The 66,233-nt window shown below is 37.7% G+C and overlaps 3 protein-coding genes and 1 long non-coding RNA gene across 4 annotated transcripts; 1 reads left to right on the plus strand and 3 right to left on the minus strand.

The window, feature by feature from the left end:
* Positions 1-13,494: 13,494 nt before the first annotated feature.
* On the minus strand, positions 13,495-27,585 carry tada2a (transcriptional adaptor 2A). Its single transcript, XM_077208866.1, has 15 exons — positions 27,310-27,585; positions 26,731-26,837; positions 26,568-26,627; positions 26,254-26,345; positions 24,201-24,364; positions 22,803-22,891; positions 22,632-22,704; positions 22,178-22,241; positions 19,788-19,831; positions 17,742-17,852; positions 17,372-17,443; positions 17,078-17,210; positions 15,397-15,440; positions 14,213-14,286; positions 13,495-14,106 (listed from the first exon to the last, which is right to left on the minus strand). Exons 1-15 carry the CDS (start codon positions 27,332-27,334, stop codon positions 13,921-13,923), a joined length of 1,338 nt encoding a protein of 445 aa, XP_077064981.1. The 5' UTR covers positions 27,335-27,585; the 3' UTR covers positions 13,495-13,920.
* An 815-nt stretch (positions 27,586-28,400) lies between these two features.
* Positions 28,401-30,854, minus strand: LOC143715664 (uncharacterized). The gene is made up of 4 exons (XM_077207436.1): positions 30,587-30,854; positions 29,202-29,326; positions 28,627-28,679; positions 28,401-28,484 (listed from the first exon to the last, which is right to left on the minus strand). Exons 1-4 carry the CDS (start codon positions 30,749-30,751, stop codon positions 28,414-28,416), a joined length of 414 nt encoding a protein of 137 aa, XP_077063551.1. The 5' UTR covers positions 30,752-30,854; the 3' UTR covers positions 28,401-28,413.
* A 692-nt stretch (positions 30,855-31,546) lies between these two features.
* Positions 31,547-34,824, minus strand: LOC143715665 (uncharacterized). Its single transcript, XM_077207438.1, has 6 exons — positions 34,772-34,824; positions 34,187-34,216; positions 34,000-34,109; positions 33,843-33,871; positions 32,940-33,050; positions 31,547-32,813 (listed from the first exon to the last, which is right to left on the minus strand). The coding sequence occupies exons 1-6, from the start codon at positions 34,790-34,792 to the stop codon at positions 32,668-32,670; spliced, it is 447 nt and encodes a 148-aa protein (XP_077063553.1). The 5' UTR covers positions 34,793-34,824; the 3' UTR covers positions 31,547-32,667.
* LOC143715666 (uncharacterized) lies at positions 32,762-37,841 on the plus strand. The gene is made up of 3 exons (XR_013195852.1): positions 32,762-32,835; positions 32,956-33,071; positions 37,686-37,841. It is a non-coding gene; the product is annotated as an uncharacterized LOC143715666 (long non-coding RNA).
* The last annotated feature ends 28,392 nt before the right edge of the window (positions 37,842-66,233 follow it).

A 66,233-nucleotide genomic window follows, 5' to 3' on the forward strand; every position in this document is an offset into this window, starting at 1 on the left:
AATTTTGAAAAGAGAGAGGACAAAGACTGAAAGAGTCATTGACACACCTGATACTCTCTGCTGGGGAGAGAGCTCCAGCCCAAGGGAGGGTTATGGCTTTCCTGTTGCTCTGAACAATGCAGGCATTGCATATACTCAGAAAAATGGTACAAAAATTGGCACTGGGACAGTACCCTTTGTACCTTTTTTTTCTGAGTGTAGGAAAGTAAAATCAAAGTTTTGTGGCTTTAAATCCATGTCTATTAAGGCTATACTTACACATTGCTCCCAACGCTCAAACATTCAGCAATAGATACTGTTCTCATGTCACATATCAATTTTCTTGTGCACTGAAAAAACTTTGCAGAGCTAATAGGACAGGCAAAGCGCTGACAGACAGAGCAGGTTACTTGAAAAAGTCTCAGCTTTCAAATTCTGTCAATATTTATTTAAAAATTCACACAATAAATATTGTTTGGCACTCTTTAATATGGCGTGCCAATCTGTCTTCTTTATTACTAGTTACAGCACCAAATAAACATGAATAAACATCAGAAGCAATGTTGAAAGCAGGGTGCGAACTACGGGGGAGCTCGGCTCCCCTTAATAAGACATGGGCTCCCCTGAAAACGTGATTCGTGAAATGTTGGGGGGTCTCAAAAAATATTGACAATGTACATTTCAGTTTTGTGTAATGTTATCATCGTGGAGAATTATGTCTAAAATAGCAAAAATATCATTCATGCATGTATGACGGCGATTTAAACCCACTTCAATAAAGATAACTATAGGCTACATGCTTTTCTTGTCATGAGCATCAAGGTGTGGTGGCGCGCTCCGGTGCAAATTCCAATCATGTTTAGTACATGTTAACTCAAAGATTCGTAAAATAAATATAAACGTTGGAGGCCACTGATCTGCGCGCAAAGTCCTTGAAATCTATTCTGTGTTAAGGTAAGGCATGTTATTCCCAATTATGTTGTGGCTGGGTTGTTATAGGTCTGCGTGACTCTCGATGTCTAGGCCTAATTGAACGGATGAATTATGGTATTCTTGTGTAGCCTGACGAGTAATTTAACCCTTGTTCAAGTCAAAGACAGCCTATGTAGCTATAGACTATTTGGGGATGGCAGTTTGCTGTTTGACTCATCAATTTGTGTCGATAAAGTAAAATAGGGTGAATCCTGTATATAGTGTTTGCATAGAGCATACACTTGTAGCTAAGCTGTTATGTATCTTTGGAAGTCCTTGAAATTAAAGGGTTTCAAAGCGCCGCGCCGCGCATTCCGCGTCCTGTCTGAAAGGCGCTTCAGTCCTCGGCACGCGCAAGTGCATGAACATTAAACAATAATTATATTACTTAACAATGTAATAGATGTGCATCTGAGAAGCCAAATACATTAATAACAATCAGTGTAGATGAAAAATGATTGCTGAAGAGGAATGTGATACTCGCTGGCATGAGGATGATCATTGTTTAAAAAAGGAACAGCGATAGATGGAGAAAATGACAGAGAGAGAGAGAGAGAGAGAGAGAGAGAGAGAGAGAGAGAGAGAGAGAGAGAGAGAGAGAGAGAGGCTGAGCCACAGAGACAAGACTAAAATGAGACTAAAATGTCAGATGAGTCACAGTCGTTCCAGTGAGACTGAGCTTTAATATGTTTCTACTGGCTTAAATGGAGGCAGAAAATGTACTGTGATGCTGTTGGGAAACAAGCCATAATCTGATCTAAACGGAGCCTCTCAACACCATACTCAACGAGGAGAATAAAAATATAGATCTGACCTACTGAAAACAAAAGCCCATGACACATTCTCAGAGTTCAGATGCCACCCTGTCACCAAGACAACGCTAACTCATCTCTTTGTATTTAGCCAGTATCTAATTAAATCACTGGAAAAGAATTTCTGACCTGGCAGCAAACCCATTCCACTGCCCTTATGTGAGAGCTGGACCAGAAATAGATGTGGTGTGCCAAGCATGCTTGAAGAGCTCCAGAGTATCCCAGCTCTCTAGAGACAGACACTCTCCCATCTCCCAAAATCTCCCTTCAGATGGACAGGCTGAAGTTGGGTGGTTTGGCCTTGCCTCGGGCATCTGTTAACACATCTAGACATCTTTTCCATGAGCACAGAGATCCAGTGCCTACAGCTGTAACAAGATCTCTGGATTAATTGAATGTACCGGGTTCAGAACAAGTTAAGCTCTATCAACAGCATCTGTGCCGTGATCAAGGCCACATTTCATTTCGGCTTGGCCCTCAGTTTGTAAGCAAATAAAAGAGCAGTTACAGTTATGAATGTACAATGAAAGTCTATGGCGTTTTGGAGGGTTTCAATGCAATGTGCAATGTGTAGTTTTGTTAAAGCTTTATTAATGTTATAATGTTTAAGCCATGTTGTGCTACTTTTTGAAACTTTTGTGTATTTTGATGTTTATTCCAGTGCAATGCTTTGCCCCACAGACTTCCATTTAAGTGCAATATTGTGATTTTTGCTTGATTTAGAAACAGAGGGGCAAGATATTTTTGTGGTACCAAAGCAAGCAAATGCCTCATATGATTAGACTTTATGGGATGATGCCACAGAATTTTTCTGTAAATATATATATATATAGTTTTTTACAAATGTAAACAAGGTTGATATATACATGTACAGTTCGCTCAATAGCTCCAGTAATTTCTAATTTCACAACCCATAGTCCGGTTTGTTTGTTACCAGCATTTTTTTTTGAAAGACAGATTTTCAATATTCAATTGGCTGAACAATCAACAAGTCAAGTCAAGTCAAGTCATCCTCATTTATATAGCGCTTTTAACAATGTAGATTGTTTCAAAGCAGCTTTACAGAGATAAACATATAATTTAAGGTAACAGAGATTGGTTTGGTTTTATAGTGGTTCTTGAATAATGTTTTTTCCAGCTAAAGTTAGTTTTGATTGATTCACTTCCGTCTAAATGATCATTTGTTATTAAATTAGGGGCCGCTAAGACGACACCGTTCTCTCTAAACAGACTTTAAACGTGAACCTGTGATAGACGCTGATGGCGTTCACATGCGCATTAAGAATTGATTCTATAGTTATGTGCGTTTGAATATATGTGCGCAGGTTTGTAATTCCTTACAAACCATGCCTAAACACACTACTTGTCTTGTCTATAAATTTTGATGCAGAATTTTATTTTATCTTATCACTTTGGGTAGGTACATGAACTGAAAAATTCCACAATGCTTTATCTGTAGAGTGGTATAGGGATCCTCCATAGGGAGAGGCTAGTTGGCACTTCAGCACTGCATTGTCATCAGGTCTAGGCGAAAGTCCTTCGTCAGATCTGGAAACGGCCTGGATCCAGCAGGCTGCGGGAAAACCTCGGGATAAACAAAGACACTAAAATTAGCGTAGATGCCATTCTTCTTATGATGTAACGAGTACATCAGGATTTAAGGTAAGTGTTCCCAGTTCCGGCCGACCTAATCTAAGCAGCCTAATATTGAATTATAGAAGTCTATAGAGTGTTATGTGAATGCTAGGTCAAAGACAACACAAAGATGTACAACAGTACAACCCATGACCAGACTTTGATCCTTACCGCAACTGTAAAATCTGTAAAATTAAATACAACTGAACGTGTATTAAACCCCGAACATTCCTTTAAAGCAGTAGTTCTTAATGCCGGGACCCACTAGGGGGCCTCAACAAACTTCCCAATGTGGTCAAGATGACGTCAAATTATTATTTAAAGAGGATATATCATGCTTTTTACATTTTCAACATTCTTTAGAGTGTAATGTTGCTGTTTGGGCATGTGTAACCCCTCTGGTCTTACACTGCTCCAAGTGGGATTCGAAGCAGTGTTTCCGGCATGGGAGCCAGGTGCGCAAACAATGACTCTTAGTGTGCTTCTTTAGGCCATGGGAGTGAGGTTTAACCGCACAGCTCTTAGCTGGCCTCGGTTGTACTCTCAAGTTTTCTTCTGGGGACGTACACATCACAATATTCCTCATTTAAATAATTCCCACCCAAGGCATAGGCAAAAGGCGACGACATTGGAAGCTCATTCCAACACAGCAGAAGAGAGAGAGAGAGAGAGAGAAGGGTCTGGAAAGTGATTTTGTACCTGGTTGTGACAAAGTCACCAGTCGCCGCTCATTCACTAAGGTTCAGCTCTCAGGTAAAACACAGTGCTTTACTTACAGCCTTAAATCAATAGAGTAGAAGAGAAAGAGGGAGGTAAACAGCGCTAAGGCATTTCCCTCAGACGACTAATGTAATTTCCATAAAAATTAAATAGGAAGTGGTGAGAGGACATAAAAAAGCACTGAAGGCTGTGGAAAAGACGAAAACCATTGCCAGAAACATGTATCACCTCAAACCTTAGTAAATAAATCATATGTAAAGCATTCATGAAGCTGCTATATCCAGTTTGTAAATAAACTCTTCTGAGTCAGATCTTTTAAAATTATTAATTTGATACCGATTAATAAAAATAATTCCCAAATCCCAAAAGACCCAATTTTCTCTCTAAAACACATTTATAGTCTTATTGTCAAAGATTCATTAGAATATGTAATTCAATAAATATAATCTGCATAATCACTCATCAAAATGGCTCTGAAATTACTTTTCCATTGACATCACCCGGACATCTTAAATTTCAAATGATGGGTGTCTGTTTAGTATGGACACTTTTCACAATCCAATCAATGCCACAAGGATTAAAATTAACTCCAGCTCTGCATGTTTTTCTTGTGAGCATCCCGTTTGATGTCACATTACAGAAGTTAAATGTGTTGAGAATATCATTTCAAGTGCAAATTCTAATGTAGGCCATGACCAACAAACTATAGTGTTCAATGTCTGTAAGAAGGAGCCTAATTTACAATTCAATTAATGGAACGTTCCTGCTGGTGGTACAAATATTCATTCTAGCAGAATTGGATTAACAATGAATAGACACGAAGCCTATTTTTGGCTACTGACGCAATTCTTCCCTCACAGAGAGCTGCTAATGCAGTCCGGTGTCTGATCCCAAAGGCACCTGTGTCTTTCCAGCTGTGATAGCAGCGGTGAACAGACTCCATGACATTACTACAGTCCTCAGCTTCAGCTGTCCCTGCATGTCAGACATCTCCGCCTCCAAGTAACCAATTAGCAAGCGGATTTATACAGGACTGCATGCGTATAGCCGATTAACATGCACCATTTCAACAAACGCTGGCTGTGAACAGACTAAAGTGTGCTGTTAGGAGCTCAGTTACAACAAAATCATTGTTGTTTCGTTTTAGCAAGTACACATTGAACAAACTGAATGTCTGAAAGAGGATTAAGGTGCTTATTCTCAAGTTTGAGAAGGATTTGGCGGGTGAAAAGACGTCGAGGAGAGTTGCAGAGCTTCAGTGCTGAGCTCAGCCATGACTCCTCAGCCGAGCAATGAGCATGTGTTAAACAGTATGAGAAATGTGTGTGTGTGTTTGTGTGTCCCCGCTTTCTCGCCGTCCCTCCTTCCTTGAGCCGATCCTCTTTCAGACTACAGCTAGAATGCCACAGACCTGGTTTCCAAGGAAACCGTGAGTGTTGACAATAGAAGACAAGTTTATATCCATGTTAATCACTGCCTAGCAATAAAGGCGAAGCATTTGCCAATGACACTTCCTTAAAAAGGTGAACTTTACTTTCTTAACCACGTTCTTGGTTATATTGTGAACTATTTATCAGTGCATGTTACTTCAAATAATACAAAAACTCAAAATGTAATAATTAGTTTTACCTTTGAAATTACTTTTTCTTCTTCTAACTCTCACCAACCTCTATTGCTTTAATTAATAGCGACCAATTTTCAAAATCTTGTCAATAGGCTCTATGCACGCGTAACTTCCGCGTTTGAACACCTGTTTGGGAGATTTAAAGCGGAGGAGGAAAACGTCTCTGGTTACTTATGTAACCTATGTTCTCTGAATAGGGAACAAGACGCTGCGTAGCTTAAGGCGCAGTGGGAACGCCCTCTGGGTGTGCCGATTGTCTGACGCCCTTACAGAATCACGCCAATTCATTGGCTGATGGCGCAGGCGCCGCCCCGACGCTCGTCATATTATATTATCGGCAGCGTAAGGAGCTTGGCAGCGAATGCAGTGTCTCATTCCCTATTCAGAGAACATAGGTTACATCAGTAACCAGAGACGTTCTCTTTCATAGGTTCACTCAACGCTGCGTAGCTTAAGACGCAGTGGGAACGAAATATCAAACTCGCCAAGCTAAGTGCTGCCGTAACTAGTACAAAGACCAGATAACTCACACGACTGGTTCAAACAGATAAAACTTGGGAACCTAGAGTCATGTCAAGATCCAAACTGTAGAATCTGACAAAAGTGTGCGGAGAGGACCAACCTGCCGCTACACAAATGTCTTCCAGGAGGGCACCTCTAAAAAGTGCTTGAGAGGAAGCCACACCTCTGGTGGAATGTGCCCTAATGCTAAGAGGTGAAGGCAGGCCGCGCACCTCATATGCAAGTGAAATAGCCTCTGTAACCCAGTGGGAAATTCTCTGCTTTGATGTGGCAAGCCCGCGGCGGCCAGCACCAAAACATACCAAGAGCTGGTTAGATTTTCTCCAATCGCCAGACCGATCCACATATAACTTCAATGCTCGGACAGGGCAGAGCAAATTAAGCCTCCTGTCCTCCTCAGAAACAAAAGGAGGAGGATGGAAAGAGTGAAGGTTAATAACCTGAGAGCGGAATGCTGTGGACAATACTTTGGGCACATATCCCGGTGTCGGTCTCAAAGTCACCCTGACCAAACCAGGAGCAAAGTCTATACATGTCTTGCTAACAGAAAGAGCTTCCAAATCCCCCACCCGCTTCAATGAAGCTAAAGCTAACAAAAGAGTAACCTTGAAAGTCAGAATCCGCTCTGGAGCTGACTCTAAGGGCTAAAAGGGAGCCTCCGTTAAGCCCTCCAGGACGACCGACAGGTCCCAAGAGGGAATTCCAGGGGAGCGTACTGGTTTCAGGCGCCTAACCTCACGCGTAAATGCTGAGACTAACCTCAATTTACCCAGGGGGATCTCATCCGACTCTCTATGAGCGGTAATAGCAGCAACATACACTCTCAGAGTAGTAGCGGCCGCTCCATAAGCAAACTTCTCCTGTAGGAATTCCAGCACTGAACCAACTGGGTAGCTGACTGGGTCCGTAGCGTGTGTCGAACACCACTAGTCAAAAACCCTCCACTTGGAGGAATACAATCTCCTCGTGAAAGGGGCTCTCGCAATGGTCTCTTGGACACCAGCGGGAAGACCAAAGCTCAAAGCTAGCAGCCTCTGATGGGTCATACGCATAGCTTCCAAATGTCAGGGCGAGGATGCCATATCCTGCCCTGAAGCTGGGACAGCAGATCTTCCCTGACCAGAATCTCCCTGGGGGGGGAGCTTCAGAAGAGGAACCAACTCCGAGAACCACGGCTGGGACGGCCAGAATGGGACTATAAGTAGGAGACGGGCTCCGCTCTCCCTCACTCTGGACAGAACCGCCTGGATCAACTTGACAGGCGGGAATGCATAAAGTTTCCGCATCGGCCATGGGTGGGCGAATGCATCTATCCCAAATGGTGCTGGGGGGCTCTAGGAGAACCAAAGGGGGCATTGGGACAACTCCTGTGATGCAAAGAGGTCCACTTCTGCTTTTCCGAACACTTCCCAAATCAGGGCTACTGTTCGGCGGTTCAACATCCATTCCCCCGACCTGAGCTTCTGACTTGACAGAAAATCTGCTGCGAGGTTCAGGATCCTAGGAACATGGACTGCATAGACCACCGGAGAAGTTGGCACGCATGCCTGTCCAGGGTGCGCGACCGTGAACCCCCCTGCCGGTATACATGAGACACTACCACCATATTGTCTGTTCTGACAATGACATGGTGTCCTTCGAGAAAGGGGAGAAAGTGAAGAAGGGCCAGGGAAACAGCTCTCAGCTCCAAGCTGTTTATGTGCCAAGAGAGAGTCTCTCCAGTCCAGATCCCACATGCTGGCCTGCCCTCGAAAACCGCACCCCGGCCGGTCAGAGAGACGTCCGTCGTAACCGACGGAAAACTGCACCCATGCCAACCCCTTTCCGAAGGAAGAGGGGGTCCCGCCAGATTGAAAGGGCGCGGAAGCAACTGCGCGACACCTTCAAAAGGCAAAGAGCCGGTCCTGTGGACCGGGCACCTGAGAGTTTCATCCACCACAGAAACGGCCTCATGTGGAGCAACCCTAGGGGAAGCACAGGGGAGGCTGCGGCCATGAGACCCAGAAGCCTGCGGCACGTGCCCACAGAAACACGATGGCCGAGCGTGAAGCGAGCCAAACATGTCAAAAGACTGGAAATCCGGGCAGGAGCCAAACAGGCCTAGTCACTAATTCCTTGGAGTAGGCTAAAAGGAGCCAATCGTCCAGGTAGTTGAGTATACGGATGCCCTGGAGCCACAACGGGGCCAGAGCCGCATCCATACACTTTGTGAACGTTCTCGGTGCTAGAGCGAGACCAAAGGGAAGGACTCTGTACTGGTACGGCCTCTCTTCAAAGGCAAATCTGAGGAACCTCCTGTGTCGCCGTACGACCTGAATATGAAAATATGCATCCTTCAGGTCTACTGTCACAAACCAGTCCCCCGCTCGAATTTGAGATATGATTGCTTTCAGCATCAAAATCTTGAATTTCCCTTTGTAAAGGGAGAAATTTAGCCGGCACAGGTCTCGTATCGGTCGCAGACCTCCGCCCTTTTTCCGGGACCAGGAAGTAACGGCTGAAGAAACCTTGCTCGACTTCCTTCGGAGGAACCTCTTCTATTGCTCCTTTGACGTGAAGGGACTAAATCTCCTGCTGTAGTACAGAAGCCTCTGAGGCGCTGTTGACTACAGTTGGAAAGACGCCGTTGAAGCAAGGGGGCGGGTGACAAAACTGAAGTATGTAGCCAAGCCGAACCGTGCGGAGGATCCAAGGCGATACCCCTGGCAGACGCCTCCATTCTTGAAAGAAATGTGATAGTGGAAGTTGAGTGTTGCAATGTGGAGGAAATACCTGTGTTAGGGTGACGTGCTGACCCCTGTGGGGTGGCGTGGTCCAACGTGAAGGAGAGCACTTGACGTCCAGACACGTAATGGGAGGTACCACTGCCTGTTTGATCAATATTATAGGGTCTGCCTGCTCCTGAGGAAAACCGAAAGTGTCCTCGAGGATGCGAGTGGCAGGTATCAAACGCGTCGGAGGCGAGGGGAGAAAACTGAACGCATCTCCTTCCTCCTGCGCCAGACGGTTTGAACAAGGTTGAGTAGGAACTGCACTTTGAAACACACTGGGTGGCGAAAGTGAGAGGTTTAGAGAAGGAGAGCAAGTGAGAGGTGGGCAGAAACGCTTGCGGGGTCTGTCCCAACCTTGTAAATTGGGGGAAGCTCTCCTTTTTCTGACCAGTGGGTCAGGAACGATTCGAGGAGGTTGGAGCAAAGGGTTTGTTAGACCGCTTCAGCTCAAGACACTTATGAGGTCGCTGGCGGGGAAACGGGCGACCGCGGGCTCCCCAAACCGTGGCATGAGCCGAGTCACTCCTCCTAGCGGTGAAATCCGTCCTATGAGAAGGACTTTCTCTGGGTTGAGACGGGGAGGAGTTAGAGGATTCCCTAACCCTCCTGGGCATAAACTGCCTGAGGGCAGCTGACTGGGATTTTGCGGCTCGAAACTTGTCAACCACAGTGTTGACCGCCTCCCCGAACAGTCCAGACTGAGAAACTGGGGCGTCCAAGAGGAAAACCTTCTCTTTGTCACGGATCTCTGTGAGATTGAGCCATAGGTGGCGCTCTGCAGCAACCGCCCCTGCCATAGAACGACCTATAGCGCGTCCGGTGTGCTTGGTGGCTCTTAAGGCCAGATCCGTGGCCTTACGAAGCTCTTTGACAGCTTCTGGCAGAATTCCAGTTCCCTCATCCATCTCCTTCAAGACATTCGCCTGGTAGGCTTGGAGGATGGCCATAGTATGTATAAACTGTGCAGGACAGTCGATCGGCAGGAGCAGGGTTGGGCACCCCTGCTCTAAACCGTGCAGGACTACTTCCACCCTTATCGGAAAGTCCTACATGGCAGCTGGACAGGCAGGCATGAATTTAAGTTGTAAATTCTGACTTGATACATTTATAGTCTTACGATAGCGTTGTGTGACGAACGAGTTAGTCAGTGAGTTGATTTGTCAGCAAATCATTTATTAATCTGTATAAAATTAATCTAGTGAATCTTTGACAATAAGACTATAAATGTGTTTTAGAAAGAAAATTGGGTCATTTGGGAATTATTTTTATTAATCGGTATCAAATTATTCATTTTAAAAGATCTGACTCAGAAGAACAGTTTATTCACAAACTGGACATAGCAGCTTCATGAATGCTTTACAGCAGAGGTCTTCAATCCTGCTCCTGGAGGGCCACTGTCCTGCAGTTTAGTTCCAACCTGCTTCAGCACACCTGCCTTTGTATTTTCAAGTAATCCTGAAGAGCTTGATGAGCTAATTCAGGTGTGTTTGATTAGAGTTGGAACTAAACTCTGCAAGACATGTGGGCCGCAGGAACAGGATTGAAGACCTTTGCTTTGATATGGTGATATGGTTTATTTACTAAGGTTTGTGGGGATTCATGTTTCTGGCAATGGATTTGTTGGCTTTTCCAAGGCCCTCGGTTCTTGTTTTATAATAATCACCACTTCCTAATCGTCTAATTTTTCTGGAAATTACATTAGTTTGTCTGAGGGAAATGCCTTAGCCCTGTTTACCTCCCTCTTTCTCTTCTACTCCTTTGATTTGAGGCTGTAAGTAAAACACTGTGTTTCTACTAAGAGCTGAACCTCAGTGAATGAGCGGCAACTGGTGACTTTGTCACAACAAGGTACAAAATAACTTTCAAGACTCTTCTCTCTCTCTGTTCCGCTGTGGTGGAACGAGCTTCCAACCTACAGTGTTATTAAGAATTCAATCTGCTCATTCAGTCAAGTCCGCACAGGCACCCTAAAGATATTCAGTTGACTAAAAGAGTGTGGGTACTCTATTCAGTGCCTGATTAGAAATCACTAAATCGCTTTGGGTTAATCAGGAATTATGAATTATCTGATTGATACCTAAATGTGAATGACTAAGTGCCATTAAAAGGTAGATCAGATTAGGTCGAAAGACCAGTTAAATAGAGACCCGCTCCGACTGGTTTAAGCGGTTTTTATTATGTCCCAGAGGCAATTTGATTGATTATGCAGATGATAAATATGTTTGTCTTTGGAATAACATGTAAAGCAAATAACGTTACTGTAGATTTGGGTGAAAACGGGTACCAAGTAGAATGTATTGGAACGGGCTCTATGCACGGCGGTGCATGAAGAGTTTCTGGTTAAATCTAAGGTTATCCAAGCTGAACAGTGGTAACGTTAGAAAAGTAAAAACTCAACACGTTTAACAGAAGTTTGAACGTCACTTAATGTTACCAGTCTTACTCTCAGTTGGTGTGGAGTCTCTGCTTTCCTCATACAGCGGTAGCAACAAGCTTTTACTGAGCTTGATACTGATCTCATGATGGCTCTGATTTTACCTGACACTTTAAGACAAAATTATAAAGTTCACCAAATTTTTTTAATTCTGTCATCAATTACTCACCGTCTCACCCTCATGTCTTTCCAAACACATTATACGTCCGTTCTTCTTCCAAACTCAAATGAAGATATTTTTAATGTAATCTTATGTTTGTTCTCACACCTCTAGCAAGTACGTTTGAACTTTCATTTACCATGTTTGAGCGCTAGAGATGTTTGCTTATCAAAGTTTATATGTGAATAAAAGCCTAAATAGCACCAATCATCATATAAAGCCATCGTGTCTCTTCATAAGACTTGGATTGTGTCTTTATGAATTTTTTGAACCGTCAAGAGTTTTGGGTGAATAGACTTTCAATGAAGAGACAGAAATTGCTGTTTTCATTGCAAATATCTTTATGTGTGTTTTGAAGATGAGGGTGAGTAAATTATGCTAGAATTTTCTTTGGGTGAACAAACTCTTTAGTAGTCATATGGACTAGGCTACTTTTGCGATACTTGTATGGTAAAAATTATTATTATTTATTTTAAGTTTGAAAGCTTGAATCCCCATTCAATAGTTGAATTATTCTTTAAAGAATGGAAATGAACTAAAATACAGATGACTATGAACTGTGGGTGAAAATTGAGTGCATGAGGAGGCATCAGTTCTCATTTAAAGACAGGCCAGTGTGGTTTGATGAAGGAATGAGCATCCAAAACCACAGATGTACCTCCTACACAGTGAGCCGACACCAGAATCTGCTGTCTTTCCGCTCTGCTGCCAGTCAGCGGCCGTTCTCACACAACAAGCGCTTTACGGATCAGGGACATTATAGCATGCATTCCCAGTCTGATGCTACGCTCTTGTACGAGGACCGTTTCTGCCTAGAATGACAAACGAGATGGAAGTCAAACGAAATTTAGATGGAAAAATGTGAATCTAGACAGAAAATTCAACAATACGTTGTGACAAGTGTGCCGCCGCCATACTTTGACAAACACTCTGAGCCATGTGGAAAGCAGTTCAGATTCAGAAACTGTTTAACGTGAGACCTCCATGCTTTATGAAATGTCACCTAGAGGAATCTAGGAGGAAGCAAATAAAAATAACAACCCCAAACCCCAGACCTTTCAGCCAACAAACAGGCCTGCATTTCTCCATGGGGCTTATTCTCATTTGGGCAGGGGCTTATCTGGAGCATTAATCAGGTCGCTATACTCTTTTGTGATAAGCTTTCTAAAGGCTGGTGGTTGCTGCTGCTTCTGTCACCAGTGTGCTAATGCTGTTAGCGTTAGTCATGGTTCTCGCAGGTAGGTCATGCCGTTTCACTAGAGCGAGAGGCAACAGTAATAGATTTCACACTCAACTGGTGTCAATTTTGCCACTCAAGATTTCAGAGCACTTTTTCCTCAGCCTTTACATTAACACTAGCCACAAGTTTTAAAGAACATATTTATGTTGAAATACTAAAGTAGTTCTAACACAACTGTTGCACAAAAATGTAATGATAAATAATATGTTATGCATAAATAATAACTGAAGTGTAATGAATTAAGTTGTAATATTACATCATACTCTGCATACACAAGTGTCTCACAAAACCTGCCTGGATCATATTTCACCTCAATAATAACTATAACAAAATAAGATATTACACTTTGCATTAAGAAACTGAAGAGACTTGGATAAAGACATTTTTGCATTGTAAAATTATGTCAAGACAATTTCTCCCTATTGCTGTAATGTGTAGTATCATTTTACTTAACTAGTTTTGTAATTATTATATATATTATTATATATTATACTATTTAATTTCACAATATAACAAATTTTGTCCTCAAAAAATAAAATGCATATATTATTATATTATAGTGCCAGGTATTGAATTGAAATTGAAAAAAATCACAACATATATAATAGTATAAAAATCGGATTCATTTTCTTTAAAAAATATATAATTTCTTATTTCTTTGTTAAATTCGGAGTGAAATGTGATCCAGACATGTACTTCTAAGACTTTGCGATGTTCATAAAACAATTTCACTTCAAAAAATTCACAATTTTAAAGGCATGTAGATAAAATACTAAATAAAACGTGTTAATGTTACAGCGTTGTGTTATCAGATTCTCCTTGGCACAAACAGCAGCAGTCTTTGAGCACAACTATCAACTTATATAGTCCAAAACACACAATAAAGAAACAAACAGGTGCAGATGTGTGAGGAATTAATGACTTTGAACGAACTGCATACAACCAGTACTCTTAAAATCTATCATCTCTCATTGCTCATTCTCAACATGAATGATCTACAATGAGCATGATTCTTCATTTATCAGATGTCCTTGCAGGAGTTCAATCATCACTAAGCCTTATTGATGTAGCCCTCTTTGATAAGGAAATCATAGATTTTGCGTGTCTTGTTGACATCTATCTTGATGAGCGATCGGGCCTGCGCCAGCCGTAGACCCCCCTGCCGCCGGCACTCGTTCAGCAGGGCCTGTTTGTACTCCAGATACGCTCCAGGCACCAGACGAACCACCTGACATAACTGAGAGAGATGATGACAGAATCGTTTAGGATCCATTATATCCAATCAATTAGGCAGATGTCTTCAAAAATAGCTTGTGCCAGAAGCAAAATCATGAGTTGCAAACCTCTTTTTCTCTCTCGTCGAGTTTCTCAGTGCCAGGCAGCCCTGTTAGGTTGAGAGGAGGAGCGCTTCTTCTGCCTGTGGATCAGAGGAGCGAGACTATTCAGAGCTAACACTGTTAGAAACAGATGAGTTGCAATCATCTAATAAGAAATAATCAAGTAAAGTAATAAGCCACAATGGGCTGTGCATTACAGCAATTATACCACAGATTAATTAAACGTTGTGCTGTCTTTAACAATAATAACAACAATCAATCAATCTCAACTTATTGGTATTAATACTTATTGGTATTAATAATGGTTCTTATTATTATCAATATAGTTTTTGCTGCATAATAACTTTGTTGAAACCATAATAATAAAATAAAAAATTTGAGGATTCTTTGATGAACAGGAAGTTCAAAAGAACAGCATTTATTTGTAATATAAATCTTATGTAATTTTAATAATGTTTAATTGTCAATTTTTATTTTTAAATCTTTCTTACCCCAAACTTTAGAAAGGTAGCGTATCACAGTTTCTGCAAAATATTGAACAGCACAACTGTTTGATAATATTGATAATAATAAGAAATGTTTCTTGAGCAGCAAATCATCATATTAGAATGATTTCTGAAGGATCATGTGATACTGAAGACTGGAGTAATGAACAGAAATAAATTGTGTATTAAAATATATTATCATAGAAATAACTAGTAATAATATTTTACAATATTTCTGTTTTTTTTTAAATCAAATAAAAGCCTTGGTGAGCAAAAGAGACTTCTTCCAGTCCAACAACATTAAACATTCTTTAACTTTTGATTGGTGGTGTATAGCAATATTCAATACATTGCATGTATCATTAAATAAATTGATTTAAAATAAACTAATGTCTGCTTAATCAGAAATATGCTTTGATTTCCCAACTTATTTATCAGTATCAGCCAACGCTGTATGCAGTCAGAGTGTGATCAGATTCATATGCATTTAAATATGTCCTATTTGAGCAGTCAAGTGACAAAAGGAGACAAAATGTGAAAGTATGAGAGAGAAATACAAAGAGATGTGAGTGGCTTCCTTTTTTTTTGAGCGCATTTACAGCAGTGCATCTCAGAGAAAAGATTAATGTGTTTGAGCCTGTCAGATACCTGAGTGGAAGAGAGGAGACATAGCGTGAAAAATGGAGGAAATAGGCAGCACTGTACCTGAGGTAGTGATAGTGGTGACCACGGGAGTGATTCCAGCGTCGCTGTGAGAGAGAAACACAGTCAAAGCAAAACATTCTCACACAAATGCTTTTGAAACATCTCTGAAAGACGGGCTGGGGCTCTAGGGGTTCTCAGCTTTCATTCACTTTTACTTTGTCTACTTTTGCTGAATATCTACATCAAATTTTGTGAAGCTACCGCTGGAGCTACAAAAACACAAACAAACTGACAGCCAAAGCTGTTTGAATGAGAATACACTGTGGATTAGTAGGCAGGTAGAGACATGAATCACATATATGATACCAGTAAAACAGCAGAAGAAAGAACGCTAGAAATAAACAGCAGTGCCCTCATGGCAGCAATAAAATAGTAGAACTGAGTATGAGTGATTGCTGGAATGACAGTTATTATACATTTACAAATAACAAAAACTGTTTTTATATATATTTTTTATTTGTCTCATAGAATACTGTGGAAAAGTTTGGGGTCAGTAAGGTTTTTTGTTTGTTTGATAGAAATGTATACTTTTATTCAGAAATTATGAATTAAACTGATCACAAGTGACAGTAAAACATTTATAATGTCAAAAAATATTTCTATTTTAATTAAATACTGTTGTTTTGAACTTTCTGTATCAACAATATTAAGCAGCACAACAGTTTTTAACATTGATAAATAATAATAAGAAATGTTTCTTGAGCAGCAAATCAGCACATTAGAATGATTTCTAAAGGATCATGTGACACTGAAGACTGGAGTAATGATGCTGAAAATTCAGCTTTGCATCACAAGCCATGTATTCATTCAAAGTTGCAAATTGAACTAGTGCGCAGTATATTACATAAAACATTTGTGAATAAAGGAGTTTCAATCTCGTGTTCAAGTTACCAAAATTGGCGCAAAATATCTGCAATAAAAATGCAAGTTGCTGCAATCGAGAAAGCCACTGTGGCTTTCCCCCCCCTCCATTATAAAAGACTTGCGTCTTAGAGCGTGTAGACAAAACACAATAAAAGCTGTCGTGTTATCTTGCGTTCGGATGATGGTGTTTGTGAACTCAATTGGTAAGACGCTTTAATATATATAAATGTTGCCGTGGTCAGCATAAGAGACTTCTTTCAAAAACAATTAAAAATGTTACCGACAAGCATGATAAAGACAAAAAAAGTACTTTGGTACAAAATTGGTCCTAAATTAAAACAAAATATAAACAGACAGGACCAGGGACGTCGTTAGGCCTATTTTAGGGGGGCTGAAGCTACCCCAAAATGTTCCTAAGCCCCCCTAAATAAGAACAACAATTCGATTTATCAATAACCTCATTGGAATGAGTATCCAGCTACAAAAAATGCGGTTAATTATCTGCCCACAAATTAGTTCAAATCTACCGGAATCTAGAGCTTGCGAGTAGCGCGCGCACAGCAGAGAGGGAGAGAGCAAGAGACCTTGCGTGTGTGTGCAAATGTGCGTGTGTGCCTCACGAAGCGCAGGTAACCCTCCCCATTCTTTGTGATTTCTTAAAGAATACTGTTATAATAAGAAGCCCAGCATTAAGTTCATTTGGAGCTGAATTAATTAAAATAATTGTAATAATTACAATACTACATTATACTTCTCTTATTGCAATACATAATTTATATAGAGAGTGAGTAAGGTGGCAGTAAGGAAGTAATCTTACATGGCAGCCTGTTTGTGCAGCCACTGTTGGCAAGCACGGGCATCGTGAATGTACTGCAGGACGTCACACAGCACGTTCCTCTTCCTGCGCTCGTCCTCTCGAGTGCGCTTCACTCTCTCATACACCTTAGCACCTGCAGTCCAGATGACACGGGTAAGATCAGATGGCAAATCTGACTAGGTAATATGGATAATATTTGGATGGATGTCATTTTATGGTGAAATACTCTGATAGATCACTGCTGTGTTGCTTCTGAATAAACTTCCTTTAGATTTAGGCTACCGCCCATCTTACCACAGAAGGACTGAATTCCCTCTCTCCTGTACTCCTGCAGTCTGTGGATCTCCTTCCTCAGCTCGAACTCCACTGTCAACAAGGGTAGAGAGAGAGAGAGAGAGAGAGAGAGAGAGAGAAACAGAACAGATGTATCTGTGAACTTTTCACCCTGGCTGATTCAAATACTGGGGCGGACAGACTGAACTCATGAATGACATGGGGGCTTGTTCATCCAACTGTCCTGCACATGCTCATTAAACCACAAAACACAGGGCTAGACTGATCCTAGGTCAGCCGAGGAAGAAAACTAGTAAAAAGTCTAGTAAGTATAGACCAAACTGACGAAATCCTGTACATCAAGTGTGCAAAAAGAGGTTTAAATACTCACACGCGTGACTCTCGATGAACTTGTCGTGCTCTATGGGTCCCACCACACGTGCAAAGCGCCTCATGACATCATAAAGGTCCTGCACTTCCTTGGGATAGCGCCTCTCCAGAACTGACAAAGCAAAAGATGAACAAAATCAATCTGATGAAGTAGAGAAAACACAATGGCTTTGTTCTAAAACCTTATTAGCTACCTTGCTGTCTACATAGGCAGCTAGCTTGTAAGTCAGCATTTTAAATGGAATGGAACCTTGAGTGATTGATTTGGAAAAGAGCACCCATATCTGTTTGAGATACAAATCACATTTTTTCAATGTAGTTTGACTAGTTTGTGTACTTCAGTGCGTTCAAGTCCTGCTGGGAAGTTTGTATTTATGAGTTAAGAAGTCTTAATTAGAAAGTCTGTTGCGTTCAAATGACTTTTGTTGGAGCAAGATGGCGATGTACCTTTTCTGCATAAAATACAAGATTTTTTTATTCTACATCTACAAAATGATGTATGAAGAATGCGTATTGGGTCAGTTGTGTTTTTGCTTATGTTTTTATTCAATTTATGAAGGTGCTGTAAATTGAATCGGTATATATTGTCTTACAATGCACAATAGTATAGTACTTTGTACATGTAACTTAGTTTATTGTTAATAGAGAAAGAAATCACAAATTTAAAAAAAAATTACCGTCAATACAGACACTGCATCCATTGTGTCCAAAATGGTTTCTCACTGACGTGCCACCAACTCGGAAACTTAAGGTATAAAGAAAATCCAGGTTTTCCCACTTTTTATAAGGACTTGATTGGCTTTCTTCGAGAAGCAAATGCCAACAGCAATGCATCAAGAGTCCAGCTGTGCCAAGCGGCCCTGTGAAAGTCTCCCTGATGGTTCTTCACCCACCACTGAAGCTCAGCTCCCTTAGAAGGGGTTGAGTAAGCAACAGTATCAGCGATCAACCCTGCTCCTACTGAGCAAGAGCGATAGAAACAGAAAGCTGCTATGTGGGTGAGCGTGAGGTGTGATATTCTGCCTCCACTATGCTGTGATGTTACTGAGAAACACAAGCGCATACACACACCTCTGCCTGTCACTTTTATATATATATATATATATATATATACACACACACACACACGTATATACATCACTGAAGATGTATCAAACTACAATATCAGTGCCCTCCATGCAGCAGTGGCTGATGGGATACGAGACTGGCTGGTGTGCACACAGCCAGGTCAAGCTGTCTTGCTCTCTTGAATTGGGGATAAACCAACACCGCTGTGAGCCAACAGGTCATGGCCACTGCTTCCATTATCACTTGTAACACACACACACACACACACACACACACACACACACACACACACACACACACACACACACACACACACACACTTTCTTGCAGTCTCCATGACAACAAGGCTGCAATTCCACGGTAGCTATCGCCTTGCTTTTGTCTTGAGAGTGCAGGGAGACGAGGAGGGCGTCTGGGAGCCGGTGGATAAATAAAAACGACTTAAAGCCCTCCTTGCATCACAAACACTCAATACGTCTCAGGAAAACACGCAAACCAGATTGGATTTCCCAGTTTGTTTCCCTGCATGAAGAGGAAATAATTGGATAAGAGTATTCCTATCGAAACCAGCTGGCTAACCGTATTGTCCAGTGGGAAATAGTCAGGGATGGGCTTCTATTTACTGAGAGAAGCGACAGTGCCCAGAGGGCCTGGATCAATAAAGGCTCGAAAGATGCAATCTCCTTTGTTATTACATTCAAAATGTTCATTTCATGCCAAACTATTCATAGGGGAGCAATCACAGCTGGCAAAAACAGCTCTTGGATCAGTGTTGATCTGAGATCGCAGTATTTCGAGCATTCATTGTAAACATTTCACACAGATGGCTCATGTTATTGGGGGTCAGGGAGAGTTATCTTGTGGCAGATCCTTCTGAACATTGCCTCACATTCTGATCATATAAATGGAGTAAAAGAGATGGCAAGAGCGTTTGGTTAATATGATGCACAACAGCATGAATTTAAAAAAGAAGTCTTACTCTGAAACTTGCGTAGGTTGATTAGGCCATGGTCTCGAATGATCCTAAAAGACAACAATTTAAACATTACACAGTACCAACTAAGTGTATATATAAATGTATATTGTATATATATACACATACAGTTGTAATCAAAATCATTCAACCCACATTGCAAATCAGGTTCATTGGCCAATTTTAGACTTTCGGCTGTTTGCAGTGAACCATCAAACAAAAGTGATTGAAATAGCTCAACACACTAATATTTCGAGTAGTTTCCCCAAATTCAACAGAAAATGCATCTTTTAATGACTTCTGCAGTCTCAAAATTATTCAACTCTCTGAATAGAATCCCTCACAAAAGCACAAATCTGCAAAACAAGTGTTGTCTCAAGCACACCTGATGCAACTAATCAAGGGCTTCATTAGTTGCACCAGGTGTGCTTGAGCTAGAACACATGACGTACACCACTACTGACCCAAAAGCACAAGAAAAGTCGGCTGACTTGGCTCCAATTTGCTCAAAATCATATAAATAAGCCACAGAAGTTTTTGGGATTCTGTTCTGTGAAGCGATGAAACAAACTAACTTTTTGGCCCTATGGATCAACAGTATGTCTGGAGGAAGTAGAATGAAGCATATGCTGAAAAGAACACTGTCTACAGTTAAGCATGGTGGGGCTTGGTGATGCTCTGGGGCTGCTTTGCATTGAAGTATTAGGAAATCCTAAGAGAAAACATCATGCCGTCAGGGAGGAAGCTGAAGATTGGGTGTCATTGGACCTTCCAACAGGACAATCCTCAAATTCCACCAAGGCTTGGTTGCAGAAGTCGTCCTTGAAGAGTCTACAGTGGCCATCACATTCACCTGACTTGAACCCCATAGGAAATCTCTGGGGTGATTTGAAGGTGGTTGCAGAATGCAAACACAAGAATATTACTGAGCTGAAGGCCATGAGGAATAGATTCCTCAGAAACGCTGTCAGAAGCTGGTGTCTGGTTGTACATCTCGTTTGCTGCAGGTCATAACAGCAAGGGTGTTCTAAAGATACTTGCCATGAAGGGTTTGAATAATTTAGAGATTGCAGAAGTCTCTGCAAAAGTTGCATTTTCAGTTGAATTTGGGGAAAACACTTTAAACATTTGTTGTGTTGATCTATTTCAATTACTTTTGTTTGACTTGTTCATTGCAAACAGCTGGAAGTCTGTAAATATTGCCAATAAACCAGATTTACAATGGGGGTTGAATAATTTCGATTACAACTATGATGATTAAAATTCTGCTTTGCCATCACACAAATAAATTACATTGTAAAATAATATAGTAAAATACAAAACAGTAATTTTAAATTTTAATAATTTCACATTAATATAATTTTGATCAAATAAATGCAGCCTTGGTGAGCAGAAAATACTTCTTCCAAAAACAATATACATTATGACTTTTTTCACTAATTAATCGTATTTTTCACAAGTAATTTTAGATGTTAACATCATAATAAAAAAATATTTTATTTGACTTATTCCTACTTTTAAAAGATGATGTATGAAGTTATTTCATGCTTTAGTTTTTGCACCTTTGTATATTACTCAGTGGTAGAATTGTTTGTTTATTGCTATTAATATTACTAAATGCAATGTAGGTGTTGTAACATGCCACTTTAGACTGTGCATTAGTGACTTTACCATCATTAGGGAGCTCCACATTGTGCCTAGTAATGTTATTGATTAAAGTGTCATGTATTGTTCACAGCATTTACAGACACAAAGAACTCATTGCATTGGGAAGGCAATCAAAATTACTTAACCATGGTAAAATCACTGTAATGCACAGCCTTGGTTTGCTGCTTTATTGAACGCCGCTTGGTATTATCAGCTGAGGGCTATGTTTTATTAAAAGCATCTCATTCGTGGTGTGTGTCTGGTGTGGTGGTCTCAGATGTTGTGTGGAAGCGGCTGGTCACTGGTCTTGTTGCCGCTCTGCAGGAGATCTCAGACGACAGCTAAGGCTTCAGTTCAGTACACAACTGAGGTCAAGCTCGCCTTGCAGTCGCACACATACCACAAGCCAGGCCTCATTAATGTTGATTTACACAGTTACTGTTACCACTAGAGCTGTTTGTGCTAAGAATCAGGCTAGCTGATCAGTTGCTATGGATTAGGTTACATAACACACTAGCTAAATTCCAGGAATGCATTTCAGTGAGTTGTATGTGCATGTATTAATTTGATTAAATTCTTCAATGTGTAACAGTATAGCATATATTTTTGTTTATAAATATTCTGCTCATTTAGAAACATACGTTTAAATGGAAATATAAATAATGCTTGAATTTTTTATATAATTTAAGTCTAACGTGGCCCTCTAGTGGTTGTTCTTTGGTAGTACAACGTGTGTTTTTCATACATACTTTTTTCTCCTCTGTCTCTCTTTCAGTCTGGAGTGATAAATATCCACTACTGCAACCTTGAGTGCTTTGAAAAACATTCCACAAACATGGTAAAAAGAAATTAACAAAAACTCAGCTTTAACTACACTGTGATTTCTTTAACATTGCAAGAATATAAATGAATTAATCCATGCAAATTCTGTCATTTTACTGAAATATATATTACTATAGCATTTTTGAGTAATCTTGCTGACCCCAAACTTTTGAATGTTAGTATGTGTGCGTGTATAGATGATATATAGATAGATAGATAGATAGATATATATATAGATAGATAGATAGATAGATAGATAGATAGATAGATAGATAGATAGATAGAGTCGCTAAGGACTGTATCAGCGCATTACTGTGAGAACCACATTTCATTTCAGTAAAATGAGAGAATTGATTCACATTTTTGTATTGTTGCACTTACTATGAAGAATATCAGAGTCATCATCAACAAAGTCAATATCTTTCAAATCCCATTCAGCATAATTATCAAACTCCTAATTTTAGAGACAAAGAGAAAAGAAGGAGGTTGCTTTGAATAATGTATGAATGAATTTGTTCTCAACAGAAAGCACATTAACTGTAGATCACTCACCTCCATAAAGTCTGCTCGAGCCGGCATGTATCCTGCCATATCTCTAGACAGCTGAGAGTCGAATGAAGGCCTTGGAGGGTCATCAGTGGCTGAAAGAGACAAGACACAACCTTTACCTAAAATATATATTTATATATTATAAATAAACATCATTCATTCATTGCCTCAGTTTGGAAATTGCACAATGGTCTCTGTGTGTTTGTTTGCCATCTTATAAACCAAATGAAACAGACAAGCACATCTAGTATTCCTGCTGTTCATCTGCCAGGCCAAACTCTAATAAATCAATGCCTGCATGGGCTGTTGAGCTCTGAGACTTTTCACCTGCACACAGTGTTTTATTAAATGAGGATCCGGATGACATTAAAGAGTAAATATTGCAATCAAAATCTCTATAAAAAGTTTTCAGTATCGATTTAAAACTTTTGGTCCTCCAGTTAAAAAACAAAACTGTATGTATTTTGTGGAAGAACATTGTTTTGGTTGTGCTTCGGCTCTGCGTGACTATGCGGATAAATATGGTTCTTTATCATAACTTTAAAAAGTGAGAGAGATTAACCTACTCCTCAAAAAACATTCACTACTAAGCTTAAGAAATAAAACCAGTTTACATGGAAAGGATCTCAAGCTGACTAGCTGAAGACGTTACTGTAGCTTTACCCATTAATAGACACTGTACTTGAAAATAAATTCCAACAAAGCATAACAACAACCATAATGAAATGAGCCTTCACAATAGATAATGCTTTACAATGAACTCTGTTAGAGAGCTACATATGGCAATTTATCTGTTTTATAAAATATTTTACCTGTTGAGTAAAAAAAAAAAAAAAATCTCCACATTGCTTATGCAATGTTTCAAATCCCTCAATTCTTGCCATTTCTGAAAAGCCAAGCCAATGTTGATCCTTGTTTTATTACGAGCTCAGTCATGTTCTCTTTTTGCCAGCAGACTCTCCTCTGTTCGGCGTTTGTTTAAAACTGGTAATTCCCCAGAGGTTCAAGATTTAGCTGCTCCATCTCAACCGTTCTCGCTCGTTGTGACAACAAACCTCTGCCACTCACACACCATACAAGGGTTAAAGTACCCGGAGCAACTTTTCTCCATTTAAGGATATGACGAGAGACACATCGGCGAGTGACATATGTACACAATTTCCCACGAAAACCATCATAAAATTTAAACACTTACAATAGGCTTACCATAGTGAATCAGGGTAAAGACAAAAACACGTTTTGGAATAAGGACTGATGATGTATTGACACTATCTATAATTGTACATAGTGTACCTTTGATGAAATTTTACTGGACTGATTAGACTTTTAGTTTAGTTTGTTTATACCTTGTGTGTGTGCATATTTTAACACAACAGTAACTTGTTTCTGGTGCTCACTTACGCTTAAAAGGAATTGCAGTGTCTGCTGACCGGGACAGATGATCTTCCATCTGTCTGAGATTGAGCAGAGTGGAGGCGAACAGAGGATTGTTGATGAAGTTCTTCATGTAGTGGCCTTCACACTCCTCTTTGGTCTTGGTGCGCATCTGGTAAGCCACATCCTGCCTGAAGAAACAGAGAGGTCATTAGTTGGCATGGCATTAACACAAATTGCAATTCTATTTGGTCCAATGCCGATTCATCTGAATATATCAGATATAATACATCATTTTTTGCTCAAAGAAAAAAAATCTCTCAACAAAAGCTGTAAACTACATAGAGAACCTTGTCTGTTGGTAGGCTACATTATTATAATATTAAAGGTTAACCACCAATTTCTATACAAACATTTAAATTGAACACTTTCAATTGCACTTTTTATAATAATGATTTAATAACTTTTTAATGGCATATTCAAACATACATTAAATACTGGAAAACACTTTAAGCAAAAATATGAATATGTAATATAGTGCATATATTAATCAAAACGCTCATCTCTAGAGTTAGTTTTTTTGTGCTAAATAATGAGTTTCTGGTCACTGAATGCCTTTTCTGAAAAATCTGTACTGTTACGAGACATTGCTTACAAGCTGTTTTAATGATGTCTTTCTGTGATTGATTGAGCGATTACATGAGACGTGATACTGATTTCGATAAGTTGTACTGTATCTTTCAACATACTTTCTGATGTTCATTCATGGTTATTTTGTGCGATAACTAGTATTTAAAGGTGCTGTCTATAAGAATGACATCTAGTGGTCGAAATAGGTACTGCTGTCCAAATTTAAAATACGGAGATGGTTGTTCCCCCCGCCCCCTCATCAGACTTGATGCTCACATTGGTTGCCAGTTTGAGGACACGCAACAGGAACGAGCGCAATTGACAACGGAAGCCGAGAAGACTTACACACTGTAATTTAATGAGTTGATTTATCCGCATTTTAATATGCTCTCGTTCATATAGATTTTTTGATGGATACCATCTAAAGGCTTTTAAGGTTGTGTGAAATCTGCAATCTCTGACCCTATTTTTTTGCTCTGTTCCAAGGCTGCAATACGCCGTGTTTCCTGCCAACTGGCATCCCATGGTGTCGAAATACTATTGGGTGAACTGGCAGTGGGTGAGATCCCACAGACCGAAACAAAAACCGACTGACAACACGGAACGTGTAAAATAATGAGTAAAATAACTGGCTGTAGAAGTGTTTTTCAGAGAAACGATTATGTGAACTTAGCATGTTTCCTAAATATCTGCAAACATATTATGGTATTTTTATGCTTTAGTAGAGTAAAAAAGTTACACACAGCACTTTTAAAGAGGAAGAGATTCACGTGCGCTTAAACTGAGGCGGCTACAGCAGTCTATGACACCACAATAAAGAGTGTGGAAACTGTATTTATTGTTTGAATTTAGTGAAAATTTGAAAACTGAGACTTCGCTTCATATCAAAAGTAACAAGGCAAAACCCATATTGCAATTTATTAGATAGAAGATGCGCTACAAATAATGTTCAGTGAAGTTTTGTTCATGCATCAACTAAAAACAGCATGGACTAAAAAAATCAGTTCTGGGGATTAATAAAAGATATCGGTTCAGCAAAATTAGAATCGATTAAAATCATAAAAATAAAATCAATCATTTCAACCCAGCCCTCGTCATTAGCAGTGTTATTTTAGCATTATATATGTACTATTATAGCATTTTGAATTAGATTTAACTTATATATAAGTTGTTATAATTTTGTAGTGTATTTTTTTATTTTTCTACTTATCTTTAATTTATTTCAGTTTCAGTAATATTAGTACTTTAACTTTTTTTAATTTTAGATATTTGCCAAGGCAACATTTCTAATTTTCATTTAGACCATTTTAAACCCATTTTAACAGTTTTTAGTAGTAGTAGTACTTAATAGTGTTAGTTAACAATAACAACACTGATCACACAATTTTATCTAAAATACCTAAATGAGCCCTAGTAGAATTGGAGATATAAGAAAAATAACTAGACTGACCAGTTGCCAAAACCACAGTCCATGACGGCTTCTAAAAGAGCCATCTCCTCCTGTGCGGTCCAGCCAGCCTCTAAAACAGGGAAATCTGAGGTCTAGAAGAAAGCAGATCACAGTAAAGATGTAAATTATGGACACAAGAGTGTACAGGATACAAGTTATCTGGGCTGGAATGTAACATTTAAAACTTAAACTATTTTATCTAAAAAAAAGATTAGAAAAACAACTAATAATTTATATCTTAAATCTAAATGTTTATTTACATATGAACCTTTTATATTCAGTGTAATAAGTTCAATCCAAACTGCTCTCTTTACCATGATTTCATACTTGTGGTCACTCTGGTGCTTTTTATACTCATATCCTCTTGTAAAGCACTGCAACAGAAAGATCAAATCATATAGTACATAATAAATTAACAGTGAGAGTATGTGATGTATGCAGTCAGACGGTAGTGAGACTCTTGATCCAGTGACCCACCTGCAGACACAGGAGGAAAGGTGACGGTCCACATTCAGCACACTTAATGTATGGCTCCACTAGATATGATGAACATCCACGACAGGGAGGCTTATCGAAAGGATCATCTGTATGATTCACAGAATTAAGTTATCAACAGACCTAGGCCCTATATCCCATATCTACCTGTACCTATAGCAGTACTAATATGGGTTAAAAAAAAAATAAAAATAAAAAAAAATATATATATATATATATATATATATATATAGGGAATTGTGTGGAATTTAATTTTACTTTTACTCAAATATAATTCTGATTTTAATGCACTACATTTTTAATGTTACAACTTCTCTAGCAAATACTGGCGTGTCACCATGGTACATTAATATATACTTTGGTGGATGATTATTATATTCATAAAACATGGTTTTTACATACTCCAAGGTATTTCAAACAATATCATGGTACAAAAACACGGTATTGTCAGATACCAACAACAATGGTAGTACCACAGTAATTTTGATAACAAACGAACTTCGTATAAATGTAGGTAGTTGTATGCCCTCGATAAAAATATTTGCTAACTAAGGTACTTACTTCCAAAAGCCGTCAGACGATCCATGCTGCAGATGATGTCCGATCAGGACAAATGTGCAACCTTCCTCCTCTTTGATGTCGTTTTAGCGCAGTTGAGATGTTTATAGGTTTTTTTCTGTTGATGAATAACGTTACAACTCAACGGTTACAGGGATTAAGACTCATTTTTAAAAGGAATGAGTGAAAACAAAATGTACGTTGTATTTAGTAACGTTACATTATTGAGAATGTAAACACACTTCTATGTCGTTCTATGCAGTTCAATGAACATCCCATGAGGAGGGGAAATTACTTTTTGCAACAGCGCCCCCAGCGGCACCTGCAGTGTGATACGTTACCTGGACAGACTGGGCTCAATCGCACGTGTTATTTTGTATCTACTTGTACTTTTTTATTTCAGTGAAAATGCCTTCTAGTCAGTGTAATTTTTTTTTCATGTAACTGATACGTTTTATCCAAAAACACACCGTAGCCTACTTGCAGTCCCCTTCAAGTCAAACGTATGCAGGGTGTACAACACTTTTCACTTGTAGGCTACAAATACCATCCCAGATCATTCAGCTTCATCACTATTCCATCAGAAGATCGTCGTAAGTAGGCCTACGTCGTTTTGATGGATATCTTGCTGATGACGACGTATGATATGATCCAAGCTGTATGTCTGTCAGTTATTTATATATGTATGCTTTACACTTTTAATGTTTTCTATCTTTAACTTCTTAAATTATTTGATTATAGTCATGTAAAGACTGATTCCTGAGGGAATATTTATTCAGTCTCATTTTGTTTCTTTGTGTTCAGCAGAACAAAGAAATGTAGGTTTGGCAGGTTTGGAACAACTTGAGGACAGAAAGACAGAATTTTCATGTCAGGGTGAAAAATCCCTTTAACACTAAACTGCCAATAATTTAAGCCACTGGGAGACCATGTGGTTGTCATTCACTGCATTGCATTAATAAAAACACAGTTCACAAAGTATTTTTTCAGGTTTTAATGGTATTTTCATGAGTTTACTGGGTGCTCAAAGCACATCACTGTAGCGTACCAATTTCTTGCGTACCACCATTCCTATAGAAATGACTTTTTTATTTCTCCCTTCAGCCGTCAGTTCTTCTCCACCTTAAAAGAGGGACCATGTGAACACCTAGATGCATTATCATTGCAAGATGCTCGAGCTGAAATGGAACAGATAAGGTGCTTGTCTTTACAAGTGTTTACAAATAAATAGTGAAAAGACATGCACTTGAAATGACTAGGAAATTTCTTAAAGCTAAAGTAATTATAGAAAACAAACTGATAAATAAATGAGAATCTTACCATCATTCCAATTCTCTGCATTAATGACTCCAGCACCGAACTGATTTCCGACCCTGTTGCAAACACAAAAAATTAAGTCCATTCTTTGGAAAACAAAGGATTAGAAAGCAAATGTTTTGCAATTAGCATAGATTGCACACTGTAACATCTGCTTTTTAGCCTTTTGCGTATCCCACCCTAAACCTTTCAACACTGTCTTGAGCACTGTTTGTAATACATGATGATACTATGGTGGTTTGTAAGCGTAGTATCCTGCATCAGATTAATCTCTAAAGGCTCATTTACACAATGGATGATAACTATAATAATAACAATAAAGATATAGTTCTAAAAAAAAAGTATTAATATAAAAGAATAGTTGAGTCCACACCACAACTAAAAAAGCACAGAAACGATATTGGAATCACTTTTTTCAGAACTTTTTTTTTTCAGCTGATGAACGATAAAAACATTGACAGTAATAAACAATGTTATTATCCATGGGTGTGGATGCTAATATAGTTATCTTTATAGCTATCGCTATTGGAGTGAACAGACCTTAAGGCATCTCTTTCAATGAATTTTGAAAGGCTTACCTGGCTATGTATTGACTGTACCCTGTCGTATCTGGGATACAGCTTGAGGTCATGGGGAAGGTTTCATCTCCAATCACCACCACCCCACCATATCCATATCGATTATCCTTACACTGTACAGAAACCTTTAATGAAACACAAACATAGAAAACCCCTCAATTTATAGCAGCCTATGGAATTAGGTTTGTTTTCAGTACTAATGGACCAACTACAATGACAATAAATAATAGATAATGTAAATATAACACAAAGACACATTTAAGAACTTTTTGAAGCAGAAAGTAAAACTTTATAAAGTTCAAAAACATTGATTAAAAGTAGATATTTAAAAATGAATTACTCTATTATTTCCAAAACTTGTGCTGCTTGTGTTGTATTTGAGGCCCTATTATTACAGACGACAATTTTTGTGCATGCAATGTTAGTGACATCATCCAAGCCATCATAGCCAAAATAAATAAATAAACTAAGCAATTTCAATACGGAATCACACCATCAGTGCTCGGGCCCTAACGAAAAGATAAAAAAATAAATAAATAGGTGCCTTACAAAATATAAACATCATTTGAAGGTCATGGCTTTTTCTGACATCTAAAAAGGCTAAAGCTACAATGCTAAAATTACAATGTTTTCAACTATTTATGTTGTGATGCTTCAGAAGGATAATAGAGAAGGAAATTAACCAAATGGAGGGGTTTTCATAAATTGTTGATGATTCGTTTTGACAAGAATTTTTCTATTGCTTTATTTACAGGTGGTTAGTACAGTGGATGTCCATTCATAACTGGTTTTGTAAAGCATGAATGAACCGCTATGTGATATTTACTTACCACAATATGACTAACCTCTTATGTCTTGACTATAACAAACAAAATGGTTTCATAACAATAGTTATCATAACTTTAATCATTATCCAGATACTTAAAACTATGCAGTTAACTCAACAGCATGGGGACCAGCATGTTGGCAATCAAGGTCATGCATATGCCACACTGAAGTCATCTAACGGTAAAATACCGTTCATATCGTATGTGTTTAAGAACAGATTTGCAATAAGCATTCCTCCTCCAATTTTGAAAAAACAAACACATTTGTAAGCTTACATGGTTGTATTAAAAATTTTACCTTTTCATTGCTGTCATTTGCAGATGTCATTTTTCTTTGCTATTCCGGAATTATTTAATTCCAGTATTTGCGTCACTTAAATGATACGTATTACACTATGTGTGACGTCAAGTCGTATAAATTTAACATCATCATTCCCTCATCAACATATTATATTATATACATTGTTTTACAATACATAGGAAATCAGTGTTATCTTTTCATATTCTAATGACACTAAATGAATTAATATAAGTATTTGTCGTTGCGTTTTCTCCTACCTTCTGCGGCAAGTGGTATAACTGGAAGTTCTCATAGCTGGATCTGGACAGCCTTCCATTTCCAAAAAGAATACACAACGTAATTTGTTTTTCTCTTGTAACTTTTCTGAAAAGTTCACTGAGTTCACTTAATTTACGTCCATTCGGGACTGATATTTGCTTCATGCCGGTCTCTTCCTCTGCTTCTCCTTATGCTGTGGAATAAAAGGCATCCTTTCCAACACACCGGAAGAGAAAACATTCCTGTAACACCCATTCCTTCCTGTATAAACAATAAACAATTTTGCTTGAAATATGCCCTGTATCCTTACAATCAGTAATACTGGCATTCCAGCGAACATGAGATGGTTTTATCTGAGAATGTTAGGCTGGGTCTCTTACATTTTTGATTTCTGTTCCTCTGTCAAAACCAGTTTCTTGCTTATTTTTTTTATTTTATTTATTCATTTATTTGACATGGACATTGCAATTAAACATAGTACAAAACAAGTCTGTGACTGATGCTATGCAAAAAAGAGTTTATAGCTATTGCTAATTTTCAACTCCAGTCCATGGTTGGGCCTTTACACTACAACATTTACTATTTCATCTTAAATTTGCATGCAAGTACAGGATTAACAAAAACACCTATTGCTTGGAAATAATGACGGTTCTTTGTTCATAATGCATATATTTTAACGTAAAATAAGACGATTAGAGACAAGACGTGCCAGGTGCGAAAGCTTGACAGGCGTAGCAACTGTAACTAGGGAGGGTGGGGCTTAGCAAAGGGTCAATTTCCTGCATTTGATTCACTCAAGATTTTCTGCATTGCAGACAGTTTATTTTGCTGCCACTCTGAACTGTATCAAAGTCCCTTTCAAGGAAAGTCTGTTCACTCAGTGGCCATATTTGCAATTCTCTGCAGCTAATTAGGGCATCCAGGGCCAGTTCCTATCTATTTGAATGGGGGAATCCTAATATCTCAAAATCTGCTTGCCAAACTCACCAATAAATAACATATTTCAAATCAGCAACAAAATCTGAGATGGACTGTCCCATAAATGTTGTTTCTTATGCTTAAATAGTGTTAAAAAGCTGCCTTTTCAGGCTAGACCAGCTAATGGTGATTGGCTCTTTTATTTAGTAGGTGGGACGTATTACGCCATATTGTGCTCTGTAGTTTCACCCAGTCAACAGGAGTGCACCGTCTTTTATATGTCTTTGACTGTATGTATCAGTTCATGCTTTTTCAATAATGAATGACAGCATGTATTGTCACTTTTACTATTTATTAATAAATTTAAGCATTTTAGATGGCATACACACTTAGAGTTATAGATTTATAGTTTTTTAAAGTTTTTTTTTTTTTTTAGAACTAAAGCTTATAGAAATAGGGAATGTAAAGGTTACATCACGGCGTGTTGCATTATGGGTCCGCCTTCATATTTATTTAATTTTTTACGCAAGTACAATACTTGAGTCAATGTACTTAGTTACTGTCCTCCACTACATACTACGTTTGATAAAAATTTGGTTGTGTATTGTATATTCCTTGATGTCTATGAAGGATAGTTGATGAATGATGTTGAACTTGTGGTTTATATTAGCAGAAGATAAAGCCAGGCCATATTGCATGAATTAAATTATATTTATTTTGTTTTCAATGAACAATTTGCTTATTTATAATTTGATATTCTGTACATCTTTTTACATACCTTTTTAAAATGTTTGTGAATCAAGTTTTTATATAACTGCTTAATAAATACAGTACATTAAGTGACAGTCTTGGGCTGCTAAATCATATGGATCAACGTTGTTTATCGTGGAACAGTTTGTCCAAATAACGTTTTTTGGCAGTGCCATTTAGTTTCTCCCGGTAGGGTTCCTTCTCTTTTTCTTTCAACTTCTCAATTTCTTCTGTTCTTCTTCAATTTTACCTCGTTTTAGCCAAACACATCCACAATTAAATGTCATAGCAACAGCCGGTGAAAAGGTAAACAGAGATCATGCCTGTAAACATGGCGCCCAAGTCCCATAATGCAACACTGCGTGACGTACCTTTACATTCCTGCTACAATAATTGTAGTTTTTTTTCCACTCTAATTGTGAATTTGATACATTCTCCCCCCTCTCTTTGGCTTTTTCTTCTTTCCCTTTGGATACACACGCTTCTCTTTTTCATAGCGTTCATCTCCATTCATCAGCTCATGGCCGTTGTCTCCCATGCCATCGGATGCCAAGAATCCTGGACAGATCCCCACATCAAGGTACATCAAGCCTTTTTGTTATTGAGTATTTTAAACAAATCATATTAATATAAAGTGTTTTATGTTACATTTTGATAGTTTGTACTTTTTGAGACATTTCTCACCATCTGTGAACGTTAGGCTGTCGGCACCCATATCATCAGTGTTTGTGGAGAAGCCTGCAGCTGCACTGATTTGTCCATTCACAGCAAATGAATCCAGCACTTGACCAGCAGCTGAGGAAACATGAAACAACTGTAAACAATACATACCACAAGAACACTTATAGTACACACACAATATACAATAAAAGATGTTGTATAGAACACACTTTTTTTTTTACAATAATGTATAATTTGTTAACATAAGTTAATGCAACTTTGAAAAATAGTTGTATAGCATTTATTAAGTTAATATTAATTGTTAATATACTTTAATATTTCAAGTTGTTTACATTAACATTACATATATAACTATATTTATAAATTAATTCAAGATTACTTCAACTTAAAGATTAATATATTAAATATATTATTTTAAAAAAATATATATAAAAAGGTTTAACATTTAATATTAGAATGATGAATGTGACACTAAAAACTGGAGTAATGGCTAATGAAAATTCAGCTTGCACTACAGAAATAAATTATATTTTAAAGTATATTAAAATAGAAAACCATTACTTTAATTTGCATTTCACAATATTACATTTTTTCTGTATTTTTGATCAAATAAATGCAGGCTTGATGAGCAACAGAGACTTTCAAAAACAATAAAAATAGTAATGTTTCCAAACTTTTGAATGGTACTGTACAGTATATGTTTAATATTATTTATTATAATATTGAATATTAAAGATTTAATTTACTCACCAGTTTGATTTCTTAATATATATTTCTCTCTCTCTCTCTCTCTCTCTCTCTCTCTCTCTCTCTCTCTCTCTCTCTCTCTCTCTCTATATATATATATATATACATACACATATATACATAGAGAGAGAGATATAATATCACATATTGAATACTTACCAGTGTGATTCTGCCCAGTAACTCTTACCCTACAAATTATTGTGGGGGGAAAAAATCAAATTAAACTTGAATATATTTTATCATACAAAATCAATAGGCTTAAAACTGAATGTATAGTAAAGCATGTGTATATGTGTCAAAGGTTTACCCATGATACCTGTATGAGTCAGTCACAAATGGAGTGCACCTCCGTACGGGAAAGGATTCTTTGTCATAAACCACTTCAGCATTCAACCCGAATTGGTCATCCTGACACTGAGCTGAAATCTGCAGAGTAACAACACATTGTCTATAGTGTTCAAGCAAATATTTAATAGTTCTCTATTAGCATAAATCATACGCACGTTATCAGTGTCTTCACATTGAAGTGGGATCTGAAAAGAAAATAAATAGAGGTAAATGAGTAAAATCCTGTGGAGAATTGATAAGCAAAATTTTCTTAGGATCAGTGATGATTCCAATTACTAAAACATTTCTTAAGAATGACGTTAGCATTCAATTCATGCTAAACTATCCAGAAGCCCCCAGTGAGTCTGGGTAGATCAGGCTCTGCTTTCTCTCTGTCTACGGTCCTCCTCCATCCCACATATTTGTCTTGCAAATGACTTTGAGGTTACCCCAGTAACCTACTTTTAAACGAACTAGACAGTGATCAAACGTGGTTTCTTTTTTCACCACTCTTCCACATGATGATCATAACAACATGTTTTGCAAAACAAACAGAAACTTGCGGCCTGCCCACAACACCTAGACCCATAGGCTAATGCTAACCTGCTTTCACACACTACCAAAAAAAAAACCAACACACACTTTCACTATATAAAGGAAGTTCATCTTCACAATATTGTAGGATTCGGATTCGGCTTCACTTCGCATAGAAAATATGTTCTTATTCTGCAATTTGTGCATATAAAATTCACATTAAGTACCCTTTTTTTTCCACGTGTCATGGCGTAACTGTTACCTCCCGAACTCTCGTTGCATCCGGGTTACTCTCAGCAGAGAACGCTGCTTGCACTCATACTGACTCATGCTGAGTCATATTTCTCCTCATTTATTGAAGAGCGTAGTTTCATATTTATTCATTTAAAACAATATTTAATAAGTTTTATACATAGTCTATTTCTTGGTTTTGTGACAGAGCCCTGACACTCCTGTTTTGTCTTGTCTGTGTGCCTTGTTTAATGTGCTTTTATGTCATGTTTTGTCTTGTTCTGTGTTGCACGCAGCTTGTATTTATCACTGGCTGTGTGGTTTCATGTTGTCATGTTTTGTGTGAACACGTGGCTTATGAGTGTTCTCATTGGCAGCATAGGTGATTTGAGCACATGGCTTGGGATGTGTGTTTCCTTGTGCCATGTGCTCTCCTGTCTAGCCCCTGCCATCTTGTTACCTGATTATTGGTGAATTTGCCCCGCCTGTCCTCCCTCGGTACCATCTTTTGTTTGCTTCCTTATTTATTCTTGTTTTCCCTCATCGGGTAGTGTTTGTTTTAATTTTTTACTTAATAAATAACCATTGTCCTGCATTTGAGTCCTCGCTACTTCTACCTACCCTAACCCTGATATAGAGGGTCTATATACTGTATAACTATATATAACTACAGACTACATATAACTTCTATACAGATTATGTACTGTGTTAAGAGACAGTCATGACGTGTACTCTCTTTAAGTTCACTTGAGTGGCCTTTTATTTCAATAATAATAATAATAATAATATTATAGCATCTGCATTGACTTCCATAGTATTGTTTTCCCCCTAATATGCCATTTTTCAAAATATCTTCTTTTGGGTTTAGCAGAAGAAAGAAATTCATACAGGTTTGAAACAACTTGAGGGTGAGTAAATTATGACAGAATTTAAATTTTTAAGTGAACTATTCCATTAACATTTCTAAAACATTCCATCTCACACCACTAGGTGATGATCTTGCACCACCATTATTGTGTCAAAGTAGGCACACAACAAATATGTTGCTTTATTTCCACCGTAGACGTACACAATAGCATATGGAAAAGACAATAATTGAAAAGACACAATCCCATTATGATAAAAAGGCACACAAAGAACTGGACTCTCTTCTACAGGGTCTCTTTCTCCTCCTGCCACAAGAGGGCGATAGAGAGGGCGGTTGGCACCAGACATTCCCAGTGGGATACTGGGAGATCCTCAGGGAGAGGTTTCACAATTTTACCAGCTGCTACCAAGTGTGATCTTAGAGCTGCACTATTGATTTCCAAACAAAGAAAGGTTCTTAATATATGACGCTTAATAACTTTTATGAAAATTGCAGTTTGCATTGTGTGCTGTTTAAGTTTCAGTCCTAATTTTGTCTTTGTTGGCATATGCTAGTTAAAACCATTGACTGGGCTTTAATGTTTTAACATAGCCACTAATGACATCACTACTTTAAGTTTATCCAGCGTCGGTTTTAAACTTAGATGCATATATGCTTTCGCTATACAACTTTTAAATATAAAGGTTCTTTATTTGCATCTGTGGTTCCATGAAGAACTTTTTAACATCCATGGAACCTTTTTATTACATATAAGTGGAAATACAGTGGGAAAAGCTTCTTTAGATTAATAAAACGTTCATACAAAGAAACAAAAACGGTTCTATTAGGAACTGTTCACTGAAAGGCCTTTGGGCCCTGGACCGGCTGGCTTGTGACCCGCCCTCTGCTAGTAAAGGGTCTGATAGACACCAGTGGGGTTCGGGCCCCTTTTGTACTGATCTAAGACTTGGGCCATACTCGCTCCATACAAGAAGTGTGCCACATTATCATCAATATATCCTACCCCCACAACCATCACCCCATGACACAATACATACATCCCCCCTCCTCGTGCTTTGTTTCTCACTCTCCCCTTCCATCCTGACACCCCCCATGGGGCCCCAAAGATGAAAAGAGAGCATCTGCTATATGTCTCTGTGGGTACTCTTTTAAAAACAGAGGCTGTGTTAGAAATGGATACGATATCATGCAACTTTACATTTAATTCACATGTATACGCTTTATTGTTATAAATAAATGTTTGTTATTAAAAACATATTTTTATTTATTTATTTATGTATTTTAAATAATATTGTTATAATTCAATTATAATTTTGGGGTCAGTTAGTTTTTTTAATTTTATGAAAATATTATATATAAAATATATTTTTTGGAAAAATATAGGAAAACATAACACATAAATGATTATTACTATTTTAAAAAACAGTTATAATAATTAAATTTAATATTTATTTTTTAATATTTTTCATTTTAATATATTTTAAAATGTAATTTTTTCCTGTGATGCAAAGTTACATTTTCAGCATCATTAGTCTTCAGTGTCACATGATCCTTCAGAAATCATAATAATATGCTGATTTGGGCTCAAGAAACATTTATTATTATTTTCAATGTTGAAAACAGTTGCGCTGCTTAATTATGTCGTGAAAAAGTTTTTTTTTTTTCAAGATTCCTTGATGGATAGAAAATTCAAAATATATATACATAGTCAACATTTGAAGTGGATCAATAAAGTTCATCAGAGTTGTCCTAAGACAAGAACAGGAATTGTTCAAAATTCAAGTATAACTTTGATGAAAGGTTTTGATCCACTTTTTTTTATATATAGTGTTACTGAAAATGCAATACCAAATGCATTGTGGGATACAGTACTGTTTTCTCTTTTGTATACTGCACAGTTTGGCAATTGTATTAGGAAATGTCATGTTTAAAAAAAATGCATACTATGCATGTATAATTTCTTCAAATATTGAAGAAAACGAATTCCGAGCAATGCCTAAAGACCCCATGAAAAATAGTAATAACTTTTTTTTTTGCATTAGGGCTAATTTAGGAGTCCTGCATCATTAGGCACATCAGGTGGAGCCATACGTCAAGGAATGATTCCACAGCTGGTTAAGATGCATCATGCGCCACATTCAGTGTCAAAGAGCACAGTATGGAATGAAGAAAGAGGGCTGATCATATATTATCCCTGATTATGATCTCATTCCTCTTACTTCTGTGCCTCATTGGTTCCTGCAGCAGTGATGCGTAATACCACTATGACATCACTAATGCATTCGGCTGCCTGTCTGCGCTGATGAATGAGGTCAGTTGGAGGCATCAGGGCCTGCTGCCAAACTCTCCTCCTCATACTCGCATATGCACTCGTTCTGGCCGGAGGCCATCCAGATGTATTTATCTAAAGGTTTATCTATTTTGGCAAATTAATATCAAAGCTTTTACTATTTACATGCAAAATAATGAAACGAGTTAAGCCTGTCACTCAAACTAAAACCTAAAAAGTACTGATGCACAACGCGGATAACTTAATTAATCTTAAAGTATTTTGCTTACTGCATTTAGATGTATATTAATTACCAAGTGATTTTTTTAATTCTTAATCTGACTAATTTACATTTTATTTCTATTCACTTGTGTATAACTGTATTCAGTTTCTGATTAAGGGTACATTTACACGACAATGATGTACTAAAAAACGGCAAAGTTTTTACTTTGCTTACTTTTTACTTTTAGCGTACAGTCGACAACATTGAAAAAACAATCCTAGTTCACACAGATCCATGAAAAAGACTAAAAATGCAGTATTCTTCTGCCAGACCAGTAGTAAGCGATGTCACCTTGTAAAGACACACCTGTAGACTGAACTGAACACATAATACGCATGCGTATGATGTCACTGTTTTCAAAAATTCGCGTTTTTTGTAGTTTACACAGACGACGATGACGGTATTTTTTTTCAAAAACTTGCACTTTGAAATCCGTTTTCAAAAGTTTGCGTTTTCAGGCCCCCAAACGAGTCGAAACTTTGTTTTTATTTGAAAATGGTGTCGTGTATTCACAGTTAAAAAGTTAATTTTGTTTTTCAGCATAGTAATTTTTTTTATGCTGAAGTGTTGAACTGTTCTTTTCTATAATGAAAGCATGTAGTTTCCAGGGCCTTCTAAAGCGTTTCATTTTTGACTGTACTGTCCCTTTAAATGTTTACAGTTATTGCATCAGCCTCTGTCATTCTTACATTTGCGATAAAGAGCTTCTGTCAGTTATAATTGCATTAAGATCACAGTAAAGGCAGGTTTCGCCCTCTATCAATGAATCTACCTGGATCCATCTGGCCGATGGGTCTAATTAAAGGCCCGATGCTGGTTAATGCACAGCGTGAGTCGAGGAGGAATAGAGAGAGCGTTTATTTATGTGTGAAGTTCTGTTCGTGCAACTCTCTCCACCTATCACACAACTGAACATATTTGAATTCGTGCCTCTGCCAGAAATGACCTCATTCTAATGCACACAGCTCTATCAGAGGCTGTCAGTATTTAATTCACTTTTGATTCAATGTTTAATTCATCACTGTCCGTTACACAACAACACCCCTCAGTGCCACAGAGCTTTTGTTCTTACTGGAGCTTTTGAAAGGTGCAATAAAAACACTTCTGAAATGATCTGTTGACAGTGACACCTTTTGCTGCAGATTATAAGTGGCGTACTGATACTGTCACAGAAGGGAAAATATGAGAGCGTCTTGGCCAATTGTTCATTTCCAGTATTGCTGAGGGTGAGATTCATTTCAGTGCATCATCACCTCCAGTCATTCAGAGTCCATCTGCCTGCCTTCAGAAGCCAAATGATGACGAGACTGAGCGTTTTAATGCACTGCTATTAATGGCTGCATTAACAGCACACATTCTGCAATAACTCACAAAGATTATTTGTTTTCATAAGAAATGAAACTTTTATGATTTTCCTAGTCAGTTAAAACTCTTTTAGTGTTGCTTGTTAGCATGCACAATTTGTCTGCTGTTGCTTGACTTAGCTTTGAACAAACTTTTGCATTTAAATAATTCCACATTGTTTGTGATACAGATATGAATGACACCTAAAATCATGAAGAGTATGCTTGGTGATTCGATCAGGAGTTTCGCCAGGTGGTATGTGGTTCAATGGATCAGAAAACTCATGGTTCGGGTGATATTAGGGTTTTTGAGTCATGGATCGGTTTATTTTTCGGATCAGCAATAAAAAAATAATAATATAAAGATAAATACAATATAACAAAGTTACAAATAAAGTTAGGCCTAACTGTAGTATTCAGGTACAGAAATGTAATAATTAGACCTAAATGTAAAATAACACAGTGTAAAATGAAATATAGATTAATATTTGCTCTTTTGTAAGCTGTATTTTGTTGTTTGAATAACATTATTGACTTAGACAATGGCAGGTATTTATAGGCTGCTGTCACTAAGACCTAACGCACGGATTCAAAATAATGATACACATCGAAATTTTTTCTCAACTGTTTATGTTCACTTAAGACATAACCGAATGCGTTTACGAGAATACTTGCAGAAACGGGTATTTTGACAAGTTTGTGTGCTTGTGTCTGTTCAAGAGCAAGGAGATGCGAAAGAGGAATCAATTAGTTGTTCCTACCAAATTGATTCCTCTTTTGAATCTCCTTAAAGTTGATATGGTTTAAAATCGCTTGAATGTGTAAATCGGCATGACAAAACACATGCAAAAAGATCAACTTTAACTCTGTGATGGTTAAATTTTACAATTTAACCAAAATCCCATAAATGTACAGCTATATAGACGAGAATATCAGAGAGATTTGGGGGTGGAAGCGACAACCTAGAAACAGCTTGGCAAAAACCATAACAACCACATAGCAACACCTTGGTAACCACCTACAACACTATCATACCAGGCAAGTTTTGTATGAGCAAGTAACTGATTCACTTTCAAACAGAAAAGAGACATTCAGTGAAATGCCCCATGTGTTACATAATCCATAAGCTTGATTTATATGTAATTATGCAGGAACTACTCAATATAAGCATATCTGGGATTATTTGGGGAACTGATTAGAATTTTAACTGAATTTTAAAGAACTGTTGGCATTATTGCACATGTAATAATTTATTGAACAATTGAACTAAAAAGACGCACAATCTTTGCACATTTTTTAATTTTGATTATGAATATTATATTTCCCTATCTATTTTTGTTCTGGGATTTCACCCCCTTCATTCTGCTCCACATACAAACTGATGTGCTCGTGTTTAAAAAAAACAATTATTTATATGTCTCATGGTTAACACATATCATATGCATAAAAAACAATCTGAAATTGATTTGTTTGAATGTTTTTGGCTAGTTCAACATCTATTAAATATAAAATCCATAATATGTTCATGCACTACCATTCAAAAGTTTTGGATTCAGTAAGATTTGTTTTTAAAGAAATTACTTTTATTCAACAAGGAAGCATTCAATTGATCAAAAGTGACAGTAAGGACATTTATATAAATGCTCTTTTTATCATCAAAGAATCCTGCAACAACAACAACAAAAAAAGCACAACTGTTTTCAACATTGATAATAATAAGAAATGTTTCTTGAGCAGCAAATCAGCATATTAGAATGATTTCTGAAAGATCATATGACACTGAAGACGAGTAATGATGCTGAAAATCCAGCTTTGATCACAGGAATAAATTATATTTTAAAATATATTCGAATAGAGAACAGTTATTTTAAATGTTAATAATATTTCACTGTTTTACTGTATTTTTGTTAAAACAAATATTTATTATAAAATAAAATTCTCTATTTTTTTCAGTCAGAGAACAATATTCAAATGGACAATTTTCTGAAAAACAAAAAAACAAGACCAATTTCAGAAATCCGTTGTCGCCAAAGGCTCTGTGATGTGTGGATTAGTCTCAATCTTCTCACACTTTGTGTATCATGTTCCACACTGAACACATGGCCGGTCTCACATGTGTCCAGGGGCTTTTGCATCTGTGTTCCCAGCACAAAAACGTGTGTGTCTATATATATGTGTGTGTTTTTGACCTTGTCAGCTGAGCAGGTCAGACTTCCGCTTCCTTTGGCTGAAGTCAATGCTGAGACGTGTGTATGTGTGTGAGTTCATGCAGGTCAACAACAGGGTGTGGAATGTGTGTTTCCCACACTGAGCCGAGCACTTTCTCATGCAGAATGTAAAAACATGTGTCATACCTCACTAAAGAGGGCGGAAATACCGCAGGGCCGCTGGGCCTCTGGCTATTGGACCGCTCGTGCCGGGGAAGCTGGGACCGGTGGGTGGGAGTTTTGTGAATCAGCTGGAGGCCTAAGATGGATGAGAAAAACAGAGACAGAATTGAAAGGAGCTGGACTGATAGCATGAGCCTCATCTGCTGATGAGAGCACATCTAGACGGGCCTGAACAGCCTGTAGCACTAGCTAACACAAAAAAGCGAGGAACGGCTCTGCAGAGAGCACAAAGACCCCGCATTTGAAGCTCAATGTGTTTGCTCATGGCAGAACTGTTCTGCCAAAACACTGTCAAGGCGTATCAGCGACCACGTCTGTGATCGTTCGCACATACCCGCATTCCCACACACACTCTGGAAAACTGGGATAGACAGACTGAGTTGTTGTATTTGCCCAGACATCACGGTCTCATTTCTCAAAACAGGGTACACTGTTTAGATACCATCCATACCCTCATCAGGGGAACATCTGAAAATGTACAGTGTTGTCTTTAGAAGAAGTTATGTTCTAGTCTTAGTATTTTTGTCTTATTTTTCAGTTAAAAATCTACGCTCTTAACAATAAAGGTTCCAAAAGAGTGTTCTTCATGGAACCATCAAGGCCGATTAAGAACTTTTTTAAAGACTGTGAAAATCGTTTATACAACATCAGTTTACTTAAGCAACATTTCTATTAATTATTAATACTCATTTTAAAGGAATATATCTTTAATACCAGTGTATTTTGTCACAGACACATTTTTTCACTTGTTTTACATAATAAACAAGTTAAAGGTGCTCTAAGCTATGTCGGGTGACGTCACTTCTTGTTGACGTTTAAAGTATTGTCAAACAAAACGGAGGCTAGCTAGACCCTCCCTCCTCCTCATCCGCGCACTAACCCCCCAAATCCTTCTTGTCGGTTATTGGCTGGAACAGTTTGTTATGTTTCGTGGTGCGGGTTAGCCCAGTTTGTTTTTGTTGCTGTCTTTGGAGCCTGAGATGTCTGCAGAGACCGCGTTTTTTTACAGTGTGTTTAGGGGACAGGCAGCTAGCGGATAGTGAGGAGATGTTTGCTGTATGTGACAAAAAATGTTTTGACCTAAAAAACGTGTGACATCGCTTAGAGCACCTTTAAAAACAAGTGGAAAATGGAACAATACAGTAAATCGTGATTTTTTTAAAAGTTTTAGTAAATAAAGCAAACATTTTCAGAGAAAGAAAATACTATTTCAGTTTTCTATTTCAAAATTTCATGCTTAATTCAATGTGTTTACCATTTCTCTGCAATTATTTTTGAAGTTTTCTAGCAATTTCTGAGTGTTTCAAAATGTGTTTCAGAGTGTTTTTTTAAGGGTATATTTAAGGTACTCACCTTAATATCAAATCAATTTGAATTGATTATCATATTAATGTCTTATGCAGTGTTGCTTCTTCATTAAATCAATCTTTAAGGATTTTTAGATATTTTACTGGAAGGAAAAAAGGAAAAGTGTAGGCCTACGAATTAAAAAGTCATACAGTAAAGCCATTTAAAGTGTAAAGCAAGTGAACATTTTCAATTTGTTATGTTAGTCATAAGCAAAATGTTTATGTTTTTAACAGATTTTTACTACAGAATATTTATTCAGTAAATATGCAAAAACACGATCATTGATTAAATAGTTCAGTTAGGGGCTGTTCATTACACATGCGCTGCTTTCCCATTGTTTTTCAGTGTAAACATGCACAATAACAGGCGCTTTTGACTGTTGTGCACGTCTTTTGAGTCATCTTGCGCATGACATGCATCTAAAGATGGTACTTAAGTAAAAAAAAAGCCTCTCTAGATCTTGTGCTTTTTTTTTCATTCAACTGCCCATCTCACATTTTTTTTTCTGTCACTCAGAAAGGCTCTTTTCAACACACCCTCATGGCAATTCGACACACTGGCTGCATCAGAAATCGCATACTAATCTTCTACATAGTAGGCGAAAAACAGTATGTGACAAAAGTAGTACAGTATGTCCAAATTCACGTACCTGTATGACCTACTAGTTCCAGCGATATTCGGAAGTGTGCATACAATGGACACTTTACTATCATTTGTGAATGGCAATGAAGCGGTAGGTCATATGATAATGACAACATGGTGAATGTAGTACGTCCAGATTACATTCATACTACACATATTCATACTATATAGAACATACTATAGCTGTGGCAAAGTAATTGCTTATTCAAAATAAGTATGGGGTATGGGATTTCGGATGCAGTCTCTCTCTTTTCAACACTCGATCAACTCAATTCTTAAGTATTTTACGGTTTCAAAATTTTCTCCAATTTGTATGTTCTCATTATGAATTTATACATGATTTTTGTAATACATACAAATTTGCCACAAAATGGCTAAAATGTAAATGTGAGAAATGTTTGTAGTTTATTCCTAATAATCCCCTAATAGCTATAAAGACAGCAATATGCTTGAAAACCGAACCCTTGTGCTCAAAGACAAATGTAAATGCCAGTGGGACTCAGTGTAACGTTCACTTTGTGCATTTACGGTAGTTTTGAGGTACAATGAGAACTGCGCATGAGCGTTAGAGAGTGTCTCAGTAATAGAGTGACAGGTGAAGAGAAGAGATAACCGCTCTACTGACTTTTGTACACTTTCTTTTATTTCCTTTTATATTGTGAGCAGAGTTGGATGTTTGTTTGTATAGTTTTTCTCACTCGATCCCCATGTATGCGGACGAGTGTGACGCTTAAGTATTAAACACGGGGAAAATACGCCATCTCTCGTCTCTTGTGCATATTTTCCTCCGACACCTCCATTTCCATTTCCATCCATTTTAGGCAGCCACCTGGTCCCTAAAAATGAGTGTGTCAGAGAAAGAGCAAAAGATAAGAGATGAAACTTGCTGAGAGTCCAACTGTGCCGAGTGAAACTTGCTGGTCAGCCACAAGGTCTTGACCCTTTGACCCGCTCACTTTCTACCACACAGCAGATTGTCTCACACACCGGTCCGACAAGCAATTCCCTCAGTTGCAGGCATGTGTCCTGGGAAAAGGGAGATCCGACATCAGTGATGTGTACTGGAACAGTGTTGAAGACGGATGAGACAGCTGTCTGGGGCCGCCTGTCCCTGACTGTGTGGTATGTCTGGCAGTCAATGGTCCAAGCATACACAAGGACCCAGAAGATCTGACTGGGTGTCGCCACTTCAAACGTCTCTTTGCAATGATCATTTCCCAACTTCTAAAATGAGCAGAGCAGCCAATGGAGACTCAAGTGGAAACATTATACTTCAAGACTTCATAATGTAAACAGCATCAATTTTGAAGAATAAATGTTGGAAAACATGGAACTCATTGATTATTTTCATAAGTGTAGCGAATAATGAAAAATCTTGAAATCTTCATGCCAGGGGCCAGTGTATTATTTTTGACCTCTATGTTGACATTTACACCCATTTACAGAACATTATAAGCGAGAGAATATGATGTAAATAACAAGTTGTTAGTGACTCTTTATCAAGAACTGCATATACAGCACACATGTACCATGTGTAACACCCTGTGCCATAAAATATTATTTCATTTCCCTTTTTTACAGTCTGTTGTATAAGTATCTTTTGCTCTTCATTAATTTAAGAATATTATTTACACTACATTTCAAAAGTTTTGGGTCAGTTAGATTTAAAAAAAAATGAAATTAATAGTTTTATTCAGCAGAGGTGGAAGTTAAATAAGAGGTGCAAAATTCCTTTTCAACATTGACAATAATAAGAAATGTTTCTTGAGCAGCAAATCAGTATATTAGGATGATTTCTTAAGGATCATGTGACACTGAAGACTGTAAGAATGATGCTGAAAATCCAGCTCTGTCTCACGGGAACAAATTACTCATTCCTGTGATACATTAAAATATAAAACAGCTATTTTAAATTATAATAATATTTCACAATATTAATTTTTTACTGAACTTTTGCAACCTTGGTGAGCTTTAGATAGTTTTTTTTTAAATTAAAACAGTAAAGAACGTTAAGTAATATTACTAAACAATCATTTAATATACTGTATGCTTGGACTTGGCTAATTTAAGATTATCAAGCACATGTGAATACGGAGCGAGTTTGGTCAGAAACAAACGGCCCTGATTCGTACTTCATGCATCTGTCAACTTTAAGAGACAAGTCTGCTCATTTGTGATTCAAGAAAAGAAAGTTGAATGAAGAATTAAACTTCCACAGTAAATGATGCTGGATGCAAATGCAAATGTAACAGATGAGCTGTAGTGTTTCACTTGGACAGATTCTGGCATCCAAACGCTCATATCAAGCGCATGCTCATTTGTGCAGTCTATCTGTATCGGCAGCCCTAATGGATTCCCAGGCTCTGTCATTGCGCTGTAGGCTGTGCAGTCAGATGAGAGGTAAATTCGGGTGAGATACCTAGGATGACATCTTCCCTGACAGTAACAGGGAACTTGTGGATGACATGTCCCAGAATGCATCAGTTCCAACTCGTATTTTTTCTTCTTATACCTTCTCATTTTGAACTCAAATTGTCAGGATGCCACAAACACAGATAACACCATCTCATGATTTTTTTCTGTAAAAATAATTCATTTTGCTGGTGTCAAAAGTCTGCCAGAATTGTAGTGCAAATACTAAGCATGAAATGAAATGAAAGTGCAAAAAAGTACTATGAACTTAACAGCCATTCAGATCTACTCTGGATAAAGTGTTTTACTCTAATGATTCTGCCTTTCAAGTAGTACGAAGAAGTTGTCAATTTTAAATTATAATATTAATAATAGTAATTTTTAATTTCCGTAAAGTTTTATTTTTAGTATATCAAAATGTGTAATTGACTCTTTATCTATATATTTTACATATAGATGGTTTTATATATGGCTAGTAATTTAGATTTAAAAGATATATATATATATATATATATATATATATATATATATATATATATATATATATATATATATATATATATTTATTTATTTATTTATTTATTTATTATCAGTATTATTGATATGCTATTACAGTATTTATTAACGTTTGGAATTGGGCTTTATTTTTAAATTTTCTGTTAGTTTTATTTGACTCTTCATCATTTATATTTAAAATGATTATACATATACCATATTCACCTAGAATGGCTTCAGGGTGAGTAAATCATGGGCTAATTTTTATTTTTGGGTGAACTATCCCTTTAACGGCTATAACCATATGCTGATCAGAACCACATGTTGCAGTCATTTGACTCAGTGTTTGTGTTCTGTATGTGTCTGCATGTACTGTAAGAGGGCTGAGAACATTACAGACCCCCTAAACAGTCATTTGATGGTTAGTTTTAAGTAAACTGCTGCTGCGCATTACATGGCTGATGCAACACAGTGAACACATGGCCCTCGCTCATGAACCCACAGCCAAGCTTTTGTAATATACAGCCTTTGGCCTAAATGGTGAAAAACACAATATGATTTTTGACAGATTTATCTTTATCACTTTGCCAAGAGGGAAACGACAGACAGATCCGAAAACAGGCCAGATGTGAGCACACCATGGCTCCAGCTACACATAAAAAATAAATAAATATTATTTCCTCATATAGTACTGAAAAGAAGCTTAGCATCCAGTACAATCACTGAAATGACTTCTCTCATGCTGGTTTAATACCTCCAACAACCCACGACAACATCTACTTGAAGAGTACTTTAGATAATGCATCCAAGCATTCAGATTTGATTTGCAGCAGGACCAAACTGCAGACACAAAAGAATTAGATCACTCCTGTGGGTGTGTGTAATGTTGATGGAGGAGCTCGGAGATGTTCAGTATTGAGGTTTGTGTTGTGCTGAGTGCAGTGGGTTTATCAGAGTGCAATTTTATGCTATTTTTTAAATCATTTCAAACCTGTAGATAATTTTAGCCTCAGATGTGCTATCTTTACACGGCAAAGGATGCTTATTATTTTTTTACACATATTTGTTGATTCTCAAGGGCAGCCGAAAGGAAATGTGCAGAGCATCATGACAACAGCAACATTTAATTTATGAAAAAAGATTCTCCTGTACAGTACTGCAATGAGATTACATTGAGAGTGATGAGTTTTGCTAAATTAGCATAAGTTTCCAGGTTCTTTTAATTAATCTGTCTTCCTCTGTAACAAAAGTACACTTTAGCATACTTTAGTAATTCTTTATGAAAAAATATACTTAAGTGTGAACTAAATGTCTTTTTTTTAAAACTGTGAACTGTGCTCGAATACCAAATTCTGCAATTAAATACCAGTTTCTCAATATAAACTCAAGCATTCCTCAAATATAAAACACTGCCATAATAACAACCTGAGAGGCTTTTTGAGTGGAATATAAAAGAGAGCGTGTTTGATTAGGAAGCTATAGATTGGAAATTGATTTGAACTTTATGTCATAACACAGTGAGGACAGACACATTATGTGCCTCAAGCTTTTATACGTCAAAATAACTCAAATAGAGGTGTTGAATGGGATAAAAGTATCCAGGAAATGGGATGTGGAGTGACGGTGCAACAAAATGGGTCACGGTCGTTGAGTAACAGGGTGAATTGGGCATCTCGTGCTTCATTCACTTCCATTCAAATGCAGGAGAACAGAAATGAAAGAACACACGAAGAAAGCTTGTGTTCCTCAATCGTGAACTGTTTCCATTTATTCTATATTATAATTAATTCATGATTTATTTATCATTTACGAATTATATAACAAAAATAGTTCCAGTCTGGACTCTGGAATTCCTCTATAACTGTTTGCGTATTCCAGAAAGATTGTAAATCTGTGTAATAGTGGTGGGGACGTTTCAGTGACACTTTTTGTAGTTCACATCCTTATGCCAATATGGAAGCCAATTTTTGCCACATAACAAAATAAGAAAAATCACGCTTTTATGACATATATTTATATATATCATATATATGACATATATAGTCAAAATTATGATTTAGTACGTCAGTTTTATCCCAATTATGGGATAAATATCCCAATTATGAATCTAGTATCTCAAATTTGACTTTATTTCTGAACTATTTGTCATGACTTTTTCTCATAATTTCTCCTTTTGTCATAATTTGTTCTTATAATTATGACAATTTCATGACTTAGTATCTCAATCTTAATTTTGTATGTCATATTTATGTCTTTTATGTCATAATAATGATTTACCAAAGCATTTTTTTCTTATATGGCACAAATTGGCTTCCATATTCCTGTAGGTGGCAACTTTTCTTGTTGGCAAATTACTGTCTTTGAATCCATTCAATTCAACCGATTCATTGATCTTCTGATTTACCAATTTAGAAATGAAAAAAAGATTGAGTTATTGAATCATTTACTCAACTACACTGATTCGTACATTAACAAAACACACAACGGTTTAATCTTCGTTGGCTTTGTTAGGAACTATTTTTGTTTGTGGAGCAAAAATAAACAAAGTAACTGGCAATATTGTTGTAATATAGTTGCACACATATTTCAATAATTAATTTCTTGTCTATTGAACTATTAAATAAAAGCAGCTGTGTTACCTTAAAGGCTACTGAAACTCTAGGACACGTCATGCGTGCAATCAGCGAAAGGGGAAAACACAATAGTTAATTTATGGCAATGGTGACAAGGTCCAACAGGCAGCAGGTGTGCTGTGTAACATGCTGCCAGCAATGTTCCATTTATGAGTCTCTCTGCCTATATTTCATAACCAAGCGCTGAAGTTAAGGGGCCTAGACCGATGTTGACTGAAGGGAGGAGGTCTCTCCTACACACACACACATGCTGAATCTATTCTGGAATAATATATTGCAGTGGTTTTAAGGTTAATTTTCAGGCTTCACATAGTCACTGAAATGCAAACCGTTTGATGCCAAATGAACAAATGACCATCCTGAAACATCATTGTGCATGTCCATGAGCCTCCCATTGAGTTTTCTCTAAATTAAAATCTGTCGTCTGAAAGGGCTGACCATGTAACCTGTTGAATTTCAAGTAAATGACTCATATCAGCCAGGTCCCCATTGGAATTTAACCGTGTCTGCAATTCAGTAATGAAAACATAAGTTGTGTGTGGTGAAGAGTTGTGTTTCACGCATTGTGACAATGAAACATAAGCTAGACGGTTTAATCAGCCCGAAACACTGAATCACATGCAGAGAAGAGGCCAGCTATATCAGCACTGCTGCAGCTGTGCGTCCACATGTGTGTGTGTGTGTGTGTGTGTCCCACTGAGTGGCTAGACAGCAAATCCCGCACTTGTCTTGGCTATAAGTACTCTTTAATCCAATGCTACAAGTGGGAACATGATACAATAGACAGAAAAGTTTAATAAAAGTCCTACTTGAAGTAGGGGGGAAAGAGCTCAAATTAGATCTCTCAATATCTTGTTGTTTCTCCAATAGTCACAAATTAGATTAAATGGAGAGGAAACTCTTCTGCTTAGATGTGTCTCTTGAGAAAAAGGTCCTAGTAATCTCAAATGAGCCTCCTCCAGAGTTTCAGAAGAGGTCTTATTAATGCCTCACAATGTGCTGCCCTGCCCATATGAGAGAAAAATCCCAAATGAGAAAACTGTTTGAGTTTCCCTCTTCTCAGCCCTAGTAATCTCACATATAAGCTTCCTCTATAGAGTCCTGATTTATTTAATAGAGTTTCAATGTCTAAAACATTCAAACATGGACATGTTGACAGCATTTTAAACAAAATTATATAGGCTACATACTGTAACAGTTATGTCTTCATTTAGTTTGTCTTGTCTTGTTCAGTTCATTTGCCCTCGTTGTGCATCTTGACCATTCACACCAGTTTCTGATCTCCCTGATTCTCCCTTACATAGTCTCCCTGTTCTGTTCAGTCCACCGTCTGTGATTGTATGTGTTACTCTACGAGTACTCTTCGGCTTCCTGGAATAAATATCACTTATTTGGATTATCTTCGTCTTCGTGCTCTCTTGTTATCCGCCTTGTTAGCAATGTGACACATACACTGCAATTCAAAAGTTTGGGGTCTGTAAGATTTTTGAATGTTTCTGAAAGAAGTCTGCTCACCAAGGCTGCATTTATTTGCTCAAAAATACAATCCTGTTACAATTTAAAATAATTGTTTTCTATTTGAATATATTTTAAAATGTAATGTAGGTGATGCAAAGCTGAATTTTCAGCATCATTACTCCAGTCTTCAGTGTCACATGATCCTTCAGAAATCATTCTAATGTGATGATTTGCTGAAACATTTCTTATTATCAATGTTCAAAACAGTTCTGTGTGCTGCTTAATATTTTTCAGGATTCTTTGAGAATAGCGAGTTAAAAAGAAAAGCATTTATTTGTAACAGAAATCTTTTGTAACATTATATATCTTTGTCACTTTTGATCAAATTAATGCATCCTTGCTTAATAAAAGTATTATACTTTCTTAAAGCGTAAAAATCTTTTAAACAATCTACTTACATTAAATTTTAATTATAAATATATTTGTTTAGTAACCTTCGACTATCATATTTTAAACTATTTTATTCTTGTCAATGTCTTTGAAAAGTCTTTGGATAATTCAGATATTTTTGATATCTATATACTTCCCTTCATTTTAAAGTTTATTCTTGTGTAAAATGATGGTAACCTTCAAAATGAATTGAATATGACACCAGAAATGACACAGATTAGATCAACGTGATAGGTAAATGTGAAGGCTTTGAACATTGAATGAATCATGTCAAAGATTAAATAAAAGGAATCAATATTCTATTAGCCTAAAATGATTTGTAAACATTTGCACATCCCCAAAGCTATTCATTCGTAAAATCCGTTTCAATGTCAACGCAAACGTATGTGCTCTAGAACCATACCTTACATATGAACACATCTAATATTTTATTTGTGTCTATTTTATTTCTCTGAAAGGAGTAAAATTCAAAACCATCTTGTTATGGAAGTAGTATATGAGATTTTTTTTTCAGTAAAGCATCCTGGATAATACTTAATCCACAAAGTAAGAGTGAATCCACAAGTAAACTCAAAGAAATAGTTTATCTTTTGAAAAAAGTTTTTTTGCTTGTCCACTGACACGTGCTCTTCTCGTCTCTTCATCCAGTGACTCATCCTAATGATGTTGCTTGACGTTTGGGTTTCTACAAGTCTATAAATACCCCCCCATCATCATGACAGGGCACATCTACCGCCTGCGCCTAAGGTGAATGCTAACATGTTTAATGACGGGATAACAGACGGTAGGAGCATGGCCCATGTGCTCCCTCCGTACGTCCCAAAGAAGGGTGCAGAGGACACCAGTAGCCTGCGAGATCGCACACGAGGTGTTAGAGCAACAGCCCAGAACCTCCGCATGCTCTTCCAGTGTGTAATTGGGTGAATTGTAACCGGCTTATCTCTCCGTAGCAGAGAGCTCATTACCAGCACGCTGCAGTCGCTAGCATTCGCCTCAGCGCCGTGACAGGCAGAGTGCCACCTCCGCCCACTAGACTGGCCCTTATGCTAATTAATTAACTCCTGAAGTAATTATGAATGCTTCTGCCACGATGCAACACATCAGCAGCAGCAGTGGATTGGCTGAGCGATTGTTTAGTGAGGCCTGTTTTCTGGCTGACACGAAGGATAAAGCTAGTTGAAGTCAGTGGTTAAATGAGCTTAGCGTATGGCCGTCAGTCAGATCACTGGCTGTAATGAGCTCGTGGCAAGACGTGGCACCCTGTTCTGAAAGTGCCAGGCCTTGCATTACTTAAGTCTTTACATGAATTTTTTTAAGACATTTATGACCCATGTCTTTCCTTAAAAAAAAAATCAAGTTATATGGAATCTTTAATACTGGCGCTTAAAATCCACTCTTAACACTCTTATAAGTTTATTTCATTTGTCTACTAACAGTCCAAATGTGAAGACACATGAATCAAAGGAGAATATTAATTTCTTTCTATGCGTAATTATAAACAAATGTTACTTATCCCACATCCCAAATCATCATTGTCAACATCAACATTTCATAAATACACAAAATTAAAAAAATATTTTCACACTTTTTGCATAAGTTGACAAATTACAGCTTGATGATGCAATTGAAATTAATAAAATATGCATTCTGTATAACTCTTGATTTTTTTTTATTCTTGATTTTCCTTCACACATCAAAAATCTCATATTTCATCTTAAGCTATTCACTGAGAATGTGGTCTCCTTGGTAACCAAATATACTTTTCATATAACTTTATTAGTGGGTAAAACGAGTTCAGAACTTGTACAAAAATGTACACTATGATTCAAAAGTTTGGGGTCAGTTCTTTTTTGTTGTTGAAAGAAATTACTTTTATTCAAGGATGCATTAAATTGATCAAAAGTGGCATTAAAATATTATTAAAGATTTATTTATATTTTTGTTTTACATTTATTTTATGAGGTCTGCATTTTTTGCCACCCTGTTAACAAAATTTGTTAGAAATTTTTATTTTCTGACAATAAATATTACATAAACATCAAAATTAAAAAAACAATGATTACGAGGTAACGGTAGAAGGAAATTCATATGTCTATTCAGAATTGATTATGATGTTACATAAGACTTCTATTTTAAATAAATGCTGTTCTTTTGAACTTTCTAACTAAACTTAACTAATCTTGAAAAAAATGTATCATGGGTTCCACAAAAATATTAAACAGCACAACTGTTTTCAAAATTGATGATAATAATAAGAAATGTTTCTTGAACAGCAAATCCGCATATTAGAAGGATTTCTGAAGGGTCATGTGACGCTGAAGACTGGAGTAATATATATTTTAAAATATATATTTAAATAGGAAACCCTTATTTTAAATTGCAATAAAATGTCACAATATTACAGTTTATGATTAAATGCAGCTTTTTTTTTTTTGCATAAGAGACTTCTTTAAAAAAAAATCACTCTTTGTTTGTATTTATCAGTTTACATACAACCAATTACATACAGCTGTCCATAATTGACTTGTGCTAGATGCTAACGATAGACAGATGAACTATTGATGAACTATTATGAAGATTGGCAAATAGTTAAACACACCACTACCTTAACCGTTCCATTTATGTCACTCACTATGACTCAGCAACCCTCCATTTGTCATTTAACCCTCTGTCTGTCAGAACTGTTGAGTTCACAGTTCAGATTCTACTCCGGCAATTTTGTGATCTAGGATTACAACTTCCTGCCCTATTCATATCTTGCTAGTGGAGTGGAATGATTCCACCGGCCTCCAAACCTGCCGCAGGTTTCCAGCCGAGTGGGACAGTTTCCCTGTCAGCAGCAGATGCAGCGTCCTGAGCTATCGCTAACAGCACCTGTCTTTGCTGAGCTACACAAGTACCTGTGATCTACAGACCACCACGAGCTGAGAAACCACACTGATCTCTCCGAGATTTCACTGACTCAGTGTCATTCCATTACACCAAAGCCAGTCCGTCCAATCTGATCTTCAGAGAGGAGAATGATTGCTTTAGCTTCGTCTTACTTAGGCACTTCTTACTGACATGGGTGATAAAGCTTCAAAAGTTGTCCACTCAGCTTTCCTGGCTATTCGCAGGCAACGGCCCCCACAGTTGTGTGAAGTGCAGGATGTGTGCTGCGGCGAATGAGTGTTTATTAGATTCTCTCCACGTTAAAACACACTTCATCAATCACTCACTTCCTGTGCTCAGTTTCTGCAGCCCTGCCGGACCTCTCGAGACTTCCTGAACGGTCCTGATTGCAGGAAAGCACATTAACTTCACTCAGCACCACAGATGTAATGTGAGGATATACTCAGATGTGTATCTGATGATAACCTCATATTGGAATACAAAACAATACTTCATATTGTCTTAAACAAGTTCGCCCCGGCTGGTAGAAACTGTAACTACACTGTTAAGGGGGCGCGAGGCGTCTTTCTCCATTGTTGGCCAGACTGTAAAGCCGAACAGTGCAAATAACTAAATGAAACGAGTTAATTTCACTCAAATAGTATTAAATGTTCATTGTATTTGATAGAAAAAGTTATGTGAACTACATAACTGAATATATTTTGAGGAAGTTGAGTTCCATTGGCGTCAGTAGGAAGCTTCTTTATGTTTTTTATCAAGGAATCATGGTCAGTGTTTTGTTTTATGCAGTGCTCTGCATGGGATGTATTATCACTGTAGATGTAGATGTTAAAAATAGGATTAATAAATTGATTAGAAAGGCTAGTTTGGTTGTTGGCCTTAATCCTGATTCACTTGAGGTCATTGTGGAAAAGGGAACAAGGGCAACATTAAAAATGATTCTGTTTTACAAAGTTGATCCACTGCAATGTATCTTTAGTGGACTTTAAAGCTCATAGTGGAAGATTAGTAATCAGCTTCAGTGTTCTACAGAGAGATTTAGAAGGTCTTTTATTCCTACTGCAGTTAGGTTTTTTAGTGAAGTTTTGTAATTTTTTGTATGTACTCATTGTTGTTGTTTTTAATGTTCAATTGTCTATTTGTGTTGTTTGTAACGTGCAATGGTGGCAAATGATTTTCCCCTTACAAGGATTAATAAAGTTATCTAATCTAATCTAATCTAATATTAAGCTGAATTTAAAATTAATGAGTTGCAGCAGATCTAGTTCCCAGCATGCTTTGCGGCAGACTGTACAAGGAGAAAGAATTTTGAATTTAATGTTTAGTAGGATATGGATACCATGACATGTGGAAATATATATAAATATATATCATGGACACGAATTCGTTCTCTGGTTTTAGTAAACAGTGGTGATGATTAACTAATTCATTTATTCATTAAAGTTAAATCGTGGCCACAAATTTGTTCCCACAATTTACTAATCTCTTCCCTTGTTGTATAAACTTGTTTTGATTTAACTAAAACAAGGCAACGAATTATTACAACGTGGCTGTGATTTGTTAAATCAAGGGAACAAATTAATATATTGTGTGCACGATTCACTTAAAACGAGGGAGCAAATTTTTAAAACATGCAGATGAATTAGTAAATCTTAATATTTAAAATAAGCTGTTAAAATTTGCATGTTTGTGTAGTGCAAAAGCAAAATTTAAAGTTTTATTACTAACTAAAAGTTTTAGGGTTTACAGAGCATTAAAAATGCTAACGGACAGGTATAATGGACCTCCTTGGTCTCAAATGACTATAACAATCATGTGTCTTCACCTCTAATAGGCCATTATAATGCTTATAGGATTAAAGGGTCAAGTTCACTTTGCCTCTGAGTGGACAAAGACTATAGGGAACATACATATACAAACACACAATATACACACTCACACACACACTATGACTCACTTGTCAGCTCATATTAAGGCACACAGATTTTCTGCCTTGTAATGAGTGAGTAACATGCAACATTCACACTACACCCTCACTGACCCTGAGGGGCGTCTGTACAGTTGAGATCACAGTGCTTAAACTCAAATCAGTTTTAAGCACGCAAACCCATGTCTCGCTGTATTTACATCTCGGAAAGGAGTTTTTCTTTTTCAACAAGATAGATTCTTAACCTTCAGAAAATGTTGATCGTCAGTTTTGTTTTACATTTATTTTTATTAGGTCTGCATTTTTTGCTACCCTGTTAACAAATTTGTTAGAAAATTTTATTTTCTGACAATAAATATTACATAAACATCAAAATGAAATAAGCAATGATTAAGAGGTAACAGGGTTAAAAGAAATTAATACTTCAGAATTTATCAAAAATTACAGTAAAGACATTTATGATGTTACATAAGACTTCTATTTTAAATAAATGCTGTTCTTTTGAACTTTCTATTCATTAAAGTCCCACTGAAGTGCCTTGAAACGCGCAGCATTATTCAATGTGTTGACGTAATCTCCACTGAAACAGGAAGACAGGGCAGGACATATCGAACAGCTCCTCCCCTTTTTAAAAATAGCCAATAGCGTTTAGCGTCTATCACAGTTCGGCCAGAACCGTTGAGCTCGTTGAAGCCGCTGTTTCCTCCTAATCTCCTCCATATCGCTTTAAAATATGAATGAATTTATATATTCATTCATTCATTCAATCATTCATTTAAATTATAACATTCTGTGCAGAATTCAAGTCTGTCCGATACGTTTTGTGGTCAGACTCGCGTATGTCTCTGGACCGGAGCAGACTGTGTGTGCGCTGCGGCGGTTCGCGGTACACAAACGTGAAACCAGACTTCATTCGCCCCAATGGAAAGCACATTTTCGGAATTGTTCCCTACCCCTTATATAGTGCACCATGTGCCATTCACCATATAGAAAATAGTAAATGTGTGAACAAGTGACCGATTTCAGCCACAGCTTCAGTGTCTATTTGGGGGTGGGACCCTGTAGATTCTAGAGAGCATTTGATTGGACAGAAAATCTGAGGAGAAGCTGCAGAGTGATGTCATCAAAATTATAGATCCATATTGGAGAAAGTGCAGAGAAAATTTAAGTTTTGAATGCTTATATCTTCTAAATGCGAATTTTGTCATTGTTTTGGAGCACTCTAGCTCATAGAAAACCATAAGACTAACGTGTTCTTGCTAAAAGCTTGATTAGTCAGAAATATTTCCTGAGCATCAAATCAGAGTATAAAATGATTTCAGAAGGATCATGTGATAATGAAGACTGGAGTAAGGGGGTGTTCATGCGCAAGAAGGACATGTTTGAGCATTGCGCCTAACGTCTTTGGCAGCGTCTCGCGTATGACACGGCTTTCTAAAAACAGCTTCTTTAACTCTAAAAACGCATTCTGTGAACTGGCCCTAAAGCCTGCTGAAAATTCAGTTTTGCATCACAGGAATAAATTAAATTTTAAAATATTATAAAATAATCGAAAAGAGTCATTTTAAATTGAAATAATATTTCAAATTACTGTTTTACTGTATTTTAATCATAAAATCATAATAAATGCAGCCTTGGTGAGCATAAGAGACTTCTTTGAAAATAAAAATTTACCGACCACTGAATTGTGAACAGTAGTGTAAATCAAAGATAAATATTACACTAAACACATTTTATATTTTAATAAAATATATATATATCCCTTTTAGAAACGGGTTCAGTTTGGACTCTGTGCAAGCGGACTATGAGTTTTTGCCAAGTGCTGCTGGCGCAGACCTGAAGGATCTGACTGAATGCACTGGCCCGACTGGCATCCTTGAGCACATTCCTAAAGCTCCTCCAAATGCTCCTGAGGCAGAGAGCCCAGAGTCTCATCGCATCATCAATACACAGATCACAACCTATGGATTAAAATGCTAAGCAACGATTTTTATTTTATTTAAATTTTCCTCTAACATAAGAAAATACAGCACTGATAAGAACAACACTGGAGAGCAATATCTGTGTAGTTCCATCTCTAAATGCAACTCCTCTTCCTCCATGCAGTTTCTCTCACTGCACTCTAATTCATCAGAATTGTCTCTGGAGCACAGCCAAGTCCTTCGGGTAATGCTGCTGCAAGCTTCACTACACATCATTTTTTATCTGTATTTTAGTTTTTCACAAGAAGCACAGGGAAAGAAAGAAAAATAATGTGTGGAAAATTGCTATACATGGGGGAGGGATGGGGTGTAGTGCTGAGATTGCAGTTGACGTGAATGTTTCCAAGAGGCTCTGGGATGTATGGTCATTATTAAGGGTAATAAATGATGTAGTTTTAGGTGGATTGCAGCTTTATTTCAGAGAAATTGGCCTGAAGCTTGAAAAACAGAACAGCCAAAAAATGTGTTTGGCATAATGAACTTAATGCCTTTTGGGGCTTTAATGTTTCTGTATTTTATTCATGAAGCAGTTCAAAAGCAAATCTTCATCACACCCCCAAACTTATCACGTTTCTAGTATCTGTAAAGCCGCATTCTTCCATCTTAAAATATATCTAAATTACGTCATATTTACGTTTACGTCAATGACAATGCGGAACAATTAGTTCATGCGTTCATGACATCAAGGCTAGATTATTTTAACGCTATTATGGGTCGCGTTGCCCTGCACGCTTAATAAATAAACTACAGATGGTTCAAAACGCAGCAGCTAGAGTTCTTACCAGAACCAGGAAGTATGACCATATTAACTCGGTTCTGTTGACACTTCATTGGCTCCCTATACATCGTATAAATTTTATAATTTTGCTGATTACTTACAAAGCACTAAATGGTTTAGCTCCCCAGTACTTGAGCGATCTCCTAACGCATTATAGTCCTTCATGTCTATTGCGATCTCAAAATTTCGGCCAGCTGATAATACAAAAAAATACCTTCTCAAAAAATTAGCATATTGTGATAAAGTTCATTATTTTCCATAATGTAATGATACAAATTAAACTTTCATATATTTTAGATTCATTGCACACCAACTGAAATATTTCAGGTATTTATTGTTTTAATATTGATGATTTTGGCATACAGCTCATGAAAACCCAAAATTCCTATCTCAAACAATTAGCATATTTCATCAGACCAATAAAAGAAGTGTTTTTAATACAAAAAAGTCAACCTTCAAATAATTATGTTCAGTTATGCACTCAATACTTGTCCGGGAATCCGTTTGCAGAAATGACTGATTCAATGCGGCGTGGCATGGAGGCAATCAGCCTGTGGCACTGCTGAGGTGTTATGGAGGCCCAGGATGCTTCGATAGCGGCCTTAAGCTCATCCAGAGTGTTGGGTCTTGCGTCTCTCAACTTTCTCTTCACAATATCCCTCAGATTCTCTATGGGGTTCAGGTCAGGAGAGTTGGCAGGCCAATTGAGCACAATAATACCATGGTCAGTAAACCATTTACCAGTGGTTTTGGCACTGTGAGCAGGTGCCAGGTCTTGCTGAAAAATGAAATCTTCATCTCCATAAAGCTTTTCAGCAGATGGAAGCATGAAGTGCTCCAAAATCTCCTGATAGCTAGCTGCATTGACCCTGCCCTTGATAAAACACAGTGGACCAACAACAGCAGCTGACATGGCACCCCAGACCATCACTGACTGTGGGTACTTGACACTGGACTTCAGGCATTTTGGCATTTCCTTCTCCCCAGTCTTCCTCCAGACTCTGGCACCTTGATTTCCGAATGACATCCAAAAAGTACTTTGGACCACTGAGCAACAGTCCAGTGCTGCTTCTCTGTAGCCCAGGTCAGGCGCTTCTATCGCTGTTTCTGGTTCAAAAGTGGCTTGACCTGGGGAATGCGGCACCTGTAGCCCATTTCTGGCACACGCCTGTGCACGGTGGCTCTGGATGTTTCTACTCCAGACTCAGTCCACTGCTTCCGCAGGTCCCCCAAGGTCTGGAATCGGTCCTTCTCCACAATCTTCCTCAGGGTCCGGTCACCTCTTCTCGTTGTGCAGCGTTTTTTGCCACACTTTTTCCTTCCCACAGACTTCCCACTGAGGTGCCTTGATACAGCACTCTGGGAACAGCCTATTTGTTCAGAAATTTCTTTCTGTGTCTTACTCTCTTGCTTGAGGGTGTCAATGATGGCCTTCTGGACAGCAGTCAGGTCGGCAGTCTTACCCATGATTGCGGTTTTGAGTAATGGAACAGGCTGGGAGTTTTTAAAAGCCTCGGGAATCTTTTGCAGGTGTTTAGAGTTAATTAGTTGATTCAGATGATTAGGTTAATAGCTCGTTTAGAGACCATTGTCATGATATGCTAATTTTTTGAGATAGGAATTTTGGGTTTTCATGAGCTGTATGCCAAAATCATCAGTATTAAAACAATAAAAGACCTGAAATATTTCAGTTGGTGTGCAATGAATCTAAAATATATGAAAGTTAAATTTTTATCATTACATTATGGAAAATAGTGAACTTTATCACAATATGCTAATTTTTTGAGAAGGACCTGTAAATCGACTGCTGGTGGTAGATCCTTTTCCTATTTAGCACCTAAACTTTGGAACAGTCTTCCTCACATTATCCTGGAAGCAGACACACTCTGTCATTTCAAATCTAGACTAAAAACACATCTATTTGACCTACCATACACATAACACATTATAAACTTCTATAATTCAATATTAGGCTGCATAGATTAGGTCAGTCGTAACCGGGAACACTCCCCATAAATCCTGATGTACTTGTTACATCATAAGACGAATGGCGTTTACACTTACATTAGTCTCTGCTTATCCCGAGGTTTATCGCAGTCCACCGGATCAGGGCCGTATCCAGATCTGATGAAGGACCTGCGCCTGGACACGACGACAACACAGTCCTGAAGTTTCAACTAGTCTCTCCCTTGTGAAGGGCCCTTTCTCCTTCCCTTTACTTCTTACAGATAAAACGTTACTACAGATACTACAGATAAAACGTTGTCAAAATAGTTCCGTCACATGGCTACCCGGAAGAGATAAATAATTCTGCATTATACATTTTTAAGGTCAGACCAGTCATTTGTTTAGGTCAATTTGTAAAGAAAGACTACATGCCTGCACACATATATATTTAAACTCGCATACCTATAGACTAAACACGTAATACACATGTGCACGCCGTCAGCTTTTTTACAGGTTTGCATTTTAAAGCTTGCACAGAGATAAAAAAAAGGGGGAAAACATTTATATAAGTAATTATAATATTTTTCTTCAAGACTTGCACCTTGGAACCTATTTAAAGGTTTATGTGTGCTCGAGCCACCAGGCACTGTTGTTGTGCGAGTGAGCGGGCCGGAGCGCATTTAGGGTTTTCTGTTAGAACATGTTAGCGGCCCCTAAGTTAATAACTAATGATCTTTGCAAAGGAAGTCAATCAATCAAAACTAACTTTAGCTGCACAATAACTTTATTGTAGAACTGCTGTAAAGCCGAAAACATCTGTTACTTTAATTTCCTATCATCACTGTAAAGCTGTTTTGAAACAGTCCATATTGTTAAAAGCGCTATATAAATGAAGGTGACTTGACTTATCGAGTGTGCTACTGTACATAACTGATGGATGAATGCTTGACTAAATACAGTAGATGTCAGAATATGTGGTAGAAAACAACACTGTATGGTATATAATTTCTACTACAGTGTACATGGCTTTACATGAAGTGATGGAAAGATTCACTATCATCAATTAATCTTTTACTTTGAATTATTCTAAGCTATGAGTCATAGACTTGCAGGGTGTAAAGGTGCATCTAAATATGCCAGTAAATATCCATCCTCTCTTCAGCCTGAATCAGTTTACCACAGTTGCCCATTTCACTATCACTGATTAGATTTTCTCATCAGTTACAGCTGACTAGAGAGAGACAGGTAAATCTGCAACTGTCACTTACTGTCATCATCCAATTTATCCCTGTCATTTCCCTCTATTTGGGAGACACACACGCACACACACACACACACACACACACACACACACACACACACACACACACACACACACACACACACACACACACACACACACACACACACACACACACACACACACACACACACACACACACACACACACACACACACACACACACACACACACACACACACACACACACACGTAGTGTTTCCATGTTTTATGGGGACTTTCCATAGACATAATGATTTTTATGGTGAAAACATTCTAATGCTGACTGAATGATGATTTTATCAAAAAACTTATTATCATCAATGTTGAAAACAGTTGTGCTGCTTAATATTTTTGTGGAAACTGTGATACATTTTTGTGACGTGTATTCTTTGATAAATGTAAAGTTCAGACAACATTTATTTAAAAGGTACACTTTTGGCCCTCGAACAGTTAAAAATCATTGTTTTGGTTGTGCTTCAGCTTTGCGTGACTGTGCGGATACTGCAATAGGGTACTATTCTCCAGAAATACACCCCCACATCTATTCCAGCTGGGTTAGCAAGTTCCGAGCAGAAATAAGTTAAGCAGAACTTTTCCTAAACCAGAAAATAAGGCTTTATTTGTTGATAATAAAGGGATAGCCTATGGCTATGCTAATCTGTTTGTATTTATGTGTGCCACTTCTCTAAGGTGCGTTAAGGCAAAGACAGGGTGCATGTGCACCCTCAGGAAGAGTGTCCATGCTGGGGGTGAGGGGTCAGTGGCGGCCAGCTGGATGGAAGGCCTTTCATTGATGAAGCACTTTGTCCATCTGCAGGCTGAAATCAATCTGCCTGCATGCTGGCGAACAGCAGATCAGGTTACGTCACTCCCTCCTGCCCTGTGGCTCCCAACACCTTCTGCTTATTGTGAGAGCTCTGTGGGTGGCGAGAACTACTGGAACTGGCTCAAATCTGTAAACACTTCTGTTTGAGCAGACAAACTTTATTGGCCCGGGAGAAGAGGACGGTATTGTGGAGCTCGTGTGCTCAAGGCCTACCGTTGGATGGGCCTATTTGTCTCTGGGGCCATGTGAACACGTCACCTTCGACCCCTCCAGGAGGAATATGGGTAATGGCTGATTAAAGGGAGGCTTTTGTCACCACTACTGCTCTTCTTCTCAAATCATTCAATTTCTACACAGAGCTCCTAACTACAACCTCAGCAGCTCACAATAAGCCCAGACCCCCCTTTCCATCAAGCTGAAATTTACACCCCCTCGGGGCCATTAGAGTCTTATGGTGCGATTTCTCACTGGTCCTTGACATATCACTTATTGAGTGCATCAAGTATCTCACAGATAAGATCAGCTGACACAGGTCATGTAAGCAGAGATGCCGAGTGCACTGGACGGCAATCAGGCACATTTCTTTTGTTTCACTCGTTTCTGGCTTTGAAATCTGATATCAGACGTGTTCTGCATCGTTTGTGTTACTCTGTCATGCTGTAATGGAACAATACTCAAAAAGTACACTACCATTCAAAGTTTAAAAAAAAAATTCAGTGACAGCAAAGACATTTATAAATGTTATAAAATATTTTCGTTCGAATAAGTGCTGTTCTTTTTCACTTTTCGTAAAGCTGCACAACTGTTTTCATGCTGGTTCCGTGGAAAAACAATCTGCATTTACTGCAACCACTTTATTTTATATTTAAATTATATGGGGTTATGTCACATAATATTAGGAAAACACTCATTACACTCAAACTAATTACAGCTTTTTTATATGCATTGCTTTTGTTGTTGCTTAAATGTACAGTAAATGGGCTTAAACATTTTAGAATTCATCTGTTTATTGGATCTTCTAATTTACCCTGTAGAAAGTGATTATCACGATCAAGAGCCTCGGTTTATAAAATAAAGGAATTTATTCTCCAGTTGCTAAAGCAGTTCTCTGCAAAATGATTATAATAGCGAATCATTTTCACTTGCATCGCAAATGTAAAGTAAATAAGACAGCTTATTGTTAGCAGTTTGTTTAATATGTTGTTCTGCAAGCGCAGTGACCCTTCTGATCCCAGTATACTGCTATGAGGGGGTGGTCATTAAATATCAAATAGGAGATCGTAAAATCTGCAAGGCCTTACACATGGTAAGGTGATCCCTATTACTACACACCATCATATCATTTACAGTGGATTTCGCTCCAAACAACACATAACGGCAGTAAAACAACTTAGTGAAATTGGTCATGCTAGCTTATTTTTCAGTGAGCTCCACTGTCAATGCAGCCAGTCTAAACACAGTTACGCCCATGCATTTAAACTCTATAGTGAAAAGGCCATATTAGCACATAAATATCAGATAGAAAAGAAGCATATCTATATGATTTGCTACGTTTCAAATGCATTTTATATAAGGATTTAATTGTTAACCTTGCCAAAGATGATAAAAGTGATATAGTCAATAGCAATTTCAATATGTATATATACACACACACACGCACGCCTGTCCGTCCGTCCGTATATATATATATATATATATATGTCTATAGTAACAATTAATTAAGAGGTTGTTTTTATTAAAGTCCATGAAAAATAATGAAATAATAAGTTATAAATATTACAAATCAATCCATCAATCAAAATAAATTAAGACTACAGGTAAGTATATAGAAGAGAAAGGAGTTATATATGCCCGTTTTCTAAAAAAGCCTTGGGGTTGTGGTTGTCCAGTACCCCAAAAAGTTACATTATTGTTTAGAAAATGGGCATAATTAATTGCTTTCTCTTCTTTAAGATCTGTACTGTATCAGAGTCTTAAAGTTTTAAATAATGGCTTAATCACATAAATAGTCTCTGCATATTCAGGCTTTTTTCATATGTTGCTGGATTTAATGTTAACATATGTATGTCTGCTCCTTACTTGTGGCAGCACATCCTATATGATCAGAGCGTATTCTCTCAAAGTCTTTCAGAGGTGGGGAACACAGGGAAACAGGATACAGAACTTAGATGTATAACAGCAGGAAACAGGTTGAGAAAAAAATCCTTCACTCACAGGTGAGTGTCTTTCCGCTTTTTCTCTAAATGATTGTTTTTGTCAATGGCAGTAATTGCAGGAGTTTGGCATTAGCAGACTGCTGGTATAATTACACGCTTCATGAGCAGATGACGTCCATCACTTTTGTATCCTCATCGTTTTATCCCGGCGTTCCGGCCGCCCCCTGCCTTCATTAAAGATGGCACCCGGATTGTTTTGCACTTCACTCTGAGTGAGAGTCCTGGCAGTGGCAACATTCACCTTGCTGTTCTCTCCCACTGTGTCACAGTAGACTGCATTCTGTGCTGCACTCATTACAACATCAAACACCACACCTCTTATTACACAGAGAGAGGAGAAAGATAACGATGTCCCCAAAGGGCCTTCATGACCCTCAGCCTACAGGTGTTGTGTTGTCCAGAGGTGTAGTGGTAAAAAAGGGGGTGGGTAAACTATAGATTCTGGTGGACCACGACGTGGTCACCCGGTAAGGTGGGCAACTGCAGACATCCCAACCTGCAAGAAGTCATTTCAGGCAGGTATCTCGTTTTGCTGAGGGTGGGGGCTGGGCTTTACATGCGCTTCACGAGGCACATTTGCACACACACGCAAGGTCTCTCACTCTCTGCCGAGCGCGCACTACACAGTTTGGAGCTCGCGAGCTCGAGATTCCCGGGAGATTTGAACTAATTTGCGGGCAATATGAAACTAAAACGACATAAGCTTAATTTAAAATGGCTTAGGAACTATAGGCTATTTAGAGGTGGATAAACACAATTTAGTGGTGGATAAACGCACTTTGAAGGTGGGTAAACGCCATTTCCTAATTTTGGGAGGTGCGTAAACGGCGTTTACGTGTGTTTAGCCTCCACTACATCCCTGGTGACGTCTGTCTGTCAGTCTCATTTTCTTTCTGTCTGTCTATCTATCTATATATTAGGGGTGTGACGATACACTTATCTCCCGAGATGAGACACGAGATTGGTTTCATGAGAACGAGAAGAGATTTTGCTCAATATTAAATATAGAAATCCT

This window comes from Siphateles boraxobius, unplaced genomic scaffold, assembly GCF_051911475.1.
Source record: "Siphateles boraxobius isolate OS27281-9 unplaced genomic scaffold, OSU_SipBor_1 6, whole genome shotgun sequence".
Classification (NCBI taxonomy): Eukaryota; Metazoa; Chordata; class Actinopteri; order Cypriniformes; family Leuciscidae; genus Siphateles; species Siphateles boraxobius.

Bases quoted from the DNA above. Each gene is read 5' to 3' on its own strand.
- LOC143715664 (XM_077207436.1), bottom strand. From the start codon at position 30,751: ATGAAGCAAATATCAGTCCCGAATGGACGTAAATTAAGTGAACTCAGT. The intron at 29,327-30,586 runs GTAGGAGAAAAC...GTTTCATTAAAG, and splicing joins TATACCACTTGCCGCAGAAG to GTTTCTGTACAGTGTAAGGA. The intron at 28,485-28,626 runs GTAAGATTCTCA...GTTCCATTTCAG, and splicing joins TGCAGAGAATTGGAATGATG to CTCGAGCATCTTGCAATGAT.
- tada2a (XM_077208866.1), bottom strand. From the start codon at position 27,334: ATGGATCGTCTGACGGCTTTTGGAA. The intron at 22,242-22,631 runs GTAAGTGCAACA...TGTTTTTCAAAG, and splicing joins TGACTCTGATATTCTTCATA to CACTCAAGGTTGCAGTAGTG. The intron at 17,444-17,741 runs GTGAGTATTTAA...CCTTGTTGACAG, and splicing joins GTTCATCGAGAGTCACGCGT to TGGAGTTCGAGCTGAGGAAG.
- LOC143715665 (XM_077207438.1), bottom strand. From the start codon at position 34,792: ATGACACGTGGAAAAAAAAGG. The intron at 33,872-33,999 runs GTATCATGGGTA...AATAATTTGTAG, and splicing joins TTTGTGACTGACTCATACAG to GGTAAGAGTTACTGGGCAGA. The intron at 32,814-32,939 runs GTGAGAAATGTC...GGATCTGTCCAG, and splicing joins CAGCCTAACGTTCACAGATG to GATTCTTGGCATCCGATGGC.